Here is a 72,089-nt window from a genome sequence, read left to right on the forward strand (position 1 = left end):
GTCCGCTGGGGCAGTTCCCCAGTAGGCAGGGCTCCTGGGTAGACTGAGAAGCCAGAGGCAGTGCAAGCCTCCAGGGGAGAATGTTGGAGTCAGGAAGCAGGCTGTTCCAGAAGAAAGGAAAGAGGAGGGATGGCAGGAAAAGTCCTGGGGTCACTGAACAGCCTCTCGGCTGATTCTCTCAACAAAGCTGGGGGCCCTTGGGTTTCCCAGTCTGTGGGACAGGAACGCTGATGTTATGGGATGGTTACTGTTCAGAGTGGGTGAGGAGACTGGCAGGCAGGAAATAGGACCATCATTCCAGACAGCTGCTGGGAAGGGGGGGAGGGTGCCGCTGTGGGTGACTAGGCTGCAGCCTCTCCACTCCAGCCCTGCTGCTCCTAGCATGAGCCAGGTTCATCCCTGCCACAGGATCTTTGCACTGGCTCTTTCTGCCCCCTGGAGATCTGTGTATTTTCTCAGCTCCTTGGGTCTTTGCTCAGATGTCATCCTCTCAGTGAGTGCTTCCCTGGGCACACTAACATTGTGTGTGCATATACATGCTTGTACACATTCCTCAACCCCCTGATTGTCCTAGGTAGCATTTACCACCCCCACCCCCAGACAGGCTTATTACGTGTTTGAGTGTCAGGCGCGCATCTTCCCCCGTTATACTATTCTGTTATCTGCAGCCGTATGACACACTTCTTAGAAACTCCATAGCTTAAACAACAACAACAACAACAACAAAAAACTATGTTTTATATTTCAGTTTTGTGAGTGAGGCATCCAGGAGGAGCTCAGCGGGTGACTTCTGTCTCACATGCTCTGGGGTCCTCAGTTGGTGGCTGGGACAGGACACCAGAGCTGGACACCCATCTGCCCACTGCCCTGTTGAGGAGCGTGAGGAGGCAGCTCTGAGACTGACTACATTGCCTGCACACAGCCTCGCCAACACTCCCTAGTCAGACTTTGCCTCTGGAGGCCCAGGGCTCCTGGAGTGAGATTTCTAAGAGGAACAGGCGCAGGCTACGAGACTTCTCTTGATCTCTCCTCAGAACAGCACTTCTGCCTCATTCTATTGGTCAAACAAGTTTGAGTCCAGCCTGGACTCGAGGGAGGGGAATAGAGCCCACCTGTCCCTGGGAGAAGGGCCATCTTCTATCCACCAGCACCTGCTTCCCAAGGGTACGGTCTTTAGGCAGTTTTGTTCATAGCTATACTCCAAGTGCCTAACACATAGTAGGTGCTCAGTAAGTATACATTCAGTGAAAGAATAAATGTAATCTGTAGGTCCATGCCAAGTCCGCCTCTGCCAGGAAGCCCTCCACACCTCCCCGAGGCCATGGACCCCCGTCCTTTCACAGCCTCCACCTCCTGTTTGCCCTGCCCTCCCCTCTGGGCCCTAGGTGCCTTCCCCCTCAGCAGATGTCCCTGGAAACCAGGCCCTGAGCTCCCCAAGGGCAAGTTTGGGCTCCGTCATGCAGAGACGATTCATTTAGGTGCTCTGAACTGCGCTTATGGTATAGGCACTTTTTTGTTTGTTTTTTGTTTGGTTTTCTTGTTATGGCTGTACCTACAGCACATAGACATTTCCAGGTTAGGGGTCAAATTAGCCCTTCAGGAGCAGGCCTACACCACATCTATGCAACACTGGATCCAAGCCAGATCCTTAACCCACCGAGTAAGGTGAGGTATTGAAGCTGCATCTTCAGACACTGCATTTGGTTTTAATCCACTGAGCCACAACTGGAATGCCCAGGTACATTGTATGCAATCAGCTCATGAATCACAACCACTGATGAGGTACATGTTGCTTCTCCATTTTACAGGAGAGGATGCTGAGGCCCAGAGATGTAGAATCATTGCGGCACCAGCCAGTCTAGCCTGAGCCTAGTCTGGTGTCTCCATAGAAGCAGACAGTATGTCTCTGTGGACTGATTGTGCCAATCCTGTGTTAGGGATGTGGAAATGAGGCACCCGTCTTCCTCTCAGGTTCCAGGGCCTTCTTCTTTCCTTTGGAGGCCAGTTTCCCACCACTGAACTGCTCGGGCAGGAGAGCTGGGCTTAATAGTCACAAGCCAGAGTGATAAGCAGGGAGGAGGAGGAATCATTGAATTAGGATTTACATCACAAGTTAATGCTGTTGCCTGGGGGGGCTCCCTAGCAGATCCCTCCCACCCCCAACTCTGCTCTCCTACCCTGTATTTGCCTCACTTCAGCAGGGGGAGGGGGGAGGTGGCTCCCCACCTAGCCCACAGTGCTGAGGCTCTGTACCTCTCAGCAACTAGGCCTACATCGAAATTATAAATATTAGAGGAAGAGAAGTCAAGTGTCTGGAAAGGGCGGGTAATAGGCTGGCTGGTGGCCTGTGCAGAGGGCTGGTCTCCCAAACACACACCCCTCCCCCCATGCGCCGATCCTGAGAGCTGATAAAGCTGAGAGGCCCACACATATGGCGAGGCTTTCCGCCTGGCCTGCCCACCACAGACCCTCCAGAGGGCTTGGCACACCCCATCCCATTTTAGGGCTCATCTCCCTGCCTGCAGTAGGCAGAGCCCCAGGGTGACCGCCTGCAGGCTAGGACTGCTTTCCAGCCGCCTGGTGACCACAGCAGGCCAAGAGAGTCATCAGGGCACCCCGCCATTCCCAAGAATTCTTCTTTGGTGGCTGCAAAGGCCAGGCGGGGCCCCGCTCCCATGCCTCCCTGGGAGCTGCCTTAGGGGTGACTCCTGGTCAGCGCTCACTTGGGGTTCTGGATCCAAATGTTATTAGCTCATAATCACCTTGTTCGCGGTTGGCTGGGAGGTGTGCGGCGCGTCTGACCCCAGGCAAGGGGAACACAGCCAAGTGCTCTGGCTGCAGTTAAAAGGGTTCACCAGCCTCTCCCTGCAGGTGAAGTGCAGACAGGCTGGGGATTTCAGAGGCGAAGAGGCGGCATCAATCACTGGGAGCCCAGCACCAACTGCTCCCCCATGCAACAAGCCGGCATCACCCAAGCCACTGGAGTGGAGGATGGTGCCCTGTGAGGGCCAGAATAGTGGGGTTCTTCTCACCCTGGGTCAGAGGGGCACAGTTGGGCAGACCAACATCCTCTCAGTCATGGAATGTGGGCAATGCTGGCTACAGAGGCTCAGGCCCCCACCTGTGGAGTGGGGAGTGCCCTCCTCACAGAGCCTGGAGGAGATGCTGTGGGGTTTCTTCTAGAGAGATGTGGGGTATAAAAGAAAGGCTTGCGTTCTGGTCTCTCTTTGGTGACTAAATTATGAGAAATCTCAGAGGCCTTTCAAGGCTCTTACCTTTAGCTTTCTCAACTGTAAGACAGGGATACTGAGCCCCAACTGGGAGCATTAAGCAGTAGACACAGGCAGAAGATGCCTGGACACCATGCATGGCACATGCACAGTACGTGCTCAGTAAGCATCCACGGATGCAATCCACAGTCTTGCCAGGACCTGTCTGGAGGCTGGGGACATGGGTCCTAGAGGAAGACCCAGGACAGCTGGCTTCAAGTGGCTGAAGGGCCAACTTCCCAGAGGGAGAGAGCCTGGACTTCTGTGCCATCTTGGGAGGGAGGACTGAGTCCCGTGACTAGATGCTGCTTTGGGTTCGACTACGTCTGGTTGCAGTGAGGAGCCCAAACTGCTTAATGGTCAGGCAGCATCAATGGGCATCCAAGTTGAGGCCAGTTACAGTGTCTGAGAGCGGCTCTTGTCCTAGGAGGAAGGAGGCTTGCTCATTGATTTTTAAGGTTCCTTCTGTGATGTGTGATCATGAGTTGGGAGGGTGTGCCATGGAGGCGTGGCTCCTCATGCCTGGGGGAGTCCCAACCTGGGATGCCGGGGGGCCCGGGGACACATTGCCTCTGGAGAGGCTTGGCCACAAGGTAGAAGCAGGGTAGACTCCCTCCCACCACAACCCCCACACTCAGTGGACAGGAAGTTGGGGTCCCGTCCTAGACTCTGCTGGGGGAAGGATGCGATCAGCCAGGATGCTCCCTGAGTGGGGCTCTGGGAAGCTAAGCAGGATGTTCAGGGCCCCTCACTCTCCATCCCACCTCGGCTCCACTCCCTGCTGACGTGGCATTGAGGGCTCCAGACAGGGCAGCGGGGCTGGGGATGCAGGCAGGGCAGAAACCAGGAAGCAGCACCTCCCCTGAGCCCTCCCTGCTCCCAGCTCTGCCTGGCCGCACATAGCCTTCTGGTCCTCACTTGTGAGGAAGGGCCTAGCTGTCATCGTTCCCATTGCACAGATGAAGAAACTGAGGCTTGGAGAGAAGCAGATGCTCAGGCCACAGGGCACAGCTGGGACCCGAGCCCAGGCTCAGCCCTCTCCAGGCTGCCTTCTCTCCCAGCCCTCATGCTGCCTGGGAGTCCCCCGCCCCCCTTCCACCTGCCTGACCCCAAACTGTCACTTCCACCTTCTCCCTCCCCTCTTAACTTTCTTGACGTGAATCTTATTAATATTATTTGCCTAATTAACACTTTGGCTGAATGACAGAAAACATGCAAACAGGTTTTGCCAAGGAAACTGATTAAAACTGCAGCCTGTCTAATTAGATGGAGATTCCTTCATTACTTTCCCCATTTTAGACCAGCCTTCTTCCTTCACCATCCTGCTGTCTCTGCCCCGCACCAGCACCCACTTTCCCTCTGAGGCAGCTGATGGCAGAGTGGACCTGCTTTGGTCTGATGCCGGCCAGAGGTCACCACCCTGAGGGACAGGCCGTGCAGGCCTTGGGTCTGGAAGGGCCGAGTGCCCCCCTGGGCTGGATGGCCAGTTGTACCCGAGGTCTGCTTTGAGGCCTAGATGGTTCTTAAAAGTCTTCTCCCCAAAACGCCTGGTTAACAAAGACCCTAAGTACCTTCAATCAGATGCCATGAGCAACAAAACACATGTCTAATGATGACAGGAATAACACCAGATGGATTGGTTGACTAAGTGTTGGACACCTGTCAATGGCCTTCAGAGCGACCCTGCAAATGAAGGGTTTCATCACTTTCAGATGAGGAAACTGAGCTTCAGGAGGGAGCTGATGAACAGAGACTGGGCTTGAACCCCACACAGTCTGGGTCCTCTCTCGTTGAGGTTCCCCTATTTGGTGTCTGGAGAAGCCCCCCACCCCTTTCTTCATTTTCTCTCTTGCTCTATTCCCCAGCCCTCCAGGCAGCAGGAAGGGCTGGCGGGTATGGCCTGGGTGAGCCAGGGCATCCAGCGATATTCTGTGTTGGGGTCAGACTGAGCCTTGGGACTGGCCGGGTGGAAAAGAGCCAAGATGGGGAGGGGGCACTGAGCACTGTGACAAGTGAGGCCAGTCACAAGCTGGGGCTGGGTGTTTGACCTGGGAAAAGCCAGCAGGCATTGGATTCCTGAAGGTGTCCCATGTCAGGTGATTTGCTATAAAAACTAGACCCATGTACACACACAGTGTGATCTCTACACTTTATGGATGAGGAAACAGGCTCAGAGAGGCTTAGGAATGTGGGCAGAGTCACACAGCAAGGAAGTGGCTGTGCTATCTCTAAAGGATATGGGAGCAGACCAGTTCTGGTGACCCTGAGGGCACAGGGGCACAGAAGGAGATGGTGAGAGGGGTGGGATTCAGCTTAGGACAAAAAACAATTCTAAACACTTTGAATGGGAGGCCGAGGATGGCATGAGCTCTTTGTTGGAGTGGTTCAAGCATGGAGTGGATCTGAGCATTGCTGGGGGATGTGAAGGCTGCTCTCCTGACATACCACTCATCCCACTGGTGTTTACACACCCACTGGAGCCAGCTGTGGTGCCAGGCACTGGGGTCTCCAGGTGAACAGGACAGGTGTAATACCTCCCCGTGGAGCTGGCTGGCTAAGCCCATGAGGCTATGGTCTCATCTCCTTTGGCATAGTTTTTCCTTCCCTCTCCCAAGAGTGCCCAGCCCCTTGGGTGCCAGGCCTCCCGACACGGCATGGTGCAGTCTGCCCAACTCCATCTGAATTCCAGGATTCCTGCACTGGGGGCGGGGGGGGGGGAGAGAAGGTGTAGATCAACCTTTAAATGATCATCTGGAGCAATTAACCCCCTAGGAAACTCTGGAGAGAAGCCACCCTGGGCAAAGGCAGTAGGAGAGCAGGTGACCTGGTGTGGCCCTGGGGAGGAGCACATAGGCACAGTTGGTTGGTTCAGAAAGAAGCCCAACTTGGAAACACAGGTCCTAGAGAAGCTTCTCCAGGATTTTGAGATTGGAACCCAGTGTCTGGGAGGTGTGCAAGAAGGGAGCCTCTAAGTCTGGGGCAGTGGCAGGGGACAGCTCAATGCCCTGGAGCGCCTTTTCACCCGCTTCCACCTGCTGTGAAGCCCAGCTCTGCCCTCCATAGTTCCTGGATCTCGGATGCACCTCCCAACCTCTCTGAACCTCTCTTGCATTTGTCTGGGAGATGCAGAAACAATAATGCTTTCACGAGATGGTTGCAAAGATTAAATAACTTCAGGAGAACAAAGCACCTCTTATAATCCCTGGCACGGAGGACAACTCCATTCCAGTGCTGAGTCAAAGTTCAGACGCAGGGCAGCCATGTTTCAAGCCCAGGGCGATGTCTTTATCACCCAGGGTGGGAGGACACGGTCCTTGACCTGCAATGGCTGAAGGCCCTTCCCAGGATCCCTGCTTCCTTCCAGCACTAAGGCGTCCGTCTCCCCACTGCTGGGCCTTCGGGTACCCAGAGTCAGCCTCATCGACGGGCCCCATGACACACCCGCGCTTCCCAAAGCCTCTGCGCGCTTCTGACCAATGGGCACAGGCCCAGCACTTCTGAGGTGGTTCGAGGTCTGTCAGCCAATTTCGCCAGCGAGCCCCAGACTTGCAGGGAGCGGGGATCAGAGGCGGGGAAGACACACCTCATTAGCCAGCCCTAGTGCCGCTGGCTCCGTCACCATGGCAGCCAGCCCTCCCAAGACCAGGTGGTTTTTATTACCGAACTTGGAAAAGTTTACAGCGGCGCCAACAATGAATCTTTATTCTGTTGTTAATAGCGTGTCTCTTATTAGCATGTATCTTTTCCCCTCCTTAATAACCTTTCCATTTCCAAGCCGCATTTATAATTAAGTCATTAATCCCTTCCTGGAATTTGTTTTTCTGAAGCTGCCAACCAGAGGCCCCGTCTGGCGGGCGTGAATGGGGAGGGCAGACGCCCCACCTCGCTGCTCTGGGAATGTCGTTCTAATTATTGGATCCTGACCCAGCAGCGCGCTGATAAGCAGGGGGTTGGAGCCGCCCTATCGTGGAGGAGCTCAAAGCCTGCTTAAGGCCTTTCCTCTACCCCTTCAAGCCTCCCTGCCAAGCAATTAGCCTCACGGCTGCCTCAGACTTGGCAGCCCGGGAGGGGCCAGTCCCCACAGGACTGTGGTGGGGAGGGCCCAGGGGCCAGCAATGCCTTCTGGCTCTGTCCCCACCAGAGGCAGCCCTGGAGGGCCTGGACTCCCCCTTCTCTTTCCCTTCATGCAGGCCCTGGGTTCCAGTCTACATAACGGGGAGCATGGGATTCAGTGTGTTCATCTTGGGCTTCTGTGATGGGCAGACTTGTGTCCCCCCAAAATTCGCATGTCCTAACCCCCAGGATGACCTCAGGATGTGACCATATTGGAAGGTAGGGTCTATCCAAAAATTAAGTTACAACAGATTTGTGAGGACGGGTGCTGATCCACTGTGACTGATGTCCTTATAACAGGAGAGCACGTGATGACACAGGGGGAAGATGGCCATCTACAAGCGAGGAAAGAGACCTCAGAAGCAGCCAACCCTGTCGACACCTCGACCTCACCCTCCAAAGCTGTGGGAAAGCACAGCTCTTAAGTTGAGCCCCCAGCACAGGGCCCTTTGTTATTGGCAGCCGAGGCGGACCAAGATGGCGGCCCACCCCCTGGGACGTGCTCTGGTTCTCCTCCCACTGATGGGCCTTCAAATACTCCAAGGGTCAGGGGAGAGGCATCCAGGCCTCCTGGCTCCCGGTTCCAGGCTGTGCTCAAGAGACAGGGCTTGCCCAACAGTGAAGAGGGGCAGAGAGGTCCTCTCCCACAGCTTCCATGGGCTCCAGCCTCGGGGGTCGGGGGAGGTTGGCTTCTAGAGGCAGGGACTTGGCCATGGCATCCACCCAAGACCTTGAAAGTGAGTCCAGGCCAGGTCCCTGTGCCAGCCTCCTATGGCATGGGGGCCAACATGGAGTCAAGAGCTGGGCATCAGGGTGGGTACAGGTCAGAGTTGGGAAGGGCCTGCCAGCCTTGGAGGTCTGCTGTGCCCAGGCTGGCCTGACATGGGGCAACTAGGCCAGCTTGAGGGTCTAGAGGACAGACACCTGGAGAATTGTGGCCCACATCTTCTTGCTGCCCCTGGACTGTCACCACTCTCCCGCCAGCCCTAAATGACGAATGCCCTTAATCTTATCCCCAAGACCCCTCAGTGTATCTGCATTGCTCTCAGCATGGCTGACCAGCCACCAGTCTGGCCCCTACTTTATCCTCATGTACCCTTCCCCCATCACGCTACGCTTCTCACTCTTCCCATCATAACATGTTCTTTCACACCTCATTTATCTGTCCATCCACCCATCCATCCAAATATCTATTCAGTTTCTGCCATGTGAGTCCTGTTTGAGGCTCTGGTGATACAACACTGAGCCACCGTTCACAGCACCACCTCTCAAAACTCAGTCTTAACGGGGCTCGACACCAATCCCATCAACTGACTTACATCTAAGCTTATAGACCGAGAAGCACCATAAAGGGAAAACTCAAGAGTGGTAAGCCTGTAGAACCATGGGGCTGACCAGGTTGGGGCTGAGACCTGGACCTCAAGTAGGAGCCAACCAGGAGGAAGGAAAGGAAGAGTGTTTTCAAAGGGAACAGCACTGCAAAGTCCCAAGGGCAGGGAGCTGGATGAAGAAACCTCAAGTGACAGGAGCACAGAATGAGGGGGAGAGGGGCAGGGCTGAGGTTAGTTAGAGGCAGGGGTTTGGCGCTGGACCAGGAGCTCTTGAAAGGTCAAGGCTGCATGGATACATCTTGTCCCTAGGACCATACCTGGTTTGAGTGAGGAGCTAATATCTGAGACTGTCACTAGCCATCCTTTGTGTAGGGAGGGCAGCTAGTTCAAGGACTTCTGTTGCACATGACCAGACTCCTATACATTACCCTCCAAGGGGAACTGTCAAGGTCATCTCTCTCCTCTAGGCTTCTGAGTCCTTTTTTCTCCTCTTTCACTGTTAGTATTTGGACAGGTTCTTCTCCAGGAGTTTGGGGTATGGGTCACTCAGGTTTCTACAGCCCAGCCCAAGTCGTCACTTTCTCTGGCTCTGCTCAACTTGTCAGATCACACACAGTCACACAGGCAGGCATGCACACTGCATGCTTCTTGGGGTCCCATGGGGGCATCTGGCTTGTGCTCACAAACCAGAGTCTGCGGTGTTCCAGTGCTGCCCTGGGGTGACTGTGCTCACACCACCTCTGACACTTCCTGGTGCTGAACGAATGCTACAACCAGCCAGCAGTGAGCTGCCAGGCAGGTTCCCATCCAGAGGCGAAGACAAGCCCGTTCTACATTCTACATAATTGCACCTGGTGTCCAGTTACAGTCCTCTCTCCTTAGGGCTTAGTCTGCAGAAGGGTTTATGACGGAATGTGTATGATGCTAAGCCCCCCAGGTCCCGCCCCTCTGGGGCTCGTCTCACACACACACACACACACACAGGGGTGCCTCCCTCCAGCCTTCATATATGCCAGCACATGCTGGGGCACCCCTGGGCAAATTTCCTCACAAGATGACCAAGCAGGCTTAGAATTATCTGGATCCTCACACAGACATGACTCAGGCTCTGGCTTCCCTTTAGTGTACAGGGTCGTTATTTTTTATAGATTACCATAAATGTGCATTCCATTTTGAGTGCTTCCCCCCACTCTACATGGTAATAGGCATGCCTGGGTTCTCAAGGTCCTTGTAAGCATAGTTCCTAACAGCTCCCTGCCAGTCCCATAAATGGGCTTCCTACTTTACCCAAGCACTCCCCCATTGTTGGGTGCGCAGCTAGTTTCCAGGTTATTGCTGTTATAACTGATGTGCATGGAAAGCCACCCTATATTGGTTGCTTAGCATGTGTTTTCTGAAGGACCAGGTCAGGAAGTTTGAAAAGCTTTAGTCCCTGGAGTTCAACTGCCATCCACTGGAATTGCTATAGCGTCTGCCTGGCTGGATTACCTCTCGTTGAGAAGGCCAGGAATGACTCTTGAAGCTCAGGATTTTATAGAGAACTAAAGCTATGGGCCAAGGACTGATTACAGGCCATAGAACCACCCAAGTAGAGTGTTTAACTAAGCATTTAAGCATAAATATGGATCAAAATTAAACTATCGCTACCATGGCTCAAAACTATATTAAGCTATTGCTACCATGGGGATCTTGTATTAATAGCAATCTCTCCTCCTGGGTTGTGTGAGCAGGGAGTATACCCCTTAGCTGGGGCAGGTAAGGCTCAGGCACGGCCCTGGATTGCCCTTTATTGTCTGGAGACGGGGTCCATCCCCTACGTCTCCAAGTTCACCCTGGCCCCAGGTCAGACTGTCTGCACTGTACCAGGCATTGGATACCTGCGCCAGGGCTGGCCTGACAATGGCAGAGGCGTTCATATGCTAAAATGGTGCAAAGTCCCTATATCAAGGGCAGGGTCTTGAACCGCTGCATCTCTGAGGCTTTGCCTATTTTTGCTCCTATTGAAACCTGCTGCCAAAGCTGGAGGAGTGACTCTCCTCCAGTGAGACATTTGTTGCCTCTGGGTGCTGGTATAAAATGGGCCCTTCTCTGCATTCTGGTAGTCGGTGGGGCTCATGGACCTTCTCAGCTTTTCACAGGAAGAGAAAATCTACTCCGTATACTCGATTCCTTCATTCACGCGTAGGCCATTTCCTAGGCTGCCTAAGTAAGTCCACTGCGCTTGCCGCACCTCACACAGAGGCCGTGGTTGACATCTCTTCTTGTGTCCTTGTGTACATGTGAGGGGTGTTTAACTCTTTCACGTCACACCTTCACCATTTATTAAAACTAAGGTGATAACTTCCAGAGTTAACAAGAGCGTTCTTCCCAGGGGCCTACTTGCCTTTTTGAACGGGACAGTTCTTAGGATCATCTTTTAAGAATGAGAAGCAGAGCATCATGGGAAAATGACAGGCAGGGATAAGGGTTTATAGGGGCACATCTCTTCAGGGGCCATCCTTGAAGGCATTGGAAAAAGTAATTTCTTATTTGGTTGGTTATATCAGAGACCACAGCTACTTGTCAAAGACTCAGGGACAGGTGGGGATTTTGTTAGTGACCAAGTCAGACTGGGGTCAGCCTGCCCCTGAGCTCAAGTCCTGGCTCCCTCCGAGCACGGCTGTGTGACTTTGGTAGAAACACCTTCTGGGCTTCAACTTGTCTCATAAGCAGATCTGAGTCAATAGTATTAATACTGAAGAGATTAAATGAGATTCATGTCAAGTGCTTAAGGCAGTGCCTGGCACACAGTGGGGCCTAATCATTGCTGCTATTATAAGCTCATTTTCGAAATTGCCTCCCTCCTGGTGCTCCAGCAGTACTGCACACCATATACAGTCTCGCAACTAACAGATGACGTTCATTCCATTAACCCTTTGAATTCTAACAACAGAGGAAAATTAATTTCCTGCTCATATATCATCCTCATCGCTAAAACGTGAGCAATCCTAACGTCCCCTCCTTACAGGGCTGTGCGAGAATCCCACCAGAAGGCCTGTGTGTTAGAAAATCTTGTAACTGCCACAAGAGCACACAAAGGGAAGCTGTGTGACCATTTGTGCCTTACTTTTGCAAAGCTACATCTGTCCTCCAACTGCTAAGTTCCAGACACACGCTGTGGCCCTTTTGTCCGTAGCCCGGCATGTGAAGGCTACAGGGCAGACGAACACCAGGGTGCACTGTGGCCAAGATCTCAGTTTATTCCTCTGCAATTTTAGGCAAGTTACTAAGTCTGAGACTCAAGCTGCCTCTGCTTTGAAATCACATGGTTCGATCTCAGAGTTGTTAAATCCCAGTGGTATAATTTAGGTAAAATGACCATTTTTCAACTACTAACATCTGTCTCTGTGCTAGACAAGACTGTAGGGCAATAGGAATAGGTGCTGAGCAGAGATGAGCCCTGCCCTCTTGGACTGAAGGCAACAGATATGCACCATGTGTAACTGGGGTACCAGTAACACAAAATTTGACTCCAAACAGCTTTGACAAGCCAGGCAATTTAACATCTTACCATCTCCCAAGATAGGCCTATCCCAGCATTGGCTAATTCATAGCTCCTGTGTATTCAAGACATTCTTTCCACCTTTCAGTTCTACAATCCTTAGCATACTGATGTTTGGCTCCAGCCCCATGCCCTCATGGTTACAAAATGGCTGCTGAGGCTCTGGGTTTAGCATCCTCACATGGCATTGGAAGAGGCCAGGAAGGCAAAGTCCCCCTCCTTGGTGTCCATTTTTGTTTTCTGGACTGAAGAAACCATCTTCAGGCATGCCAGTCAGTACCATTTAGTACTTTCAATGTTGCCCAGTATCAAGTTCCAAAACATGTACACCCTAGAAGAGAACCCTTATGTCTTTTGAGGAAACCTTTCCTAGAATCTCAAAAGATGTGCCCCTCAAGTCTCATCAACCCAAATTGAGTTACATGATTGTTCTTAAAGCAGTCACTGGCAAGGAGAGTGGCATTACACTGGGCCAATCAGAAGTCCCTACAGTTCAGCAGCCCCGGCAGCACAGGACCGTGACCAGGACCATATGATTCCCTGAACAAATAAGTTCATCCGCACAGGGTGGAGAGTACACAGATGCCCAGGGGGGTGCAGCCTTTCCCTTATTAGTGACTGTTGGACGAGTGGGCAGAACACACCCCAACCTTTCCCATTTGCCAAAATGAAAAAACAGTAGGTGCAGCCCATATAGCCCCCCTCCAAGGGAATGCCCAATTAGTTCTCAGCGCCTGGAGTAGGCAACTTTGCAATCAGAACAGCAGTTTCAGAGACAGCAGAGGAACTGGCATCTGGAGCCTGGATGCCTTCCCAGCCTCTCACAAATTCTCCAATTACACCGCTTTTCGGATCTTTTTCACTACCCCAAACCGACTGCTCTCCTAGTCTTTGAAAATGCTACTCAGAAACAGACCATATTATGTGTTGGAGACACCTGTTTGCAATCACATGGCCTTTTATGGATCTATTTGGAAGCCTGTTTTCGGGAGCTACCTAGAAAGCCAGAATGGTACAGCTAACACCTGCATGAAATGTACTCCATGCTGGAGGGTCTGCTTCCCTTTCTTCCTGGTGTCAGAGACTTGTGAGGATGGCAGCACCCTTACCTGTCTGGGGGTGCCTCAGGCACAGGGAACACCCCACATCTTGCACACACCCCCGCTCCCCACCACAGGATGAAGGGCTAACTGGCACCTTCCCTCCTTCCTGGGGTGAGGGCTCAGGGGACAAGGTGGGCCAGAGGTTCCTGTCACAGGCAGGCAGAGGTGATGCCTTGGCAAGCGGGGGTGGTGGTGACTCATCTCCTGTCTCAGAGAGCCAGCCATTCATTCATGGCGCAAACAAGGATGGAGGTCAGAGGTGGCCCAACGCTGGGCTAGGTGCCAGACACTATGCTGCTGCGTGGACCCAGCCTCCTTGGAGCATAAAGTCTATAGAATCAAATAACCTTCCAAATACAATCGCACACCATGGAGATGCCTCATGTTTGCAACACCTGACTGGCCCATTTATGCGGGGGGTGGGGGGTGTGCAGGGAAAAAACCCACCAGCAATTGTAACAGTCTTACTGTTGGACAATGTCACACCAACAGAGCCCAGATGGGGGGGCAGTGGCCATTCACCTTAACTTTGGCCTTTTTACACCCCTTTGAGGCTGCCTCGAAGCAAGTCCAAATGCTCCTCCACTAATTTTGCACATTCATCTCTTGCTAGTCTCTGGCTTGCAGTTTTTTTCACAGCTGGATGGTTGTGTAATAACGTACTTATAATAAAAGGGAAATTGTAGATCTGAGTCAGAGGTCATACTTTCTTAAAGGGCCAGATAGTAACTTTTCCACGCTGCAGGCCCAGGCTGCAGGGTCTCTTTTGCAGCTACTCAGCTCCGCAGTTGTTATCAGGAAAGCAGCCCATCTGTGAATGAACAGGCCTGTTTCCAATAAAGTTTTATTTAGGGACTGAATTTCATGGTTTTCACATGTCACAAAATACCATTCTTTAGTTTTTCCAGCCATTTTAAAACCTAAAAATGCACTCTTAGCTTGAAGGCCACACAAAAACAGATTTTTTGGCCTGTGAGCTACAGCTTGCCCTTCCCCTAGGTAGGTGGTGGGATGTAGGTATTTTATCAACGTCGAGCAATATTAAGATTTCTACAGAAAATGATGAGACATCAGTGGCTTGTTTTTTTTGTTTTGTCTTGGTGTTTTTCTTAATCTGTTTGGCTAGCCACACTGAGGTACCCTCTTGGTTAACTACTCTGTCCACTTTCTCTTTTGCACCTCCTTAAGGAATCTCACCCTGCCCTGACATTACAGGTGTCCTGTATGACATATCACAGAAGTACAGGATACAGAGAGATCTAGGATTTCTGTAAACCAAAAGGATACACCTGTGTGATGAGAGCTTCGATGTGGCTAACTCACCAGGTGCCCGTGGTTACTGACTGTCCCTTCCCAGTGACTGGAGGTACTCTCAGCTTCCTGCCCAGCTCTCCTCATTTGAAGGTCTGTTTCTGGCCATTTCCAAGTCTTCCTGTTTCCCCTCCCCCACCTTTCTCAACATCCTCCCACGGGCCCCTGAGTGGTGACAACAGCCTTCCTGGCTCTAGACAGTGGTCCCACGTTCCACCGAGATTCATTTTAGGGAAGGCCCCGGCTACCCACACAGCTTCGCCACCCCATCGCGTGGATGCTTTATTTAGCTGATGAAGCGTCCGTCTTCACTTTATTCAGGGGCAAGGAAAGAGAAAGAAAAGGGACTTGAGGTGGGAAGAATCACTTCCCAGAAAGCAGCAGGGAGGCCCCCACACCTTCCGCTAGCCTCATGAAACCTTGGAGAAGGCTGGGTTTCCCCACCTGTGCCCACCCCTCCTCCAGGGCATTCTTCGTGCCCTGGACTCTGCTGCAACAGCTGACCCTATTTTTTAGTGCAGTCAGTGAATTTTAGCCTTTAATGCTCTTCTTTCTCAGAGGCAGGAGAGAAGTGGTGCAGCTGGATGGGACATGGGAAAGGAAATGGCTTTGGCAGGCCCGGTCCAAATCCTAGGAGGCAGCCCTGGCTGAAATCGGGGAAAGGGAACCCTGCTCCTGGGGGTTTGTTCTCAGTGTTAGACAATCTTTTTTAAAGGGTAGAACAGGAGGAATTGAGGCACGATTAAGGCAGACCTGGATTCAGCTCCCTGCTCTGCCCTGAAGCTGTGAGACTAACCATTTAAGACTTTAACAGGGGTAAGTCATTTGACAATTTTAAGCTTCAATTTCTTCATCTGTGGAAATGGAGACCAGAAGATTGAACTTAGAGGGGCTTCTGTGAGGGTTTGAGAAGGCATGGCTAAGGACACTGCATATTGTGATGTTAATTTGGGCCTGTCCTCACATGGTTTTTCCAGTCTGACCCAGGTACTCCTTTAGGGACAATAAAAAGGGGTTGCCTTTAGGGATTCTCAAAAGGATTGTCCCGCATAGGGATGGGGTTACAGTGGGTGGGCTGCCAGGTCCCAGAAGTTAGACCCAAAAGGTACAGCCCTGAGCAGCACAAGGAGGCTGGACCCTGGGCAAAGGGCCTCCTGCCCAGCAAAGACCCATGCCCTTCACATAGCTTAGATGCAGAAAGCGCGTGGGAGCCCGAGACTGTAGGTGCTCGCCCTACACAGAATGTGGGGGTGCTCACCATGGGACCTGCCTCAGGCCTGGGCAGAAAACTGAGGTTACCCCAGGGCAAGGGGAGGGCAGGTAAAAGAACTGCTGCAGAATTTCCCACCACCCTGGAATGGCAGACATAAGAGCCAGGTTGAAGGAGACAGAGAGGAGCTCAGTGCTTCTCGCTCATCTGCACAGTGGTCTCAGACTCTGCATTAGCCCAGGTGAGAAGTCGGTGCCAAGAGTGGCACAAAGTCAACTTTAAATGAGAGCTACCCTCAGTTTTCCCCTCTAGAAGTTGGGGAGCATCACAGGGTTGTGGAGAGGATTAGGGACACTATTCCAGCACTTAGAATAGCCTGACACAGAAATAAGTACCGCAGAAGCATTTGCCACCCTGTTTCACCCTAGTTAAACCTAACTTAGGTGGCTTCCTCCTGCACAGGGGAGCCCAAGGGCGTGGGGCTGCCTTGTGCCGAGGGACCTGAAGCACCCTTAAGGTCCACAGGCCTCTTTGGGTGGCTGCCCATGTGTTTGAGAAGCAGAAAGAATTAAGAGCAACTAAGGCTAACTTTAAACAGGCTGGATTTGTCTTCCAAGGTGACCTACAGTTGATTCTTTCGAGTAGAAGGGCAGAGAAAGTTCAGAGCATTTCTCTTTACTAAAGAAAGCTCGTTTTCCCTACAAGCAACTATCCCAGTGGCCGAGATTTAGGCAGGAAAAGGGGGTTTTTTGGAGGCAAAAAAGCCAGGAGACGAGAGGAAGGAGTTCAGAGTGTTACTTAAAGTTCATTTTCCCTACAAGCAGCCAGCCCAATAACCGAGATTTGAGAAGAAAGGGTTTTCTTTCCTTTTGAGGCAAAAAAAAAAAAAAAAAAAAGAGCCTGAAGAGTAAGTCCCAGCTCTGCCTTCCAGAGGGTGAGGGGTATTTATGGTCTTTGGTGTGGGAGGCGTGGAGAACGTGGGGAAAGGTGATTGAAAGTAAGAAAAAGATGAGGTGATTGTAGCTCCGTGCAGGTGTAACTAAGCCCCAAGCTTCTTCACAGAATGCGTATTCAAGAGAAGGTGGTGCGCATGCTTTAGGGGTGGAGTTTTGCGTCCTCTGACGTCAAAAGGTCACGGAGCGGACACTAGCGCATGCCCAGTTGGTGGGTCGGTGGTCCTAACCAATCTTAACAGGGTTGAGCTCCAATTGGACACAGCTGACTCCAAGTTCCTAAAAAACATCTCGGGTGAACATCTTGTTTCAGCTAGGTGTGGCTTGGAAGACACGCAGGGGTTTTGTAGCAACAATTAAAGCAAGCTTGATTAGCGAAGGCAAGTTACAAGTGTAATGGCTCTAATGATGACTCCCCAGGTGTCACAGGCTCCCCGGATGTGGCTTGCAGCTGCAGGGGGTTTTCATGCCTTTGCCACATGGTCCCACCTGTCAATAAACATAGGGAGCAAGTGGTCTGGTTCAGGTGGTGCCATGAGTCAGCATCAGCCAGGACGTGACCTGGGGTGACACGGAGATCTTGGGTGAGCGGGGGACCACCTTGAGTATGGGCAAAGATGCTGAGAAGCTGCAAAAGGCATTTGGGCAACAAGGAGATTCAACTTGAGCAACAAAAACCCTGGAGTGTTTGAACACAGCCAGCATGAAGCCTGGAGGGCAGCAGGTGTGAAAGTGGGGGTCAGGCCTGCTGGGAGGACCGCAAGCAGGGCCAGCCCTGGGGAAACAGTCTTTGCTCTGGGCCAGCTGTACGCTCTGGGCCTCTCCATGGCTCAACTGACCCAGCTGAGTCTGCGTCTCAGAGCCAGCTCTTTCCCAAGCCCCTCCTGGCCAAGGCACCTCTGCAGGGCTCATTGCTGGGCAGTCCTGCTCAGACACTGCATGACTCAGCTTCGATGTGAGATTTCACAGACCAGCAGCATCCCAGATGTAAAAGTAAGGGGAAGTCAGCATAAAGGGCAGGCTGTATCCTTTTCCAAGTAAAGGGCATTTGAAAACAGTTATTCCCATTATCCCATAAAGTAGGTTTTTTTTTAACTCTCTGAACATTTGGAAAGATACAAACCTGAAGTCAGTGTTGACCACCCTTCTCTTGGACCCACAACCAACCTGCCAGCAGGTCGCAACTGCTCTGTCCAGATTGGACCCAAGTTTGGCTGGGTGTTCATTCAGGAAAAAAAAAAAAAAAGCCAAATGCCAAACACAAAATTAGGTATGAGTATTATTTAGAATGAGAAATCACAACACATCACCAATCACATCTGAGAAAGCTGACCAATACCACCAACATGACAAAATTAGGGGAACCCCCCCCGACAACATTTAATAGTTAACTGCCTGACATGCTTTTACGATACTTTTTTTCCTACCTACTCTTCAACCCCCTCTCTACATGTCAACAGTTGTATTACCAGGTTCTGTAGGGAAAATAAAAGGATATTTTTGTCTTCTCTTTGATATTGTCAACTAGATTTTGTCTTTTTATTATTAATCACTTAGAGAAGTTTCTTCTAGCTTCCTAACTCATTGCTGTTAGATCATTTAAATTTTAAGACTGTGGCAAAACTTGGGAAAACCTCTATCCAATTTCCTGCACAGATGAACTGTCAATATATGGGGTGTTCGTAATTGTACACGCAGGATTATCAAGTATATCCCAGACAGGAGAGAACTTCCGTTTTGGCCAGACATGATGAGAAACAGATTCTCCACTTAGATGTGTACACAGCTGATGACAGGCAGTGTTTTCCTTAGACTAGCTGCTGGCTCTATACACGCAAACCTTCTTTTTCCTCCACGATCCAGATCCACAGACAGAATCTGGTTTTATCAAAAAACTGCCTATATTCTTATTTCGCTCTCTTGGCTGCAGGCTGCTGCTAAATCACCTTCATTGCCTAAGTGGGGAACCTGGGTGCCAGGCGGCCTCCTGGAGAGCCTTCTGGCTCATCGGGGCCTGGCAGACCACCTCTTTGAGATGATTACCTTTCAAGACGGGAGGAAAAAAAAAAATCTTCCCTGTGAAATTCTGAGCACAGGAAAGGCTGGGGGAGGGGAGAGTTCACGAAGAGACGATCTTGCCAGGGCCTGCCCGCCAGGATCCTGGCCTGCCTGTGCCCAGAGCAGCACAGCTGGCTCCAGCTGAAAGCAGTCATGATGTGCATCCCAAGACCAGAGACCCCTAACGAGGCAGCCTTGGATCCATAGCCTGATGCAACCCGTCCAAATTTTGGAGATTGATTTCTGAGCTTGCTCTTTTCTCTAAAAAAGGCAATAATAAGGCATTCCCACTTGGGGTGACACATGATTCCATTTCAAATAACTGTGCCTGCCAGATGAGACTGAAATCTCGGGATCCGGGCAGGCCGGAGACCCATTCTGCACACAGGAAATTCTCACGGCAGCTCCTCTACACGTTGCAGGGTGACCGAAATAGAGCAGTGTGTTTCAAATGACATTAAGGGCCGCAAACACGGTAATTAGGGCATTTGTTATACTGCAAGGAGCTTTCCAGAACATGGAAATTACGAACATGGCGATTATGGTTGTGAACTGGGCGAGGGAAATCAAATCCACCTGCCCCCCACCCCAGCCCCCTTCTGCTCACATGAAAAGGCAGAGGGAGGACGGAGGAGGGACGGTGGGGCCTTTCAGGGTCTTTGTGAGGGAGGAGCTGTGGAAAGTTATTAAACACTTTAATAATGCTGAGAGCTGTGGCTTCAGCTCTCGTTTGGGGAGGCTTTGATCAAATCCAGCTTCACGGCGGGGCCCGCTTCCCCGGGGAGGCCTGGGGAGGAAAACCGCAGGCGGGCAGGGTTGGGCCCAGCCTCAGATTTCAAAGCTGTGCTGAGGATGCCTGCTAACTGGCCGGCGGGTCTCCTTTTCTTCCGAATGCCTTGAAGGCAGGACCCGGCGTCTCTTTGCCATTCAGGCTTGTCACCACACTCAGACTGGAAGCAGGTGTGTGTGTGTGTGCGCGCGCGCGCGTGCACACACACATGGCCAAAATCTAATGATGGGTGTAAATTGTGAACTTTGTGTGAAGGCAGGATGGTGTGTGGCATCCTTTCACACTCAAACATGAAAACTAGGCCACAAAACGTGGCCCCAAGCCTCCTGAGGTCAGAGCTGGGAAAACTGGCATCTACTCATGACAGCCACTCTGAGTTCCATGTGCTTAGCCTCTCTGGGCCTTGGTTTACTCACCTGTAACCTTATCTCCTTCCCTTGGGGAAGCCTTCCCACTACTGGGTTGAGATGTCTGTTTAGAAGTTCCCGTTGTGGCTCAGCGGACACTAACTTGATGAGTATCTATGAGGATGTGGGTTTGATCCCTGGCTTCGCTCAGTGGGTTAAGGAGCCAGTGTTGCCATGAGCTGTGGTGTAGGTCGCAGATGCACTCGGATCCCAAGTTGCTATGGCTCTGGTGTAGGCTGGCAGCCATAGCTCTGGTTCAACCCCTAGCCTGGGAACTTCCATATGCCATGGGTGTGGCCCTAAAAAGCAAAAAAAAAAAAAAAAAGCAGCAGCAGCAGCCTGCACTTCCCTTTAATAGTGTCTCATCACTCATGGCCTTCCTTGCATACTGTCATCTCCCAGTCCAGGCAGCCAGCACCCACAGGATCAGCCTTTAGGAGGCTCTCAGTCCATATTGGAGGGAGCCCCTGATCTTTAAAACACATTTCTATTAAACATTCTACTTTAAGCTAGTGTATTTAGAAATTCTGGCTCAACGAATTGATAAAAATAGTAATAATCAAGACATTGATAATCAGCGCGGACACTAAGGCGTCTTCTGTCAGGCCCCGTCCTTGGTATCAGGACTGGAGATGTTTGCAGCGCCCAGAGCAAGAACATGAAGGATGTTCCCAGCCCACAGCCTCGCCCCTTGTCACCACACCCTGGTTGCACCCACATGTGGGAGGCCTCACCGTCACACCTGTGGGTGTTCTTCCTGCGTGGGCTCTCTTCTTCCCAACCAACCGCCCCCCAGGCCACCCCTTGGTCCAGGGTTGCACCCACTGGCAGGGTGGTCAGACCTCAAGGGAGACGGACTCTAGAAAAAAATGTCTCAGGCCCCAGAAACACAGGCAGGACCATTTGGGCAGGGAATATGGGGGTCTCAGCTTCCAAAACATGGTCTGGAAGGAGAGGGCCACCAGCCTGGAGGGGCACGGCCCTTTTGTCCTGTGGCCTCCTGGCCCTTGGGGTGGATCATGGCCAGAGGTGGCTATGGGCTGGCTTCCTGGGTCTAAGGACAGTGCAGACAGGGAAGGATGCCATCTCATGCCACCCCTTCATACAGAAATGGGCTGAGAGCCCAGCACCCTCTGATGGACGACTAACCTGTTGGTTCAGCACGGCCCCCACACAACTTCCCTTCTCCACTTCTCCTTCCCACCCATTCCTGCCTATGCTGCGAGGACAGAGTCCCCATTCCCAACAGCACTGTGGAGCAAGACCCAGGCCCACTTCTTGTCTGGGCACTGAAGATGGAGCTGGGCCAGACGGGAGGCAGGATAATGGACAAAATGCATTTTTTTCCCTTGATGCTGAGCTTAGCTCTGAGCAGTGTTTCGGGAGTGGTAAGGGGGTCAATGCGGGGAAGCACGCCTGATCAAAGGGGTCCTAGCATTTCCGAGCCAAAAGGGGGCAGAGCATCTTCCAGGCAAAGTAGAGCTTCAAGCCAGGCAGGAGAAGCTTCACTCAGACCTGTGTCCCAGCTGATTGCCTTGTCCTTGCCTTCCATGTGGGAGCCTACGATTGTGGAGGTTGTGATGGACCGTTTAAAGTGTCCAGCATTTAACCTGGCACATAGAAGGGGCTCAAAAATGCCAATTGAGTGGAGAAACACATAAATGTGAGTGTAAAGTCTGAGGCCAGCCCCTAGTGCTCTGGATCTTTGGTAAAAAGTGTGTGTCTCCTCCCAGACAGGGGCATATGTTCCAAGCCAGCCTGGCATCCGCACACGAGGGAACCTCGGTCACAACCTAGCTTCCTGTTGTAAAGATAAAAGGCTATTTAAAATATCCCGTAAACTGCCCTTAGGCTCTTGATCAAAGGGCCCTGCGGGGACTGCTGCTTTCAACCTTAGTCCCTTAGAGGGGAGCTCCCCAGGCCGGGCAGCTGATGGAAGGAAGCCGCAGAGCCTCCCTCTGCTGCCTGTGGCGGGCACTGCCCAGCAGGGCTGACATACCTGGCAGCCCTGCCCACCCCCCTTGAGGCTGGTACTGACCTTGGTACATAGTGTGAGTTGACGGACTGTGTAGCTGATTCCACGCCCTGTTTGGATTCCATGGACTCTCGCCTTGTGTCTCAAATGAGCTAGTTGAGGGCTCGTCTGCCCCATGGCCCATCCCAGTGGTGCAGGTCAGGAGGGGAGCACTTCTGAAGGCCAGCATGCTGATGGCACGGAGAGAAGGCATGGTGGGCAGCAAGCTAGGACATGGCACCATTTGGCACAGAAACATTAGCTGCAAACCATAGAACAGTTCTAGACCATTAGGAGAGGCAGGGCCCTTGCAGGCAGGGAAACAGGAAGCTCACAGAAGGGAAACCAGTCTCAGAAACAGAATGAAAGCCAAGACAGCATGTTCTGAGTTAAGAACTGTGGGCAGAGATGCTCCTGGACATACTCTTACCCAGGATGGCTGGTGGCCTGGCTTAGCTTGGGCTGGGGGTCTGCTCCTAGCTGGGTGACTACGCCTCTCTTGGGAGCCCCTCCAAGGCTGCCCCCAAAGGAAGAGCCTGGAGTACATCAGGCAGGAGGGGTGTTTGCTGGGAAGCTTGGAAAGCAACAGTGGCAGGACCCGGGAAGAACTCCCACTGGGGGCTGGGAGGTCTCTTGATGGACTGCAAACTGAATGAAAAGCATCAGCACCCCCCTCCCCACTGTTAGGTTTTATGGGCAAATGATGTGTGGTTTCACCAACCAGCATTTTGAGGACAGTGCGGAGGCTGCTTCCAGGTAGATCCAACACATCCAAGTTAGCCAGGGGTCTTCAAGATAGCTACAATTGTCAGTACTTTGCCTCTTCCAATTATTATTATTATTATTATTATTATTATTATTATTACTATTATTTTGCCTTCTTCTCAGGCAAGTGAGCCATGGATTTTACCCAAGCATACCAAGGCCAAAAAACTACAAAGGCCCTTATGCACCAAGTACCTCCTTTACTATGGACTAACACATCCGGGCCCCTAAGTGCCACTTCTTAGAGCAGGAAAGAAGGCTATTTTAGGAAGATTTCCATATGAAATGGTTAATACTTGTGCTTTTTTAAAAATGCAGTCCTTAAATCAAGACTCTTCAATCGCCTGGAAATAGACTTTTTGGTCAATTTCCTTGCTTTCCAGGCCAGTGGGCACTCACAGTGACTGACTGAGACTTAAAACTAAGGTCAGGTGAAGCAGCATGAATCTCCCCTTTGTTCTTTTCATATTCTTTTCATCAGGCCAAGAGTTACCAGCAAAAGATACCAGACAGGGAGCTGAGCAGATCTGGAAACCAGTGTCAGCCCTGCTACTAAGAGCTAGGGGACTTCACGGAAGTAACTTCAACAACCTAGCCTTTAGTTGCCACACCTGCAAACAGGGTTGAACAAACCCTGGGCAGCCTGAGAGTGGGATGGATGGAAATAACTTACAGTCAGCTCTGGGCCTGCTCAGGGAATTAAATGAGATACAGTGGGTGTGCAAAGCACCGGAAGGCCTGCTATAGGGGAGGTACCAGTGAGGTTGTGAATGGGAAGGTGGGGGAGGAAGAGGAAGGGCCGGCTGCATCCCTGTGGTAAGCCAGCATCCCAGCTCCGACTGGACTGCCAGCTGCTGCCTGGAAACCCACCACTAAAGCCTCCTCCTTTGAGCCTGAAGCATTGATCCCAATTGAGATGCTAAATATCTCCAAGGGTTCTCCTTTTGAATTTTCCTTTTTTTTTTTTTTTTTTTTTTTGCCATTTCTTGGGCCGCTCCTGCGGCATACGGAGGTTCCCAGGCTAGGGGTCGAATCGGAGCTGCAGCCACCAGCCTACGCCAGAGCCACAGCAATGCAAGATCCGAGCCACGTCTGCAACCTACACCACAGCTCACACGCAACGCCAGATTGTTAACCCACTGAGCAAGAGCAGGGATTGAACCCGCAACCTCATGGTTCCTAGTCGGATTCGTTAACCACTGCGCCACGACGGGAACTCCTGAATTTTTCTTTACTGGTCTGTCACTAACCCCATAGAGTGAATGAGGGATCTGACAGCTACGTTTCGTGGCCTGTGGACAGAGGAGATGGCTTATCACCTCAACACACCCATTTCTCTGACCCTTTCTGCATCACTCCCTGTGGGGTCTCTGCTTTAGTCAGATGCTCTTCTCACCCCCACCTGCATCCCCCCACACCCATCCCAGCTGCCACGCTCCTGGCTTTGTCCTTCTTCCTGCCTGGGATGCCTTCCTTGCTCCTCTCTGCCTCATCCTCCAAGGCCCAGCTCAAATCCCACCTCATCCAGCTCACACTGCTTTCTCTTTCCTCTCCTCCTCCAGGATAGCCTATGTGTGGCACACTTTAGCTGCTAACAAAGGATGGAAGTGTGTGCTGGGATGTTGATTCTGGGGAAGGCTTGCACGTGGATGGGACTCCCTGGTTTCACAGGCAGTACATGTGATGGAGAGAGTGTAGCGTGGACAGGAGAATGTGGTCCCTGGTGTGGAGTAGATGTGGGCTCACATCTCTATTCAACCACCATGGGACTGTGAGCATGTGTCCCCATCACGGAGCCTCAGTTTCCTTCTCTGTAGAATGAAGGAATCAGTGTGAAGAATAGTGCAATGATGTATGTAGAGGTCCTGGTAGGGACTAGGGTCCCAGAAATATTAGCTGCATCCTTTGTCTTGTTCTTCCCTTTTCCCATTCATTTTCTAGTAACTCTATGAGGTAGCCGAAGTGCTATCACCCCATTGGACAGGTGGGTGAACTGAGGCCCAGGTACGTAAGGAGGCTCGTTCAAGGTCACATGGCAGCAGGGGCCATGCTGGTCCCTGGATCGCCTGACTCCCAGGCTGATGCCTTAGGCGGCCCCTGCCCGGCTCTTGCTCTCACTTGGGAGGAGCTGCCTGGGGCAAATCAGCCAGCTCAGAGGGGCTGTGGTGACAAGAGAGGAGAAGCAGCTGGAAAGGTATATAAATCCATAGCCCAGAAGAGAAGGATTTTCTCTGGGAATTAATTAAACTATGACTGTCATTTCCAGCTGGCATTCTATTTAGCAGCATTTTCTAACAAGGTTCTCTGGCTCCCACGGTTTTTGTGGAGGGGAGTTTATCTTGGTTTCTTTCAGCAGTTCAGCTGAACTGATGGTGAAGTGGGCAGCTGGCACCTCAGAGGGGTGGGAGCTCCGGTCAGAATAGGGTCCGCAATGGAAGGGCCTGTGCTCCTTCTATTACAGGAGAGGAACCTGAGGCTGGAAGGGAACTCCTGGAGGCTGCTTGGCAAGAGTCACACAGCCCTGCTGAGATGCACCCTGAGCTCTGTATGGTCAGCTCAGGCCTCTGAAAATTGTTCTGGAAGTTACTATCCTGCTCATCTGAGCCCTTCCACTGGCAGCAGGTTTCTTACCTAATCCACCTGTGCTGAGGCCACAGCAAATACCCTCAGGTAGAGCTTTTGCAGCCTCCCCCCCACCCCGCTGCAGTGTCTCTGGGGGCTGCAGGGGTGAAGGGCTGCACATACATTGTCAGCAGGCTCATCTTCCCCTTGAGAGCAGCACAGAGTGTCCCAAATCACACGGCACCCCTTTCCCGACTCAGTGTGAACTAAAAGCTGATTTATTCCAGAGATGGAGCAAGATGGAGCATGGGCCAGAAGTGGGGAAGGGAGCACGGGCATCTCACAGCCATCCTGGCATGAGGAATCGAACCAACTCCTGTTCACCGTGTACCGCAGATTCCCTCTTCAACCAGAGCATCCATTCAAAAGTCACCTGGACCAAATGGATGAAGGAGACAGATGTTTTCGAACCTCAACAAAAGATTAGCCAATGGAGTTCTTTAAAGGATGCCTGCCTGAGTGCATGTATGAAATAATGCTCACTTTACAAGAGACCAGTCTGCCCACAGTGTTTCCAGGCAAAGTCACTGCATAAAGCAAGTTACCTCATGTTTATCTGCACCTAATTCCCAGCCCAAACACACTTGACTATTTTGGTCTAGACCACATTTGATCATTGCAAACAGCCACCAAATCCCTCTCCTCTCCTATTTACGGATCGAGGCAGCTGCTCTATTTGCATGCCCTGCTCCTTAGTATAAACAGGACTCTGATTTCCTAACTTTCTTTGGGGAATTCCTCCTAGGCGCCCATGTTTATTTATGAAGCCAGTTTGGAAGCACAGCAGACATGACTAAGTTCTGGGCTTTAGCTGTGGTTAGCTGCGGGGAGCTGGCATTACCTGGATGAAAAAGGAGGTAAAGGTGAGGTGGCGGGGGCCCCACCCACAGGAAGGGATCAGGTTTTCCTTGACAATCATCCTGGGATTACCCATCACCTTTCTTTGGTTACTTCATTTTGCTTTGGCCACCAGGAGGTTCAGAGGTAAATCAGATCTTATTCCGGGCTCCTGAAGAGTTCTTCCTTCCAATTCTCTAACTGGCCCGGGAAACCTCCTTTTGGTTTTACTTTTGGCTATCTTAAAACCATAAACTGCCTCAGATACTTTCAGGAAGTAGGTGTGGTGTAAGTCTCAAGCAAACACACCCCAAGTACACCAAAGGCTTCCTCCTGCCTCCATTAAAATGGCACTCTCTGTGTATCTTTTGCTGGAGGATTTTCTCTGTATTAGCTGATAAAATAACCCGTAGCAATGTTGAGACTGAGAGGGCTGGAGCTGAACTGGACCACACAGGTCTCAGCAAAAGGAAGGCATTATCATTACTAACTACCCCACGTCCTTTCCTGATACTTACAAACCAGGAACACCAACACCCAGGAGAATAGGAAAAGGCTTTTTCAGAACCCGCATCTCCCAGCCCTCCCAGCCTGCTGCTCCTTGCAACCTGCCTGCTGTGTCTTTGAGGCCATGCCAGCCAGCTAACAGAGGCCTTCCCAAGACACCATCCCACACCATAGAGGAGGTTCTACTGGTGGGAATGGCAACAGGAAATCTGAGATTTTAGTGGCCCTGTCTACTGTCAGATTCCAAACTCAGAGGAAAGCCTCCACAGTGGTACCTGGACATCTCACACTAGTTCTGGGTTGTGATGGGCAGGGCAGGCTGAGAGAGAAGAGGCCCAGGCATTTAACCCAGCAGGAAAAGTCAGCAGCATCTAAAGGTCAGGTAAGGTCAAGGGTCAAGCCCAAAGAGGACAATCATGTCTTCCAAGGTTGAGACATCTGGACTTACCTTCTACATGAGGCTCAGCTTTAACCCGGCCCCATCTTGGCCACATGTCTGTCCAGCCCCACCTTGAACATCTCCATGGATGAAGATTCATTACAACCAAAGGGTCCTGAGTTAGTAAGATAGGGAGGAACGGACAGGTGCTGAATGACCTGGGCTTCAGGGTCCCAGAGGTCAAAGAGATGTGATGAGGTAGCACATGGCTGATGTATAATTCTAGGATGGAGGCAGCTCCTTGGCTGATCTTATGGAACTTGTAGATCCCATAGGAACTGGCAGGAGCTGGAAGGACACCCAGAAGCAGGTGAACGGTCCCTCCGACATGGGTAGCCATGGCTACTTGGTCACCTCCCTGGGAGTGAGTCCACTGTGCGATGTCTGGCCTCCCTCAAGAGATGAGAGTGTCATGCTGATGGCTGTAGCCACGAAGAGCCAAGAAAGGCTGGAAAAGAAGGCTGCGCTCTCTCCAGGACATCTTCTCTGGGAGCGATGAATCTGGAGTGAGGTTGAGGCGATGCCTTGATTTGTACTGTTTGCTGATTCCCATGGTGTAAAGACACCCACCGTGGTCCATCTACATGGCCAGTCTGCCTGTGTGAGGTCACTGACTCAGGGTTGGGAGAGGTACTAACAACCATCTTATAAGCTGGCCTCGCATCACGGGGGGAGCGTGACCTGGTCTTCGCTGCTGCTCTGATTCTAACCTGCCCTACAACTCCAAGCCTTCGTTTCCTCATCTGTGCAACAGAGCGATGAACCCCTGTCTTCAGGTGCCCCACAGGGGTCATCAGGAAGAGAGTGAGTGAAAGGGCTTTGCTATTTTTTAGCAAGCTCTCTGGGGAAAAAAAAATAATAAAAGAGCTTTAAAGTGTTATCGTGTTTGATCTTGTGAGGTAAAAAAAGAGAAAATGCGCCATGCGCAGGACTAATGTGACAGGACACAGAGGCCTGAGTTTTGAATCCAAAACCTGAGGCTTGAGTCCCAGTTTGCAGGCTGTCTAACCTCAAGTCTTGGTTTCCCCACCTGTGAAGTGTGGGTGCCGGGGGGTGTGGTGAAACCCAGGGGGATAGAAAAAAATATATACTTTCAGGAGTCCCACACAGGGGAAGGAGATGGTGTATTACGATGACAGAAGCGACAAAAAGGAGGGGCAGCCCAACCATCAAAGGGACAACTTACGCTCTGGAAAACTAATCCCTAATTATTCCTTCCAGTTCTAAGGAGACAGGGGCTCAGAAGAGAAGCCAGCAGCTCATCCTTCATGTGACTGTTTAAGTCCAAACCAGGAAGAGGAACAACGGCACACACATACAGGCTAGAATTTGAATCCCTAATTTGATGAGGTATATAAATTGGCAGTTATTCAAATGAGTCCATTTGCATATATAGGGTTTAAGGCTACATAATTCCTTATTATTTCTTCCATAGTGCAGAGTAAGGACTTTAAATCTTTCTCCCTCTTTTCAAGGGTTTTAGGAAAGGCTTGCAAAGGCAGCTGAATGGAGCCCAGGCTCCAGATGTTCCAGGATGTTGGTGCAGGGCGAGCACCCGGGGGGGGGGGGCTAGGTGGCATCACTTTGCTGGGCATCTGACCACAGCCATCCAGCTTGGCAGCACCAGCCAGGGGTACCTCCTCTGCCTCTGACAGGTGGTGGAGGCTCCAGGTTGGCTGCTCCAGGTCCCAGGAGGGCAGCACTTCCAAAGTGTGAGTCCCTGACCAGCAGCATCAGCATCACCTGCGAGCTTGTGGGAAATGCAGATTCCCAGGTCCACCCCAAATGGACCTCCCAATCGGAAACTCCCGGGGTGGAGCCAGCAGTCTGTTTCCACAAGCCCTCCAGGGGATCCTGACGCCCGCTCAAGTTGGAGAGCCGTTACCCTGCGACATCCCCACCTGGGGAATCTGTTTCACATCATACGCGGGTTTAAGGTTGCAGGATCCTTTGGATTTAACCTCCCAAGGCCACGCCCAGTTCTCCTCTGGTGCCCTTCAGGGATGGCTCTAACTTCTCATGAAGGAGGAGGGAGGGTCCTGGGTTTCCTTCAAGAAGAGGAAACACCATTCCTCCAATGTGTGGTAGCCTGGCCAGCAGCAGGCGGCAGGGGGGGACCTCCCAGCCACACACGATGCCCATGCAGCTTTTCTCTCCAGCAGCTCGCTTGAGCCACCAATAGCTACAAGACAACTTGGGATATGCAGTGTTTTCTTTGGGCATATTGCTGCCTCCAAAATATAGGGATTCTTTAATAAAAAAAAAAAGGTGAATGGGTATTAGGTAGGTAACTTGAAATCTCTGTGGCAGAAGGAATAAATAGGAGAAATTAGCATCTTTTTTCCTTAGATCTTCCTTTTAAAAATTAAAAAAAAATGATTACATCAGTAAATGAGGTCAAGTTATTAGAAAATCATGAGTGTTTTAGGCAGGAGTCATTTAGTTGAAAGGAACAGAAATCTACATGACTGCCTTAAGTAAAATCGGGAGGATATTATAAGATTTGTGGGACCATCCGAGGGGCCAAGGGCAGGAAGCTGGTGGGCCAGTGAGGCAAGCTGGCCCAGGGATGTCTCTTTCTTTTCCCCATCTCGGGTTCCTAATGATCTCCTGTCTCCAGTACCCTCTGACCTTCTCATCTGTTTCAATTCTCACTCTTTCCTCCCTCCCTCTCCCGCTGATATTTGCCTTTCTCTTCCCTACATTAGTAGCAGAAAATTATCACCTTGACCTACCAGTTCAAGTACAAACAGGAACCTACCCAAAGGTTCCAAGATCCAATTCCAAAATCCCTGGGATGTCATGAGCTAGCCCAAACTTGGGTCAGATGCTCACCCACCCTGATGGGCAGGTGCAGCCAGGGCAGACCACTTGGGGCAGATCATCTGGGGAGCTCGGGTGGGCAGGCAGGCATTTAGGTCCCACGTCCCCACAAATACCTGAGGACAGCATTGCTCTGTTCTCACCTTCATGCAACCCTAGCTTTCCTTCCAGGCATGTGGGGAAAGCTTCCTTTTAACTCCCTCCAGTCTCTGCATGAGCTGGCCTCTTTCCGGAAAGGCTCTGAGGCTCTCGGTCAGGCAGCTAGATCCCTCCTTGACACTTGTTGCCACATTTATTTTCCTCTCTCAAAGGCCGCGAAGCCAAAGGTGAGTGGACCTGTCCTTGCCCCCAGTGAGTCACAATCTGGGGGAAGAGGACAGATGTGTAAACCCATGAACTCTCAGGTACATCAGCGTGTGGCGGGCCTGCTGCACCATTTGCCCAGGTGGAGTTTGGGCATGTTGAGCCCCTGCAGAGTTGAGAGGAATCCCTTTGGCAGCTTCTGGATGCACAAGATAGGAACAGGAGCATGAGAGGTGCTGATTCTAGCCAAGGAGAACAGACCAGAGCTGATAAAATTAAGAAAACAGGCTGAGACATGGGGGATCCTAGAAAATGACGTGATGGAATTAGTGTAAAAAAGAGCACTTGGACTTCAATTTCCCAGCATCTGGGAGTAAATAAGATATGATGGCACCAAAGCCAAGAAGAGGCCTCAGGCATCTACAGACAAACCGGATAAACCAAGCCAAGCTTAGAAAGGAAATTTCATCTCATGGAAGTGCCATTATATGCTCTTTGCATGTATCCTTCTTAGCACTTCTTAAAATTGAATTTGCATGATAGGTCATATATACAAGTTATTTGACATTATTTAGAAATATAAATAATTCCTGGCTTATTTTTCCAAATAATGCAAATTGTTTACAAGAATTTTTTTTTTCTTTTTAGGGCCACACCTATGGCATATGTAAGTTCCCAGGCTAGGGGTCCAATTGGAGCTACAGCTTCCAGCCTACGCCACAGCCACAGCCACATCAGATCTGAGCTGCATCTGTGACCTACACCACAGATCATGGCAACGCCAGATCCTCAACCCACTGAGCGAGGCCAGGGATCGAACCCGCAACCTCATGGTTCCTAGTCAGATTTGTTTCTGCTGTGCCATGAGGGGAACTCCTACAAGAAATTTTGATGCATGTGTATCCCTGTTCATGTTTTTAAAAGTATTCTTCTGTATAGAAGGAAATTGTTCATCTGCCTCTTAGTCCTACTGAAGCACTGCTAACAACTTCAAGACCAACACTAGCAGAAATTGGGAGGTGAAAGTAAACTCCCAGCCTCCCAACTTCCCCACCAATGATGGAAACCTTGCAAAAGGAATGGCATCCCCTGCAACACACATCAAAATAGTAATACATAATGCTGGTGAAGTTGTGGGAAAATGCACATCCTTATCTAATTGGGTAGCCCCAGCATAAACTCCTCCAAAGAGAAATTTAATAATGTACTCTGAGAACCATCAGAATGCTTTTTCTTTTCAACCCTAGGAATTTATCTTAAGGATATGATACCCAACCACCACCAAAAGAAAAAAAAATGAAAAGGTATCTATTATCAGTAACTACATTTATTAGAGTGGAAAATTAGAAGTGTGTGTTTTCTTATTTTCAATTTTGGCTAAGCAGGAAGCATTATTTTTCCTTCACATTTGGGATCTGAGGTATAAAAGATCACAGAACCGGTATGAACTGAATGCCAGCTGTGTTCCCAGTGCCTCACTTTCCTGAGCTCAGTGACACCCCTCTCCCCACCTGTTAGGTCCCCTTACAGATGAAGGCTCACTATGCAAGTTACTGGGAGTGGCAGGATTGATTTCAGTCCAGTGTTTTTCAAAGACCTGCAACATACTCTATTATTCTTAGAAACTCTTCCCTTGGCATTGAGGCATCCCATTTGGGTTCCACTGAAAGGAGAGAATATAATCTCATTTGATACTTTACCAAAGCGTAGTTTACAAAGGGAGAAAAATCCCAAGTTCAAACACATGGAGTTTTTTTCTCTTGCTTAGCCCCTTCCTTTTATTATCCACTTTATATTCTCTAAGAAGTTGGGACTCATTAATTACAGCAGTGGTAATTATAACCCACTTGTACTTCTGCAGAGCCCTTCTGAGGAGCTGAGAGTCCTTTATAAACACAAGCTCATTAATTGTCCCAGCAGCCCTGCAGGTAGAAAGTAGCTACTGTCCTTAGAGGATGGGGCTCTGAAGCTACCTCCCCTGGGGCTGCAGGTGCTCTGGGGCCAGGGGCCTGGGCTGCTTGGAGCCCTTTGCAGGGACAGCCATTTGCCTGAGACACTGAAGGCTGAAAGCCACCTGGTCATTGGCTATAAGGGCATCTAATTATCTTGGAGTTCCATAACAAAAGCCCTTGGCTTAGCAGTCCTCCAGGCCACACTCACAGGACAGGGTTGAACACCTGAATCTGTACACCACAGTCTGGCCCCAGTGCCATCTGCTGTGTTCGGACCTCAGCACCTTTGCTCATGCTCTGGGCCTAAACAAGGCATAGCAAACAACTCTGCTCTCCCTCCTCTTTTCTAAATAGCCCACCCTTCAGCTGAGGTTCCACCGGTTCTGCAGCATCTCTTTCTTCCTGACCTCAACCAAGGTGTATAGTCTGGCCCATTCATTTTGCCACTAACTCTGAGCAGTATGGCATCTCTTAGGTTGCTGTCTTGCATTGCTAGTGATTTTCTAAATCATTATTTGGTGTTCCTTTGAAGCACAGTCTGGTCTTCCCGCTGTCTGAGAGCCTTTTGGGGGAGGAATGCAGCTTCTCTGTGTTTCTGGGCCCTTTACTGCCTAGCACAGGGTTTGGTAAACAGTACGGGGTCAAGAAATGTTGTCTGATGGGCAGATGGAGATCTGAGTGGCTGTTCTCCAGGGAGCACTGACAGAGCAGATAGACGCCACTGCTACTTCCCCTGCCTCCATCCCACCCATCAGGCCAGAACCCTAAGCCAGAGAACACTTGCTGCCTCCCAGGTACCTGTTTGCACAGCTTCACATCTTACTCAGGCTGCTCCTTACCTCTCCTGCCAGACCCGCCTATAACATCACAGTGTGCTCATCTTTCTAACCTCCGCTCAAATGTCACATCTTAATGAAATCTTCCTGAACCCATCTTTTCTCCATGAAAAATCATCACCCTCTTCTTTGAGCTCCCACAACATACTGCATAAGAAACGATCCAAATTGTGACTTGGTCACTTCCTAGCCTCCTGGCTTTGGACAGGTCCCCACCTCCCCAAGCCTCTGTGACCTTGTCCTTTGGTGGTAACCATATGCCAGGTAGATAAGTGTTATGAGCATGAAAAGGGAGGGCGCAGTGCCTGGTGCTTAGTATGCCATGACTGCTCAAATGTCTGTCTTTGCTGCTGCAGAGAGGGCAGTGGTGCTGCCTAATCCATTGTTGAGATGGGGTGACCCCTGAGTCTCTTGTTTTTAAAAAGCTTATCAACTGACTCTGATGTATAGCTACATTTGGGGACCATGAGCCTAAACTAGACTCTCTTATGAGAGGGGAACCAGATTCCAGAAAGTGGAGGCAGAGCAGGGGCAGGGATGTGTCCAAGGTCAGCACCATGAATAAGGGTTGGAGCCAAGGTGAGATGTACAGAGCCAAGTGTTGGAAGGGACCTTCCATGTCACCACACCAACAACATACCTGGTGTTCAAATCCCACCAAATATTTGATAAGCCTGACTTCTCTTTTTATTCTTCTTTCTTCTAGTTCTATTCATACAAATAAGGTCTGATTACATTCTCATTATAAAATAATCACCCAAAGAAAGAATCCCCCTTGATGTCTGTCCAGCCTCCCCCCAACTGGTATTGGGTTTTCCTGTGTATCCTTTCAGAACTTTTTATGGGTGTTCAATTATTTTTTATTTTATTTTGAGGGTACATGAAGGACTTTACAAAGATTATGCTATTAGGATTATTCTCAAGTTAATATTAACTTTGTCTACATTAGCTGATGGGGGAAGTCACTAACTGGGGTAGGATCCTATTCAGTCACAGCCACAGCAGTAGCCACACTGACACTCCATTTGGGAAACATTCCATGTGTCTCTTAAGACCAGGCACTGAGCATTAATCAAAGTTCTCTGAGTTATGCTAAACTCAGTCTCCTAAGGTTCTTGCCTGCATTTCTCCATCTCATTCATCAGGATGTCCTAAGAGTCCATGTCAATTTCTTTATGGAAATTTAGATCTATTATATTTGTTGTGTTTCTTGGATCACGTTTTCAGTAAACTTGTCAAAGAGTGCTGATTTGACACTAAGCTTGTTATGACTTACTATGGCTTATTAGGACTCAGCTATTCCTTGTAAAGCTATCTTGAGGCCTGATGATCACCATGCCATTTTCCAATTGCTAATAAATCATGACTTTAATTGCTCATGCTGCAATCCCTCCCTGGATCAATATCAGGATCATGAATATATAACATTTCTATTATCATTCAAGTTTTCTCATCTCCACAATCCTCCCAAGATCACCACTAGCTGTTTGGTGATTTTCTTTGCCAGGAGCTCTCAGGACCCAGGGTATAGATCATTGGCCTTAGGAAACTGAACTCAGGTCAGGGTTCTGACTTCCCCACTCCACCACAGCTGTGCCACCAGCTCATAGCACTTTTTTTCCTTCTAGTCTGAAGTCACTTTCCTGGCCTGAGAAGAAATCAATAGTAGACAACATTCATTTCCTCTTCATTCCCTGACATCAATGAGAGGTGTACTGGGAATGTCATGGGCCTTGGGAATCAGACAGAGGTTTTGTTCAAATCCCAGCTCTACCACTGTTCAGCTCTGTGACCTGGGGCAAGTTGTTGAACCTTGCTAATCCTTGCTCTCCAGTTCTGTAAAATGGGCAGAACTGGTTTAAGACTAGGAATAATGTACTTACTCAATGAATGATAGTTATAATTATCATTATCATCCCATCTGGCTTGAGCAACCATCTCTTGGGGCTAAGAAGGCACACTTTTCTCACAAGTTAAGCCACTCACCAAAGCAATCAGCCATCACCTGCCTAGGTTTTCCTCAGCCTGGATTCTCTGCTGTTGTGACTGATGGAGAACAGAGATGAAGTTCTGAGCTTCTATAACAAACACCAAGAGGAAAACAAACTCTGAGCTCTCTGGGATAGAGGGCCATTCTCCTCCTGAGTCCTTTTGTGGCAGCTGCTCCCCTAGTGCCTGGATGGGGGATGCTATGATTGGCCCAGTGTTTCTTACTTAACCCCCTTCACTTTCTGTTCACCATGGAGAAGACTCTGGCCCCAGCTCACCTAAAATACTGTTCTCTTTCATGGACTTGATGAGGTCTTTGCCACTGTGTAGTCCAACTCCTTTACAAATGCAGAAACTGAGGCTCAGAGGGGGTGATCTAATCAAGGTTCTTCAAAAATTTAGTTGTGGATCTGATGCTAGCACCCAGGAATTCTGGGGCACCATCTCTTCCTCTGAGCTCACTCCCCTTTGATCTGGCTCCTCATAGCTGACAGGGAGCTCTTCTTAAGCCTAAAGGCTTTAAGCAAACCAATCTCCATCACTTGCCCCTGCTCCTCCTTCTTCATGCTCCCAAGGGTGTGCTGGGAGATTAGCCTCTGCATCAAGAAACCTGTCTCTGCTGTGTGACCTTGGGCAAGTCACTGTCTCTCTTTGGGCCTCTGTCTAATGAGGATGTTGGAACACCTGATCTCCAAAGGTATTTCCACTCTGATAGTCACAAACTCTGTGCAGGTGAGCTCCAACCCTCAGGTCTCAATGATACCCAGATTCACTTGAGCCCATACTGACAGGTGAGCTTTCCCATCCAGTCTTGAATGCAGGCTTCACATCCCGATCACTGAGCTTAAGGGATTCGAGGCAGGCATGAGGACCCTTTAATGCAATGATGGGTGTACCACGAGGCTGTACTGCAATCAACAAACCAAACCCTCTCCAATACAGAGTTTAGTTGGAAAGACTCCATCCTTGCTGGAGACCCATGAATCCACCACTCAGTTCCCTTTAAACAACCTGGGCTCTTTTGGGGAACTCTCAGGAATGCCATTCTAGAACTGGGGCTCCCTAGGCATGGCCAGCATCAGGTCTTTAGCCGTTCAGAGCCAATTCTGGAAGATGGCCCCAGCCCACGTGCTCACACAAATCTCTTTGGGCATCATCCAACACTGCCCCCCTCCCAGCCCCCTACTCCCACCCCGCCTGATCAGCGTTTGGAAAGGAACAGGGGCAGCTCCTCCCTGGGCCCAAGAGACTCCCTGCCCAGGAAGCCATATCCCGCCAGCACCTCCCGTGCTCCCCCAGGGCCACACCTGCAGAGGGATGATAAGGGAATTGGATTCTCCAGCAACACCAGAGGCACAGTCCAAAGATCCAGAATATTTAGCTGTGTTTACCCGCAATAATCAGCTTCTCAAAGACGTGTCACTGGGCAGCTCTTGCTACATTGATTATGCTGCCTCATATTTTTGGCCCCCGGGGGCAAACAGCTCTGATTAATATTTCACAACACAGGTTTTTTTTTTTTTTTAATATTCCTTTCTTCATGTTGTTGCCTTTCTCTCTCTCTCTCTCTTTTTTTTTTTTTTTTTTTCTTCCTCCCGAGCCCCTGAGAGCCTGATAGAGAGACACGGAATATTTTACCGTCTCTTGTGTCTGCCTGCTCCAGTAATCAGCGGACTCAATCACGCTTGCAGTGTTTTTATGAATTAATAACAGGCACTTTGGAGGGCTAGCGGGGGAGGCAGGAAATGCAATCTATGGAAGCTTAATGAGCGCCGTGGGGAACAGCTACCTCGCTGCCTCCAACCCTGCCATGCCACGCTCTAAATCATCCTTTCTGAGATTACCCACTTCCAGAACAGCCTCGACAGCTTGTGTGGGGCTCCTGCATGGCCCTCTGTCCCTGCTAGGCCCTCCCAAAAACAGGGATCTGGGAGAGGCAGCCGAAGCACATCTCCATTTTAATTTGAAAAAAGAAAAGGAGCAAAGGGATCTGGCTTTGGCCAGAGAAACCGCCCCGCCCTGCAGGCTCTCGGCATCTGTTGCTTTTCAACCTGGGTGAGAAGGGGTGAGGGCAGGGCAGGGAAGATGGGCAGGTGGCCCGGGCAGGGCCCTAGGGAGACACAATCCAGAGCATAGGGAGGCCTTACTCCCTATGGGTCTAGAAATCTGTTCTTGTTGGGGTTCTCCAGGACTAGATTCTAAAGGGCTAGGTGATGCCACTGAAAGTCCCAAGGACTTGAGCTGTATGTCGTGATTAAAAAATATCTAGTCCATTGGAGAAGAGACTTGTGGCTGCCTGATGGGAGGGGGAGGGAGTGGGAGGGATCGGGAGCTTGGGCTTATCAGACACAACTTAGAATAGATTTACAAGGAGATCCTGCTGAATAGCATTGAGAACTATGTCTAGATACTCATGTTGCAACAGAACAAAGGGTGGGGGAAAAAATGTAATTGTAATGTATACATGTAAGGATAACCTGACCCCCTTGCTGTACAGTGGGGAAAAAAAAAAAAAATCTAGTCCATCACAGTCTGATGTATAGTCCCACTGAGCATGATCAAGCCACAGTTCACACCACATAACCGTCATCACCCTAGTTTGACTACCCTCAATCCCTGTTCATGAGACCCATCCACTGACCATGAACTTGGATGGTAGGGAAAAGTCAATGGCTACAGAAGTTTCTAAGTATTTACTCTCAACTCTCTTGTATTCTGGTAACAGTTCAGTTCACACATAAACTTTGATCCTTATACCACACTGTGAGCAGTGCCAATCCAAACTTGAATGCCACATTCTTAATGCCACCACATTTGCAAAGGGAAACATAATCACCAAGTAATCCAAGACCATGTGGCCAGGGTCAGAGTCATCTTTACCAACAGAACGATGGGTAGTCAGAACTTTTTTTTTTTTTTTTTTTGCTTTTTAGGGCAAAACTCATGGCATATGAAAGTTCTCAGGCTAGGGGTCGAATTGGAGCTACAGCTGCCAGCCTACACCACAGCCATGGCAACGCCAGATCTGAGCCACGTCTGCAACCTATACCACAGCTCTCGGCAATGATGGGTCTTTAGCCCACTGAGCGAGGCCAGGGATCAAACCCACATCCTTGTGGATTGGAGTCAGGTTCGTTAACCACTGAGCCATGAAGGGAACTCCTGGGTAGTCAGATTGGAATTGGAAAGCTGTATGGGAAGCAAGATATGTTTATTTTTCTTCTCTTTCTCTCTTTCACTTTTTATTTTGGCAAATGTCATCTATACAAAAATAGAATAGCATAATGAGCCACCACATGCCCAGCACTGCGCGTCAGTTATTAAGATAAATGTTTGTAACCTTACCTTCTCCATAAGGACAGGTCTCCCCCCACCAGGTGCCATGTATCCAGGATGCTGGGAAACCAACGCGTTCCCCCCACGAGCTGCCCTCTTTAGAGGTACCATGCAGCCCATTCTCTTCTGGTGGCCCAGGCTTCCCCCTGGCATCACCCCTCCCCCATCATTCTCCCTGAAGGACGCCCTGGGCATGCAGGTGGGAGAGACCCTTCAATCACGTGTTCTCAGATACTCAGCTGTGCCTCCACCGTGGGAGATGACTGGTCTCTTTCACTACATTTTGCATCTTCCTTATTCATTCCCATGTGGTAACTTCTAGGACCTGGAAAACCAGAAAGCAAGAGCTTAGGAGCATTGTACATTACACCTGGGGCTCAGAGGCACCTGCTTGAGACCTGCAAGTCCATCTCTATATGCAGCTGTTATAAGTAACAGGAGAACTGGCCAATCTCTTGGTCCCTGCCTGGTCTGCACCATGGAGCTCCAAACACAGCAAGACCTGCGTCTGCACTCAGGGGCTCACCGTCCAGTGTTAAGAGTGCCTGGGGCTGTGGGAGAGCAAACACCAATCACCTGGGGAGATGGTGTGTCACCCCTTCATGAACCAGCTACTGGGGAGGAAACACAGAGACGATGCTTGGACGATGATGCAGGAGGAGAATAGAGGGAGAGACTGGGAGAGAGGAAGAGGGGGAGATAGGTGAAGGGTAAGACAGAAATACATGAACACATACACACACCACTCGATGTGCAGAGGCATGTTAGAGAGCCAGAGCTAGGGGTAGGTGACAAAGCAAGAGGGGCAAGTCGGGTGGGAGTGAACACGGAGACTTAGGTCCCACTGGACTCTGTCGCGTGGAAGGGTGGGGCTCAGCAAGGTCCCAAGGCCCCACCTTGCACACATGTCATAACAGTTCTTAAGATCACAGCTCACTAACCATGTTCACACAAAACTGAAGATCCCGATGAGCAAACAGCACCCCTGTGTCAGCCACTCTCCTCTCACAAGGGAGCACTGCTTTTTGTCAAAACTCCTCCCCAAAACGCCTTCGACCAAAGCCAGGTGTTCTTGGGAGACTTGGGCTCACTGTTAGTTATTTTCAGTATTATTATACTTGTACCCCCAAAAGGGGACTGCAGACTAGCAGTATCGGCATCACTGGGACACCTGTGAGAAATTCGGGTTCTCAGGCCCCTGTCCTGTCCCCTGAATCAGAATCTGCATTTTAACTCCATCCCCAGGTCATTCGTGGGCGGCATCAAGGGTAAGAAGCGCCTCTCTACTGCACTCTTGGGGACCCCTTCCCGGAACACCAACTTCTCTTTATCGCTTCCCCACCCCCTCCGCTGGTTTGCTGCCAGCCTGGAGAAGTCCATCTCTTCAGCCACGCTCTCAGGGACCAGGAGATAATGGCTTCATATTGATGTCTCCCAAATGCATTTTAGTGAAAATGTCTTAAAGATCTAAAAGCCTTTAACATCCCAGGGAATGTATTTCTAATGATACAATTTCAGGCCCCTTGACAAGCCTTGACAAAAGATATTTCTAGGTAGGAAAGAGGCCTTCCTGACATCGCTTAAATTCTGTCATGTAATAAAAACTGGTATTTGTATGGCATCTTAATTTTACAAACTGTGTTTATTCCATCTCTCCTTTAATGCTTCTACCACCTGAAAGACAAGCAAGGCAGCTTTTAGGATCCCTATGTTATGGGGCGGAAACTTGAGCTCAGAGAGGTTAAGAGACTGTGGTGCCTGTGGCCACCCAGCTTCAGAGAAGCTGAGGCAGGCATGGACCCCCAGGTCACCTCCCCCAACCTTGGGCTCTGTCTGGACAGGGCCACACGAATGAGACAATCCTGCAAGAAAGAACTGTGTGCAAACTGAGGTTCGCTTATTTTTTATTTTTTATTTTTTTACACTTAGAATCCCATCTCAAAAGCACAGGAGTCAAATGTCCAGTTCAGCGGTACTATTTCCCCTAGGCTCTCAGCCCTAAACTAGGAGGTAGGCAACGGGGGTGCCCAAGATCCAGCCCCTGCCCTTGGGAGCTAGAATGTTAGGGCTTCATTTTTTAAAAAATCCTTCCAAGGAGCAGAAATGTGTTCTCACATTACAGCACCACCAAAAAACAAAAACGAACACAAAAGAATTTTATTTTTCCCGAAGAAAGTAGAAATCTCTCTTCTCTTAAAAATGATCAACTCAGCTCCCAGTTCCCCCTCCCCCACTTGCAGCTAACAGGTGTTTCCCAGGATGCCTCTTGCCTACTGCTTGCACAGAGGACATGGGTTCCTAGAGCGATGGATCAGCACCTTTCACAACTCAGCCTAAGTGTTCCTGGTGCCAAATCTAACCTCTACAAAACACGAAACCTCTTTTGTTTTTTTTCAGCAACACATTTGAATAAGCTTTTCTCAAATTGGATTTAAGGTGGTTTCACTTCCCTCTGCTCTTCTTCTAATCAAAAATTACCTTTTCTGTGTCCCATTTCCTCTGAGCCCTCTAGATAATTTAAGCTAGTTTTTACGAACCACTTTGCAGGTAAAAGGATTTAACTAATATTAGTATTTTACTTTTCCCCAAGAAAATATACCTTTCTAAACTCATCACTGGCCCAATCCAGCATTTTTCACCAAATGTATGTCTACAGAGGTCTAGTGAGGGCTTGATGAAAATGCCTTCCTGGTCAGTAGGGTTGGGAACTCCTGGAGGCTAGAAGCCCTGTCCCATCCCACCTTGGATCATTAGCACTTTAAAGGCTCTGAGAAGTCCTGCAAGGTAGAAATTTCTACATTTATTTAAAATTTTATTTTTTTATTTTTTCTTCATTTTTATGGTTTTTTCTATTAGAGCTGGTTTACAGTGTTCTTTCAATTTGTGCTGTACAGCAAAGTGACCCAGTCATACATATACATACATTCTTTTTCTCACATTATCCTCCATCATGTTCCATCACAAGTGACTAGATATAGTTCCCTGTGCTATACAGCAGAATCTCATTGCTTATCTACGTCAAAGGTAATAGTTTGCATCTATTAAACCCAGACTCCCAGTCCATCCCACTCCCACCGCTTCCCCCTTGGCAACCACAAGCCTGTTCTCCAAATCCATGAACTTCTTTTCTGTGGAAAGGTTCATTTGTGCTCCATTTTATATTCCAGATGTTGGTGATATCATATGGTATTTGTCTTTCTCTTTCTGACTTACTTCACTTAGTATGAGAGTGTCTAGTCCTATCCATGTTGCTGCAAATGGCATTATTTTGTTCTTTTTTATAGCTGAGTAGTATTCCATTGTGTATATATCACATCTTCTGAATCCATTCATCTGTGGATGGACATTTAGGTTGTTTCCATGTCATGGCTATTGTGAATAGTGCTGCAATGAACATATGGGTGCATGTATATTTTTCAAGGAAAGTTTTGTCCAGATACATGCCCAAGAGTGGGATTGCTAGGTCATATGGTAGCTCTATATTTAGTTTTCTGAGGTACCTCCATACTGTTTCCCATAGTGGTTGTACCAATTTACATTCCCACCAAGGGTACCCTTTCTCCACACCCTCTCCAGCATTCGTTATTTGTAGACTTACTAATCATTCCCAATCTGACAGGAGTGAGGTGATACCTCATTGTAGTTTTGATTTGCATTTCTCTGATAATTAGTGATGTTGAGCATTATTTCATGTGCTTGTCAGCCATCTGCATGTCTTCTTCGGAGAAATGTCTATTCAGGTCTTCTGCCCATTTTTTAATTGGGTTGTTGGTTTTTTGGCTGTTGAGTTGTATAAGTTGTTTGTATATTTTATAGATTAAGCCCTTGTCAGTTGCATCTTTTGCACCTATTTTGTCCCATTCTGTAGGTTGTCTTTTTGGTTTTTTTTTTGTTTTTGTTTTTTTATGGTTTCCTTTGCTGTGCAAAAGCTTGTCAGTTTGATTAGGTCCCCTTGGGGTTTTTTTGTTTTTTTGTTTTTTTTTTGCTTTTATTTCTGTTGCCTTGGGAGACTGACCTAAAAAAACATTAATATGGTTGACGTCATAAAATGTTTTGCCTATGTTCTCTTCTAGGAGTTCGATGGTGTCTTATGTTTCAGTCTTTAAGCCATTTTGAGTTTATTTTTGTGCATGGTGTGAGGATGTGTTCCAATTTCACTGATTTACATGCAGCTGTTCAGTTTTCCCAGCACCACTTGCTTTCACCTCCTTAGTAAGGTTTATTCCTAGGTATTTAATTTTGGGGGGTGCTATTTTAAAAGGTATTCTCTTTTTGTATTTCTTTTCAAGACTGTCTTTTTCCCATTTAACATTCTTGCCTCCTTTGTCGAAGATTAATTGACCGTAGGTATGTGGGTTTATTTCTGAGTTCTCTATTCTGTTCCATTGGTCTGTATGTCTGTTTTGGTAACAGTACCACACTGTCTTGATGATTGTGGCTTTGTAATAGTGCCTGAAGTCTGGGAGAGTTATGCTTCCTGCTTGGTTTTTCTTCCTCAGGATTGCTTTGGCAATTCTAGGTCTTTTACAGTTCCATATAAATTTTGAGGTTGTTTGTTGTAGTTCTGTGAAAACTGTCGTGGGTAATTTGATAGGGATTGCACTGGCTCTGTAGACTGCTTTGGGTAGTATGGCTGTTTTAATGATACTAATTCTCCCAACCCAGGAGCATAGGGTATCTTCCCATTTCTTTGAATCCTGTTTAATTTCCTTGATTAATGTTCTATAGTTCTAAGTATATGTCTTTCACCTCCTTAGTAAGGTTTATTCCAAGGTATTTAATTTTGGGGGGTGTGATTTTAAAAGTTATTCTCTTTTTGTATTCCTTTGCTAATATTTCATTGTTAGTATACAGAAATGCAACCCATTTCTGAATGTTAATCTTGTATCCTGCTACTTTGCTAAATTTGTTGATCAGTTTGAATAGTTTTTGCATGGAGTCCTTAGGGTTTTCTATATATAGTATCATGTAATTGCACAAAGTAACAATTTTACCTCTTCTCTTCCAATTTGGATTTCTTTTGTTTGTTTGATTTCTGTGGCTAGAACTATGCTGAATAAAAGTGGTAAGAATGGGGCATCCTTGTCTTGTTCCAGATTTCAGCAGGAAGGCTTTCAGCTTTCCTCCATTAAGCATTATATTTTTTGTGGGTCTGTCATGAATAGGGATTTAAAGGCAGCAAGAGAAACACAAAGCATGAATTATAAGGGAACCTCCATAAGACTATCAGCTGATTTCTCTACATAAACACTACAGGCCAGGAGAGAGTGGCGAGATATATTCAGAGTTATAAAAGGGAAAAATTTGCAGCCTAGAATACTCTACCCAGCAAGAATATCATTTAAAATAGAAGGAGAAATAAAGAATTTCTCCAACAAACAAAAACTAAGAGTAGAGCAATACTAAAACCCACTCTAAAAGAAATCCTGAAAGGGCTTCTCTAAATAAAAAACAAGTATGAAGGAATAGGATGGAGGAAATCACAATTTGAAAGCAATCACTTAAATAAGCCAGTATACAGATCTAAAAGGAAAAAAAAAACTATTGTAAATGTGACAATAAACAAAAGGAATAGCAAAAGGACAAACATGAAGATATTAAAAAAGGACCTCAAAATCGCAGAATGTGGGGAAGGAAAGTAAGAAAATCTAGACTCTTTTTAGAATGTGTTTGAGCCTATATGACTAATAGGCTAAAGCAAGCAGATATAGGAAGAGGTTAACATACTTAAAAAACAGGGCAACCACAAATCAAAACCAAGCATTATATCTGCAAAAACTAAAAAGAGGACACAAGCATAAAATAAAAGGAAATCATCTAACCAAAAAAAAAAAAAAAAAGAAGAAGAAGAAAGAAACAAAGGAGAAACGTAGAATCACTGGAAAACAATGTTTAAAATGGCAATAAATACATATTTATCAATAATTACCTTAAATGCTAATAGACCGAATGCTCCAATCAAAAGACATAGAGCAGCAGATTGGATAAAAAAGCAAGAGCCTACAACATGCTGTCTGCAAGAGACTCACCTTAGGGCAAAGGACACATATAAATTGAAAGTGAGGGGATGGGAAAAGATATTTCATGCCATGGAAAAGACAGGAAAGCAGGAGTTGCAATACTCATATCAGACAAAATAGACTTTAAAATGAAGGCCATAAAGAAAGTCAAAGAAGGACACTATTTAATGATAAAAGGACCCATTCAAGAAGAGGATATTACAATTGTCAATATATATGCCCCTAGTATAGGAGCACCCAGATATCTACAACAAATACTATCAGACGTAAAAGGAGAAATTGATGGGAATACAATAATAGCAGGAGACTTTAACACCCCACTCACATCAATGGACAGATCCTCTAGACAGAAAATCTATAAGGCAATGGAGATGCTAATGACACAATAGAAAAGACTTAATTGACATTTTCAGAACATTACATCCAAAAAAAAATCAGACTATACATTCTTTTCAAGTGCACATGGAACATTCTCAAGGATTGACCACATACTGGGGCACAAAACTAACCTCAACAAATTTAAGAGTATGGAAATTATTTCAAGTATCTTCTCTGACCACAATGGCGTGAAACTACACATCAACCACAGGAAAAGAAATGAGGAAAAACTGACTATTCGGAGACTAAACAACATGCTACTGGACTTCCCATAGTGGCTCAGAGGAAACGAATCTGACTAGTAACTGTGAGGACTCGGGTTTGATCTCTGGCCTTGCTCAGTGGGTTAAGGATCTGGCATTGCCACGAGCTGTGGTGTAGGTTGCAGATTCAGGTAGGATCTGGCAGTGCTGCGGCTGCGGCAGCAGCTACAGCTCCGATTAGACCCCTAGCCTGGAACACCTCATATGCCAAAGGTGCAAAGCCCTAAAAAAAAAAAAAAAGACAACAACATGCTACTAAAAAACCAATGGGTCAATGAGGAAATCAAAAAAGAAATTTAAAAATACCTCAAAACAAATGATAATGAAGGCACAATTCAAAATCTATGAGATGCCACAAAAGCAGTGCTTAGAGGGAAATCCATAGTGATACAGGCCTTCCTCAAAAAAGAAGAAAAATTTGAAGTTTCCATCATGGCTCAGTGGAAACGAATCTGACTAGGAACCATGAGGCTGTGGTTTCAATCCCTGGTCTTGCTCAGTGGGTTAAGGGTCTGGTGTTGCCATGAGCTGTGGTGTAGGTCATGCAGCTTGGATCTGGCACTGCCATGGCTATAGCTCCAATTAGATAGACCCCTAGCCTGGGAACTTCCAGATGCCACAGGTACAGCCCTAAAAAGCCAAAAAAAAAAAAAAAAAAAAAGAAGAAGACGAAAAATCTCAAATTGATGATTTAACCACTATCGAAAAGAATTAGAAAAGGAACAAACAAAACATAAAGTCAGCAGAAGAAAGGAAATCATAAATATCAGAGAGGAAATCAATAAAATAGAAATTTGAAAACCAATAGAAAAAAAACCAATAAAACAAAGAGCTGGTCCTTGAAAGGGTAAACAAAATTGACAAACCCTCTGTCCAGATTGACCAAGAAGAGGAGAGAAAAAAACAAAATAAACAAAATAAGAAATGAAAAAGGAGAAATCTCAATGGATACTGCAGAAATTAAAAAAAAAATTAAGAGAATACTATGATCAATTATATGCCAACAAATTTGACAACTTAGAAAAAATGGACAACTTTCTAGAGACATACAGCCTGCCAAAATTGAATCAAGAAGAAACAGATCAACTGAACAGACCAATCACTAGATATAAAATTGAATATGTAATAAAAACATTCCCTACAAACAAAAGTCCAGGACCAGATGGCTTCACAGGCGAATTCTACCAAATATACAAAGAAGAATTTATACTCATACTTCTTAAACTTTTCTAAAAGACTGAAGAAGAATGAACACTCCAAGAGACATTCTATGAAGCCACCATCATCCTAATACCAAAACGAGACAAAGATACACCAAAAAAGAAAATTATAGGCCAGTATCTTTGATGAATATAGATGAAAAATTCTCAACGAAATTTAAGCCAACCGAATCCAACAATATATAAAAAAGATCATACACCACGACCAAGTGGGATTCATCCCAGGTTCACAAGGATGGTTCAACATATGCAAATCAATCAATGTCATACATCACATCAACAAAAGAAAATTCAAAAACCACATGATCATCTCAATAGATGCAGAAAAAGCATCTGACAAAATGCAACATGCATTCATGATGAAAACTCTTACCAAAGTGGGTATAGAGGGTAAATCAGCATTTCTCAAACTTCTCTGGACACACTTTATGTATCCTAGGAATCTACCACTTTTGGGAAATTTTATCAAAACCCAATGGTTGACTCTGCCCCGAAGAATTTCATGCCTGCAAATGGGTGAGGCAAGACTTGCTCAGTCCCTCAAGTCGTCCTGCACCATGCCACTCCCCTCAAATTTTCCTCAGCATCTGTTGCCTTTGCTCCAGAGAGTTTCAGAGCTCTTTTCTACCTCTGGCTGCTGTGTGACCATGGCCCAGTGACTCAGCCTCTCTGGTACTCACCTGTGAAACGGGAAGACATTGCCTTTCTGTTGTACCTCATGGGGTTCAGAAACACACCAGACTTCTCAAACACCCCAATACACATCACCCTGGCTTCCACAGGGTCCCCAAACAGCTGGTTTCTTAACCACTGGACAGTGAGGGGTACATCAGGCCTTTCCCCAGAGTGGCTATCCCAGCTTCCCAAACTCGGAAGGACATGTATGTCTCCTTTTCTCTCCTACAGAGGCCACTCTTAGAGCTGTAGCACTGCCCAGAAGCCCACATTTTGGCCACACGCCGGCGACCATGCCTCTCACACTTGGTCCAGGAGGGAGACGGGGCCAAGTTGTGGGAGAGGAAGGTGGTGTATGCGCCCCCTCTGCCATCTTTCCACCACCTTCTGTGCAGTCCTCCCACCTGTCCCTCGCTGTGTCCTCCCCCTGAGCCACACCTGTTGGCAATCTGCACTGGCATGTGTCGTGCCTGTGTGCATGAAGCCTGGCTGAAGAAATCCCGGGGGATTTATTTTTGTCACATACATACATACCTTGTGTGCAGTCAGACGGGGGTGGTGTTTATGTCTCAGTTCTCCTTTGCAAAGGGGAAAAAAATACAGTGGAGCTATAAATGTGTACATTTTGAACAGCCGCCCTCATGTACTGTGTATATAACTCTGCTGTAAGAAATTTAAACATAAACTTGAGTTTTCTGAGACGGAATGGAGGAAAATTTGGCCATTGGCATCTCAATTATTTTTCTGCACCAAGTGCCAAAATCCGGCATTAAAATGCAACACTTCCACCCCCGGAAAAAAAAAAAAAAAGAAAGAAAGAAAGAAAAAAACACATACACATATATACAACCTAATTTTCTCTGGGGAAAAAGGTTGCTGTTGTTGATATGACATGTTTTTGTAGCACAAATGTTGGCTCTTGAGCCCATTTTGCTCTTTTATATACTCTCAAAATGGGAAACATCTGAGCAAACAGGCACCAGAAGTTCAGAGCACTTTCCCCCAGCCTTCACCATGTGCTTGCCTTGCAGGGGAACCTGCTCCAGACTCCAAGGCAAGCTCCCCAGGAGTGGAGACTGCACAGTAGGGTTTAGTAGTTGGCCCAGGAGAAGGATCTCATGTTCACATCAGGGTCTGACTACAGGCGGGCGGTCAGGAATAACTGTAAAAGGCAGAGGTATGCATGCGGCAGACATGGGGGAGGTGACAGAGACAGCAGAGGCGAAGAATCGTGACTGCTACACAGCCAGTGGAGAAATCAACAAAGCCAAGGCCACTTGCCCGGGGACTGGAACTATCCCATGAGTGCTGGAAAGGGAGATGGGATGGATTAAGCAAGCAGGCTTTGGACCCAGATTGAACCTGCATTTGAATCCTGACCTAGGAAAGGTCCTCCCTGGGGGGCTGCCTCCTTCTCCTGGGAGCCTTTGAAGACTCTGCGGCAGAAGCCCAGCCTTGAGTCTGGTGGTCCCCCACTGGTGGCCCCCAGCTGCCATTCGGGATTCTTCCCTCCTTCATAAATGGCTCAAAGACCTGTACTCTTCACCCCAGTGCTCCATTCACATTTGCTCTTTGGAAAGGCTCTGTCTCCTGCACCTTTCTGGCTACAGGACACAAGCAAGGGACAGTGGGACATGGGACAGGGTAAGCCATGGTCCTCAACCCCAAAGAGCTACACCAGGGGAGGAGGCGGGTGGGGAAACAACCCTTGAGACGCACCCTGCTGGCCTATATACCCTTCTTCGGAGAGTTAAAATGGGCTTGCATGTCTATAATCACAGATGGTGCTGGTTCCTATGCCCTTGTCCGCAAAACAGCACGGCCAGTCTCTGGGAAGTCTGTGCTGCCAAGTATTTCCAAGGAGGCCCAGGGCTTTTCTGTGTGCACCTCCAAACAAGCACGGTGAGTCCCCTGTGTGGTAAAGAGGGTCACTCCTCCTGGCTTCCACCACATCCGCAAAGTAACTGCCTTTGTCTTCAGTCCTTGCCAATCCCCACCGAGGCTGGCAGTCAGTGCCCCTGGGGTGCCCTGCTGTTCCTCCGTCTAGCATGGCTGATACCCGGGAAGCTGAGAAGGCCAGGCTGCTCCATGGTGTGGAGGAGAGGACGCTTTTCCATAGTCTGGTGGAAAAGCCCCACGCAGGGCTGCCCGTACTCGAGTCTCACAGCTCAGCCAAACCACTTCTCTTGCAGCCTCTGTACCTCAGGTGTGAGTTCCTGAGGGGCTGGGCAGAGTGACCAGTCCTGGCATGGTCCCAGTTAGCAATCGGAGAGTTTTCTTTTAACAGGGGCATCTTCCAGAAGCCTCTGAATGCACCAACTGACAGCAACACTTGCCAGTCATAAGGCTGGTCTTCCGTGTGGTCCTCTTGGGTCCCAGTGCTCAGTAGGTTCTCCACAATTGTGCGTCAAGTGGGCCACAGAGCATCACTTTCAGATCTGAAGTGGGATAGTAAACATGCTGGGAATGGTGCTTCTCTTAAATTGTCTACTTTGAGAAGAGGCTTTTTTTTTTTTTTTTTTTTTTTTTTGGCTTTTTTGGCTTTTTGGCTTTTTGGGGCCGCACTGGCAGCACATGGAGGTTCCCAGGCTGGGGGTCAAATCAGAGCTGTAGCCACTGGCCTACACCACAACCACAGCAATGCCAGATCCAAGCCGCATCTGCCACCTGCACCACAGTTCACGGCAACACCGGATCCTTAACCTACTGAGCAAGGCCAGGGATCGAACCTGCGTCCTCAACGGGTTCGTTAGCCACTAAGCCAGGACAAGACTCTGGCATTTTTAAAGTTTGGAAACTACCAAAAAAAGTAGGGGGAAAAACATAACACTCAAAACAACCCACTTATAATCCCATTGCCCAAAGGTAACAATTGAGAGTGTTTTTCTATATTTCCTTTTGGCCCTTGGGGAAACGTTTTTTCAGGAAGATCCTTCTGCAGGGGCAAGGGCTGTGCTCTGAGCCTGTCAAAAACCCTGGAGGGAGATGGGGAGGAGATGTGGACAGGAATCCAGCAGGGCTTGGAATGGAGAGGAAGGGCTGGGTCCAGGCTGCCTCCCTCCAGTTCCCAAAGACAAACTGAGGGGGGAGCTTGTTAGAGGCTTAGAGGTCAAAAACGACATGGGGTGTGCTCTCAGCACCAAAACAAAGGTTCCAGGTCCAGGCTGTGGAAGACCCAGGGTGGCAGCCTCCTGGGTGGGGCCGACCAGCAGGTAGGGAGGCAGATGTGGGACAGGGCCGCACATCCCTGCCCTGTGAGAGCCAGGCCAGCTGGCCAGGAGTGTGGGAAGCTGCTGACAGTCTGAAAACTGATGGCAGATAAATCCCAAGTTCTCACTCTCCCACCTTTCTCTCTCTCACCCGCACCACGCCTCCCTCTTGGGCTCCAACGTGCTCTCTGCCACCTGTGTGACCACCCAAGGTGGCCATCTCCTACTGAGGAACCTGTCAGAACCTTAGGACCTGCTCCCTGACCATCTCTGTGACCCAAGAGAAGATCCTCACTGAAGAACCTCTCTTTCAGGGAGATCCAGGGTCCCCACCCTTGCCTGAGGCCGCCATCCAAGCCCTTTAAGGGGCAATGAGATGATTCAGCAACCAGAGGGGAGTCAGGACAAGGGGTCCTTATCAGGATCTGCTTCTGGCCATCTGAGTCATGGCCTGGAAGAGTCCTTGCACACCCTGGGTTTGCTTTCCACATTTGGTTAAAACAGAAAGAAGACTGGTATGAGGCAAACCAGAAGAGCAGAATCGAAGACGTGGTCCCACAGGCAAAGGCGAGTGGGCTGCAGGAGCCCAGTGGGCCAAGGCCGATTGCAGAGCGAGCACCGACCTCTCCCACTATGGGTCTGTTGAGCCACTGGGAGAGGCTGTTCTCAGACCTGAGATGGATGAGTGTATGGAATCTTCTTTAGCACCAAGGAGTCTGGGGAAGGGAGATGAGTGCTCAGGGGCAGCTGAACTCAGGAACAGAAACAGGAGATGAGAAAGTGGCAGAGCATCGGGGATGGCACACCTCAGCCCCAGGAGGGGAACCACCTCAGGCCTGGGGCTTCACACAGGACAGATTGCTTCAACGTTCTATTTGATTGTCAGAACAACCCTGCAAAGTACCACTATCCCCATTTTCCCCATGAGGCCCTCCCAAGGCTTGGAGAGAGGCAGTGACTTACCCAAGGTCACACAGCTGGGGGAGTCAAGTCTCAAAGTCAGTTGCACCTGACTCCAAACTCCAGGCTCCTTCTAGATCCCCACACTGCGGGAAAACAGGGCTTGGGGGAAGCTCTGCACGTGGCCCCCACCCTCTACATCCTCCCTCACATCAGCACCACGGTGACCCCACAGCTCCCACCAGGAGCCAAAATGGATGTGGAAGGGCTTTGGGGAAATCTCTGGGCATAGGAGACACTTTCCCCTTAGGCAGGGATGAGAGAAGGAATTAGGGCCTTCAGTGGGGCAAAAATCAGACTGCTGACTGATGACAGCCAGATGCAGGAGCCCTGGGGGCTAGATGGGGTGGTCCGGTCCCCCTGTCCACAGGGAAAAGCTGAGGCTCGGGACCTCTCACCCACATTCGGCCTAAGGAACCACAGCCTACCTCTTACCACCCAACCCCTCCCACCTCCCCCTCTGGCTTCTTCAACACCCCCTTAAAAATTAAGGGTGCAGCGGAGGTGGGGGCAGCTCCTGAAACAGATAAGAGGTAATTGCCTGCCTTTGACTCCTCTTGATGTGAAAATGGGATTGGAATGACTCACTCTGGTTGAAAGGTTAGTTGAAGGTTATTACAGGAAAATTGTTATTCATACATTTTTTCTGTGCGGCCGGATAGCCTAAAAGATTAAATTCACAGAGTGCATAATGACCCATCAGGGCGGACAATGGTAGGGGCGTCCCCGGGGAGGGGAGATAACGGAACAGAGACTTCTCTGAATAATTCATGCTCCAGCAGACGGGGCACTAACAGATTACATGAGGGTTTTCATTAGAAAGGAGAGGAGAGAAAGGAACTCTGAAAGCTGCTGGGTGTGTTTCTCTGCATCACGGGCAGGGCCAGCCCAGTTGGCTGTGGCTTCAATCAATGCCCATACTCTGGGGTCCTGGGGTGGGGGCAGCGGGATAAGGAGCATCGTTGTTGTCACAAGGTGGGCAGGTGACAGGCACCCTTTCCTGAGTGGATGTGGGTTACCTGGCCTCATCCCGAGCCTAAGAGGCCAAGGCCAGGCTCATCTTGTGGGGCTCTGGGTGTATTTTAAGTGCAGAGATGGGTACGGAAATTAGTTTATTGAGATGTCCCCTTCCTGTCCCATCTCTACCTCTAAGCATAACCTCATCTGGAGACAGAGCCAAAAGTCAGAACTAGAGGCTCTGGGAAAATGAGAGGGCAGGGCCAGAATGCCATCCCTTGGGGAAGGTCCCAAGTTCTGTCTGTGACCCTAACTGCCCATGTAGCCTGGGTTGAATCGAGATCTTTCCTCAGACCAATCAGAAGATAAAGTGCCGTGTCAGGAGCAGAGCTGTGCAGCTTGGTGCAGTTGCTATCCCTGCAAAAGACAAGGGCTGCAGTCCCCCTGTGCGGCCCAGGGGACCCTGGGACAGTGCACTTGGCTTCCCCAGCCCCCATGTGTCCCAAGCGAAGTCACGCGGGTAAACTGGGATTTTTTTTTTTTTTTTTTTTTTTGGTCTTTTTAGGGCCGCACCCACGGCATATGGAGGTTCCCAGCCTAGGGGTCAAATTGGAGCTACAGCTGCCAGCCACAGCCACAGCCACGCCAGATATGAGCCGCATCTGAGACCTACGCTAAAGCTCACAGCAATGCCAGATCCTTAACCCGCTGAGTGAGGCCAGGGATCGAACCTGCGTCTTCATGGATGCTAGTCAGATTTATTTCTGCTGAGCCACGATGGGAACTCCTAAACTGTGAGGTTTTAAAAGCAGATGAATCCCATTCTCTCTCCCACATGAAGGCTTGTGTGGAAGGAGCACCCTTTGGCACAAGTCAGTGGGAGGCATGTGCCATGGGAGAAGCAGGGCTGGTTCAGGAGCCCTAGCCCCACTCTGCAGAGCCCACTTGGCACAACCCACAGCTCTCCCAGGCTCTCCACCCCACTGGCCTCCCAGGGCCCAGGCACTCCAGTGCCCCCTTGGAGGAGGTCAGGATTCCTGCCTGGGGCATAGCACTGTGAGGCTTTTCTCACCCAGGCCTCCCCTCTCCTGGCCCCCAGATGCAAGGCCAAAAGAATCAGGCCACTGTGCCCTAGGGATCCCACCAGACTTGTGTCCCCTACTGTTCACCCCACATCACACATGGCTTTGTTTCTGGTGGTCAGTGTCCTCACTGTCGCCACCCAAGTGGGATCAGAAGTCACACCGACTTCAGCAAATGTCCTACGACCTTGCTTCCCCATGTCAGGCCCCAGGATGGTGCCTCTGCCTGAGGAGGCGATACGCATGGCACGGGGCCTCCAGGCCAGTTTACTCATCTCTCAGCCAAGACGACAAGAAAAGAGATCCTCTCACTAGCCTCTGCAGGGACATCAGAACGCCAAGACTAAGGGAAACCCTCATGCAAGGCGGCCTCGACTCAGCTCTACCCCTGATAAACTATGTTACCCTAGGCTTGTCATTTCACTTCTGCAGGCCTGTTTCCCTGTATGTAAAAAGGGGTCAAATGCCAACACCATGCTTACCTTACTGAGGTGCATGTAAAAACAAACTGTTCTCAACTAGGCAGTTGCTGCTGTTACTGATTTATTTATTGGCAGCTGTGTGCCAAGCCCCGTCTTAAACCCTTTCCATGGCTGGTCTCTAATCATCACAGCAGCCCCAAGAGGTGGAAAGCCTTAGCCCCACTGTACACAAGAGGAAAGAGACTTGGAGAGGTTAAGGGACTGGGCCAAGATCACTCAGCTGAGAAGGGTGCTGGGCAGCTCCCAGTCACTTCCACCCACTGCCGCTGTCCACACGGGAAGTGGCTCTCAGCGCCACCTGAGCAGAAAGGATGCTGTTGAGGCAAATACGGGCTTCAGAGGCAGTGAAGGCACAGCCCCATCTCCCTGGGTGGCACAATCAAGATGCTGGCTTGGGCAGATCAAGATTTGACCCTGGCTGTGTGGCCCTGGGCACTAAGAGTCTGGGCCCTCTCCTCTGTGGAGTGGGATGAAATTACAGCACCTACTGCAGAGAGCTGTCAGCAGGATCATGGTGGGGAGGATGGCTGAGCGCAGAGTTGGCTCCAGGCAAACAAGAGCTCATGAACGTGGGCACCTGCTCTCAGGAAAAGGCACACCTTCTGGCCTGTGTTTTGGCTTCTTTTCCTGAGAGTTACGATCACTCATCTGTTGCTTGGCTTCTTTGTTCAGCCACCCGCTCTTTCACCCACCCTTTCCTGAGAGGCCCACTCCCTGCGTGGTCATGGAGGACTCCGTGCCACGCTGGACTGTCCTCACAGAGCTGTGAGCACGAGGCAGACACAGACGCGAGCCAGCATGGGCCTCTCCCTCCTCGATCCATAAAATCCAGAGTGGAGGGAGAGACCAAAAGGGCAAGAGACCAGGGCAGAGGCTGCTGTGAGGCGCTCACATGGCTTTGAACAAAAGGATTTCAGACAGTATTTCTTCTTTCTGCCTCTTACGCAAAACACTGAGAGCTCAGTGTGACGGTGTGTCGGCACCATTTTTAGCTGTTAGAGACCTTGATCATCATTTCTCAGACGAGGCCGCTGGAGACCATGGAAGGGGAACCTCCTCGAGCTCACACAGTTCATAAACCACCAAGACCCAATCCCCGGTCTCCTGACTCCCAGTCTTAGCAATTTTTTTGGCTTCTGTCCTATTATCCATCTCTAGCCGCGTCCCAGGGTGTGAGATATTAGCAACCTCTTATTTAAGGGTTTGGATTGATTGCTCCTGCCATTTAAATATAGTTCTTTGTCCGCCTTCAGTTTACAGAGGCTTATCTGAAGTGGGTGCAGCCTGTCAGAAAGGTAAGGGTGGATCGGGTGCTGTCATCTGCAGTTGGCACTCCAGATAACACAGCTGTTGTTTAAAGCCCTAATTAAATCCTAACTCAAGCAATTAATTTAGCCCCCTAATGCTTCTGATTTGAGTACATGGATGCAGACTATCTCTTTTTCCTCCTTCCCTCCCTCCCTTCCACAACGGTATAAGGAGCAGCTTCATTAAATCAGCTGCTGGGCAGGCATATCTAGGGATCCAAAGACAATCACAGTTCTTATCCCAAACAACCACATTTCTGTGGTTGGGCAGATGAGCAGGGCAGGAGCATGTCCCCCCATCCCCACCCCCACCCTCATGATGGAAACAGATGCTGGAGACCTGCAGGCCTAGGCAGGGTCCCACTGCCAGCCCTCAGCAGTCATATGTCCCCAGCCATAGTGCAGCTCTCTGAGCCTCTGCCCATGCTGAACCTGAGCAGGTTGGAAAGGGACTTGAGGAATCACGTGATGCACTACCTGCTTTCACACAGGAGCCCCTGAAAATCTCCCCAGAGAGATGAAGAGAGGTACTTTCTAGAACAACTTGTGAAACAAAAATGAAAACCTCGGTGGGTTGATTCTCTCCAACCCATCCCTCCCTTCTGCCAAATTTAGCCAAGCCCAGTGACAAGATCACCTGTGCTCTGCAGAGACTATGCCGCTCGGTCCATCAGGTCCTCCAAGTGAAGGACGCAACAATTAAGCTCATCTACGTGCCATGCAGGGTCCTGGAGCAGATAAAGGCCAGTAATGGATATGAACACACACACTCAACCAAGTGCAAAGGCCTGCCCTTTCTCCTACTCTTCTGCATAGCCCCGGTGTGTCTCCTTCTCTCGATTGCCACAGCTTGGCCTCAGTCCCAGGCGGCATCTCATCTCAAGTGGTGTTTTAGCTTGCTAGGTGTCTCCCTTCCTCCAGTGTCCCTCCCTTCCAAGCCACCCTACACTCTGCTGTGAAGTGCAAAATACTGCCCTGTGTCTCCAGTGTCTTCTGGGTACACCCGGATCAGTGCCAGATGGAAATTCCAAGCTTTTTGTAATTTATAGAAATGAACACCAGCCTATTTATACTTAGATCATCTCTACTCTCCTTCAAGGTGTGATCTTATCAGATCCCAGAGGATTATGGGAAGGCATCTGGCTGCAGAAACTTAGGAAATGTTATTGCTGCCATGAGTACCAGCAGCAAGAAGTTAACTATTGAGAAAAATGTATACAGATTATAATCTGGTCTTCAAATAAGCGCATTTAAAAACTGGTGAGATCTAAATAAAACCCATGAGTTGTGTCAATGACAGTATACTGCAATTATGTAGGATGCTACCCTTGGGGAAACTGAGTGAAGGGTATAAAGATCTCTCCATATTATTTCTTACAGTGGCCTATGAATCCACAATTATCTTAAAGAATTTTTTTAAAACCAAGGAAACAAAACATCTTTCCTACTGAAACATTTCCCCCCACAGCTCCCTATTAGTCCCCTCCTTTCCATATTCACATCATCATAGGAAACCAGATCCCATGACAAAAACTGAGGATAGTTTCAGGAGAGATCAGAGGAAAGAGCCTATAAAGGCAATATTAACTTTAACCTTGGAGATTTATTATCAGAGACCCACTTAGGAACCCCACATGTTTCTGAGCTTGATCTCTTAGCATCTTGTGGCAGGATGCCAAGAGCCTGTGAGCACCAGCAGCATTGCCAGATGGATCCTTGGAGCCCCAGCAGCTTGGTACCAAAGCTATTTATTGGCCCTATATGTACCTCTTCAGGGCCCAACAATAACAGACAAGATGAAGACCCATGGACGTCAGATATTGTTTGTGCACACACAGCCCTTTCTTTGGGGCAACCATCCCCTTCACACACCGTGTGATCCAGGACGTGCAGCAATGTGGTACCCTGGACCTTCCCACTCCACAGAGGGCAGACACTGACCCACGGTAGCCCTGGTTGGTTCAGGGACATGCACATGACCTACGCTCAGCCAATCAGAGTCTTGCAAGGACTCGTCTGCCTCTATAGAGGCTGCTTTTTGCCTAAGTCTTGGTGCCAGGGAGGTATGAGGCTGAGGCTGCCAGGAGTCATCTTCCTGGACCACAGGGAAAAAAAGCTCAGTCTCAGTAGGAGTGAATGGAGCCAACACACAGAGGGAATCGGCTGAGACAAGGAGAAGGATAAGCGAGCCCTTATTAAGGCTCTTGATTTCCTCTAGATGTGCCATGCCTGCCTTGACCCCCCCCAAAGCATTTCCCAGTTATGATGTACCCTGACATGGCCCCCGCTTTATAAAAGATAATCTGAGGTGGTTTCCATCACCTGTAAGTCAGCGAGTTATTACTTCTACAATACCCTAGTTAGATAATTCCTTCATGGCAATAAAAGAGAGGCAAAAGAATCCAGTTCTCCTAGACCTTTTATGCCAAAGGGTTGTGTAGATTGTCCAGAAAAGGAAATGCAGGATATTAAAGAACCATAAAGTGTCTCTCTTGGAGAATGAGGGGAAGGGTGAGACGGTCTAGGACAGGATGCAGACAACCACTGAATTCTGACTTCTGCTCTTTAAGCTTCCTCTAAATAACTCAACACAGTGAGCAATCTCTCTGAATATTTTCTTTAATTAAAAAATAAGTTATTCTCTTTATAATACAACTTTTTTGGCTACACCCCCCCGTCAATGAACTCCTAACTGCCCCAACCTATACACAATCATTTTGTTCACAGTGACTTACCCTCTAGAGGAAGCCACAACCTTCTATTCTATTTTATTCTTATTTTTACCATTCAAATACCTTCTCTGCACCAAATCTCGTGATGTCGTATCATCTCCCCCATGGATCATCAGACCCTTCAGCTTCCAATAGAATTTTGGAGATGAGGCTGCTTAGACAAGGGGTAGGTACATAACTTCAGACAGACCAATCAAAACCCTTGTCCAGGGCTTGGGGTTTTTACCCACAAGACAGTATGACTGAGACACTTTTCGTGTGGCTGTACCTTCAACATGTGTCCTGGTTCCTGGGACTTGGGGTTGTCCACCACCGTGTGGGCCAGAGAGAAAGAGGGCCCAGCTTGAACAGCAAGAGGAAAGAAAATAAAGCCTTTATTAGGGACAAGAGATGGTGAGAGCAAATGGCTTCTTGTTCTGACCTATTTCCGAGGTCAGGAAGCCTGCTTTCCCTCGGATTCTGTTCAACATCCTGTGGCCTAAAAATAAATCTCCCCTTTCCCCTTTTAAGTTAAATCCAGATGGTTTCTGCCCCCTTGCACCTGAAGAATCCTCTATAACACATTCAGGTTCTTGCTAAACTGTAAAAGGCTTCCTCCGACCTTCTCTTCCTTCCTTGCCCCCTTCCCCCCTCCATCAAATGTGTGATGGCTGACACATGTACATTATGCAGAATATCAAATATAGGTCAATGGATGTCACCATGGTAAAACAAGCAAAAGAAAAGCTCACACTTCTCCATGCTTGTTAGTCAAAGGATCCAACAATGCGGTCTTCCCCCCTGCTGCTAGGGGGGTCGTGAAGGTCAGTCCATGCTTTGGCGTGTGAACTTCTTGTTCCCACCAAATCAGCTCAAGGGGGAATGTTTTATTTAAGCAGACATGTGTTAGCCTCCGTTTGAAACAAAGACACTCTGCCAGCACGGACCATCACAAAAGCAGGGCTGTGTGAGACATCTTTGCTAAGGCAGTGATTTTTCTCTATTGCCAGGCACCATTTTCGAAAGTTGCTATGGGAGGTTGGTCTGCACTTTAATGACGTCTGAGATACATTCAAGGCTAATGCTTTTGAAAAACAAAGCGCTGGGAAGGTTTCAGGACGGGGGGAGGTGGTGAAATCAAATGACCCATTGAGGCTAAATTACCAGCCTCACAGAGCGTTTTTAGAAATACCATTCTGCCTCGGCCTGGGGCCACCACTCTTTCGCTTGCTCTTCCAATTAATTATTGTGTTTTAACACTATCTCCAAAGATAATTGCCTGTCAGTGTATCAGTATGTAACACCTCGGGGTGAACGACGCTCTTGCACTCCGTCTGTCAGCACTAATAAACACGGGGTGGGGGAGGGCCCACCTGCCTTCCTGCCATCAGCCAAGATCTGGAGCATCTCATCCTTCTCTTCGGCAAAGATGCTGCCTCCCAAGCCTGCGCTCAGCACAGCCTGATAGGGCAGGGCGCAGAAACATGCATGCGCCATGGCAGCAGAAGCCTACATGACCTCCACCCCAATTCTGAGGGTGGCTTCTTTCCAGTAGATCCATACTTGTTAATATAACTTTGAGGACTACTGAACAGATAGCAAAGGAGGATTTTCTTCTTTGCCACCTAGCCCACTGCCCTATCCAAAGAAAAAGTATAGATCAATAGGCTTTGTAATTCTAGAGTCAGTAAAAAAAAAAATTTTTTTTCAAAATAAATTGTGGTTGGAGGGGTTTTTTGTATTCTTTAAAGCAAAACAGAAGACTAATGAAATGCTAGGGCTGAAGCTCTTCAGCTTTAAAGCCTGCTGCATTAAATATTTCAATAGGAGAAGGAAAAAATTCCCTATTTCAAATTAAATTGAACCCATTCGGTGAATGTATGAGCATCATATGGAGTAAGTGTCAATTAAAGTGATAAGCAGTGGGTCTGGCACTGAGTTCTGGATTGTTCTGAGGTCTGCTTCCCTGGTGTGGCCATTCGGTGCTTTGGGGGAAATTGAAACTGATCCACCAAGTGTGGCTGGGATTCTTCTGAGAAACAGATTCTTGTCCAATACCTCTGAGTTAATTGGCATTTTATTCTCATTTAAATCTCTGTCACAACCTTTTATTTTATGGTATTTTTGTCTTTCAGAGGAAGCTACCATTGCAAATGTCTTCCCTGCAGCTCTCAGGGAGCTCAGAACAAATTAGGCGGTATCATATAATCTCACCCACGGGCTGCAGAGCCCTCCAGCTTCTGTCAGGACTGGGGGGAGGATGAGGTTGCCTGCCAACTGGGCTCTCAGTTGCAGAATGGAGAGGAATGGAATGGAATCACTACGGGCACTGAAATTGTTCTCCTAAGCCCAGCTTACTTCCTGTCTCCTGGTGAGTGGCTACATTGGCATATATGACCCGCCCTGCCAGGATGGGGAGGACTCACCTGAGATGGGAGAGTCTGGAATAAAGGATAAGGTTATGCAGGATTATAGGTCTGAGGTGGGTGCAGATTTGATGGATGAGCGCACAGAATGCCTGTTGGCAAAAGAAGGTCAGTGGGCTGTTGGTTCCATGTTTTCAGGGAGCCCTCCTCAGGGAAGTCTCTGAGTTCTTGTGCTAATTTCCCTGGCTTCATCTCCAGATGGCATCAGTGGCCTTCCCAGGAGGGTTCAGTCTCTCCCAGTGCCTTGGACAAGCATTAGGATCAGGCCCAGTGGTTTCCACATAGGTCCTCCCAACTATGGTCTTTACCAAATACCTGCTACTTCCATATGGACTTTCACACTCTCAATTAACCAAAGCTTCTTGCTCCAGGAACCACTGGGTTAAGACTGCTCTTTCTGCTGTCGTTGACAACTCACCTTTCCCCAAACACAAGCCCACACAGACATCGTCACTCACTTTTAACCCCACCACTCACCCCCTAAATTGCTCTGGTCTTTCAGTGATGCACAGTTTTCCCAGCTTCATCAGTTTGTTGGTACCCAAAAGGCCTCAGTACTTGACAGCCTTAATTCAAGTTGTTCTGGCTCATTGCATTCACTGGCTGATACAGGACTCTTCCCCCCCCCACTCCCAAGGCCTCCCCTCCCTGTAGGTACACCTAAGGAAGGTCTGGTGTGAATTCCCCAGAGGTCCATCCTATTCCTAGTTGAAAAGACTGTTCGCGACATCCAGGCATCAGCTCTCACACCAAGTGTGAGTTACACCCACAGCCTAATATCCAGTTTCCATGCTCCCACCCACCACTCATGAACAGCCATCACGATGAGGCCGGGAGTCCTCTCAGGACCCCTGCTGGGGAGAAATGCATACTTCCTCCATTCTGCAGATCTCTTTGTCACCCGGGCTCCCAAATGACATTGCCCGAGCCCTATGCAAACAGCTGCATCAGCCCCCTCCCAGCCCTCGCTTCACGGCATTCAGACACGGCCCAGGGAGAGGGGTCACGCTGTATTCCTCCATGGCCCCAGATCTGCTCTCATTGTCTATGTACAGACCTCCAGCCGACGCCCTCTCGCCCTCTTCTCCCTGAAGCCCACCAGTTCAGCAGACACAGTGAGACACTGACTCCCTTTAGGCCCAGCTGGAATCCTCGCTCAAGGTCTGAGTCACATTTTCAGTCCATGACAAAGGCTGGCACAAGCCATCCTGGGACCTCATAGCCCTTCCAGTGTGTAGCCTGCACAGGGTTCTCAGCAACATATGGCCTGTGAGAACTACCATTTCATTGTCTGGAATAGACTCATGAAGTTATAAATTGTCTTCTTGTCTTCAAGCTATTTGAGGGCAGAACCCATGTCTTAAATGGTCGTGCTCTCCCACCGCATTGGCCTGTTCCCTGGTACAGAAAAGATATTCGGTGGTTATCAAGACCTGAACCAGGGTAAACATGGGTCACCTGGAATGAGATGGGACAAAGGCCCTTTTTTCTGGGGGGGGGGGATTCTGATTCAGGGGGTCTAGAAGAGGTGCCTGAAGATGAGTATATTTAATAAATATCAAAATTCTGATCAGCGCCACCCTTTGGAACCACTGGCCTAGAACTCAGCTCCTGCTTCTAGCTCACCTGACTGCTGACTATGTGTGGGTCCCTTGGCTGGAGTGGGGCAAGCGTGGACTCTCTTCCTGGCTGTGTTCCCTGGAAATCCCTGAATGTCTCCTCCCTGCACCATTCCTGTTTCAACATCCCCCATATAGCACTCATCACGTACCTCATCTGACAGACAGTTTCATCGTGTTCCAGTGTGAGGTCTCCTTGGCTAGCTCAGGGCCTCCCCTGCCTTCAGACCGTGAGGGATGCCAGCTTCGCCATCTCAGGAACATCCTGGAGCCTCGAACTATCTGTGCTCGAGCCTGGCTTTGGTTTCAAGTCTGTGTGAGTCCAGAAACCTGGCTACAGAGATGGAGAGAAAAGACAAGAGGTTGCCATCCTGCCTCACCAAATCATGGTTTTCTCTGCAAAATGTAATTCATAACCCCACCTTGCCATCTTGCCTCTGGGTACTTGGGTTCTAGAAGGGGCCTGGCTAATTTAACTCAGTTCAAGCAAAGGACCTAAAAGTTGCAAAACCTTTAAGCTTATTTCTCCCATTTCCCTTTGACCACCTAACCTGACAGTGTCCCAGGACTTTTAAAAAATTTTTAATTAAGCATCCACTGAAAGATGATGGGAGGCTGCCATGGAGATCTGTGACACAGTCACAAATGAAAACTACTATGGATGTATATCGGGTTTGACTTCAAATCATATACTAGTTTTATACTCTTCCATATTCTTTTACTATTGAAAAAAAAATTCTGAGTTCCCAACGTGGCTCAGTGGAAATTAATCTGACTAGCATCCATGAGGACGCAGGTTCGATCCCTGGCCTTGCTCAGTGGGTTAAGGATCCAGTGTTGCCGTGAGCTGTGGTATAGGTCGCAGATGCGGCTGGGATCTGGCGTGGCTGTGGCTGTGGCTGCAGTGTAGGCCGGCGGCTACAGCTCCGATTTGATCCCTAGCCTGGGAACTTTCATATGTCTCAGATGCAGCCCTAAAAAAACCAAAAAGTATATATTTTCAATTAGATACTAGTGAGGAAGACCTATGCTCCAATAAGATGCATCATGTTTATTCTGCAGTGTTGTATACTCCTGACATGTCACCAGGGAAGCCCTGTCCCAGTGTGAGAAGCCTGGCATGAAACTAATAGTACGGCAAGTTCTCCAGGGGACAGAGCTCAGCACAAAGGGGAAGATGTGCATCCCCAGTCCCACATGGGCTCTGTTCCCTGAGGGCAGTGGTACAAGGATGGTGACACCCCATGGAGCAGAGGAGCACCAGTGGGGACTGTAATACCTGGGCTGCTGGGTCTATGGGTGAGAGAGCAATGGTACCCATGACCTGCACAAGGCACCCTGGCTGATGCATTTGGACATGGCTGGGAGGGCTGGACTTATTTGTGAGCACATATGAGGCATCACCTGAGAACTCCCAGAAATATCAGATGGGAGTGGAACAATTTTCAGAAGCTGGGGGTCCTGCATTGTCAGCTCTGGATAAAGAAGAAGAAAGGTCTGAGGTAGTACTATCAATGTGATCTTATCTGTCTCCTGGTAAAGTTTGGTTTACAGACTGAACAGAAGCTTTATAGGAGAAAAGCAGCGGGCAATCTAGTCTCATGGTTTTAAATGCCAACTGTACACTTTTTTTTTTTTTCTTTTTAGGGCCACACTTGTGGGATGGTTCCCAGACTAGCGGTCTAGTCAGAGCTGCAGCTGCCGGCCTACATCACAGCCACAGCCACATCAAGGCAGAATCTGAGCCCCATCTGTGACCTACACCACAGCTCATGGCAATGCCAGATCCTTAACCCACTGAGCGAGGCCAGGGACCAAATCCACAACCTCATGGTTCCTTGTCAGAGTCCTTTCCACTGCACCACAATGGGAACTCCAAAGCCAACTGTGCACTGATGACTCCCACATTTATGTTTCCAGCTCAAGTCTGTTTTCCCTGGACCTCAGTCTTACACAGTCAAACCCACTCAACATCTTGACTTAGATGTCTAACAGGCATCTCAAACTCAGCATACCTACAATTCCTGACCTCCCCTACTCAAAACTCTCTCTACCTACAGCTTTCCCCCACTGAGCTGCCCTACCTCCGTTCTTCCCCTCGCTTAGCCCAAAGCCTGGGAAGGGCCTTCCACTTCTTTCTCTCACACCCCACATCCAACACAGCAGCAAACCTAGAGGTTCTCTACCTTCAACTAGACCCAGAGTCTGACCATTTCTCCTCACTTCCCTTGATCCCAGGCTGCTCAAAGCCCCCACCCTCTCTCCTCTCCATCAAAGCAAAGCTTTCCTAAAGGGTCTCCCTGCTTCCATCCTTCCCTCCCTACCATCCATCTCTTTGTAACACAGAACCAGAGGATTCCTTTAAAAAGTCAGTGAGAACGAATCCTACTGGGAACCATGAGGTTGCAGGTTCGATCCCTGACCTTGCTCAGTGGGTTAAAGATCTGGCATTGCCGTGAGTTGTGGTGTGAGTCGCAGACGTGGCTCAGATCCCACATTGCTGTGGCTCTAGTGTAGGCCAGTGGCTACGGCTCTGACTAGACCCCTAGCCTGGGAACCTCCATATGCTGCGGGAGCGGCCCTAGAGGAGGCAAAAAGGCAAAAAGACAAAAAAAAAAAAGAAAAAAAAAAGTCAGTGAGGAGTTCCCATCATGGCTCAGCGGAAATGAATCTGACTAGGATCCATGAGGACATGGGTTCCATCCCTGGCCTCACTCAGTGGGTTAAGAATCTGGCATCGCCATGAGCTGTGGTGTAGGTCACAGACACAGCTCGGATCTGGCGTTGCTGTGGCTGTGGTGTGGGCTGGCAGCTGCAGCTCCGATTGGACCCCTTGTCTGGAAACCTCCATATGCTGCAGATGTGGGCCTAAAAATACAGAAAAAAAAAAAAAAAAAAGTAAGGGAGATTTTGTCAAAACCCTGCACTGTCCCTCCATGTCTTTCAAGAGTCAAACCCCAAACCCTAACAGTGGCCAAAAGCCCTGTGTGATCTGTTCTTCCCCAATCCCATCCTTGTGACTTTTTCATCTACCTCTGCCCCAATATCCTGGCCCAGCCACACTAGCCTCCTTCCTGTCCTTGAACTTTCCAACACAGCTTTGGAAGCTTTTCAACTGCTCCTTCTGTCGAGAAATCTCCTCTCCCATCTCTGCTTGGCCAAGTTCCTCCTCTTCATCAGGTCTTTGCTAAAATTTCACCTTGTCCACGAGGCCGCCCTCTGCAGCCTACACCTCCCCTGTATTCCCAGCCCCCCTTTCCCAGCTCTACACCTCATTTTTCTCTTAGCACTTGCTGCTTTCTAACAATTGTATCATTTACGTACATACTCTAGTTACTCTCTCTCTCCCTCCATTAGAATGTAAGTTCCGCCAGGGAAATAAATCTTCCTTTTGTTCACGGACGTGCCTGCCATACAGATAATGTAGGAGTAGGCGCTCGGGAAGTGTTGAATGCTAAATGCTGAATGGAGAGTTTGGGAGCACGTATCAGAGAGCAAAAGAAGGTGCACCGCCAAGGATGAATGCAGAAACAATGACTTAAAACCAGTAGTTCTTGGAGTGAAACACACCAGTTGTTTGAAGGTCCAATTTTGGGGTGAAAGAAGGTTCTTTGAAAAAACCAAAATGGGTATAATCCACTCACATCTCAATGTCTTCATGCTGACCTAAGAGAAAAAATAATGATAATGAAAATGGCCCTTTTTTTTTTTTTTTTTTTAGTTAGTGCCGCATCCATGGCATATGGATGTTCCCAGGTTAGGGGTCAAATTGGAGCTGTTGCCACCAGCCTACACTACAGCCACAGCCACACCAGATCCAGGCCACATCTGCCACCTACACCAGAGCTCACAGCAACATCGGATCCTTAACCCACCGAGCGAGGCCAGGGATCGAACCCGTAACCTCATGGTTCCTAGTAGGATTCGTTTTCCATGGCGCCATGACAGGAACTCCAAAACTGCCCTTTTCTTAATCAAACTTCTTTCCTAGAGTTGTTTCATCCACCAATCACTCTACAGGATAGATGTAGTAACCCCATGTTATAGTTAAGGAAAGCAAGGCTCAGCCAGATAAACTTTCCCAATGTCCCCTAACCAGGAAGTGGCTGAGCCAGCCAGGGTGGGCCGACTCCCAGTCTCCAGTTCTCCACCTTCCTTCTCGCTGCACCAGCCAGAGGAGAGACTGAGGAATACCTCCCTCATCACTGGCCGAGTAGACGGGTCTGGGCCCATCATTTTCAGAAATGTCCAGCTTGGAAGGATGCCTTCTGAGACTGAGGTCATTCCAAGAGATGCCAACGCACATTCATTCCTCTGCACAGCTAAGCTCCCCCCTTATGCATGAAGACCTTATTCCCTGGAAACACACAGACAGAGTCTTCTGACAGTCCCCTCTGGACCACCTTCTCCTCCACCCTCCCGCCCAGAAGCACTGCCCGTTCCTCACACCTGGGCTAGCTGACCTGCTCACCTTCCATTTCCCTCCTCTTCTAAGAGGATATATTACAGCATCAATGGCGATCTGGAGACCCATTCTGGCATTTTGATCAGAACAGTAGAACTGGAGGTCAAAGGGCCCTGTGTTGACAAGACAAAGGCCACATTGAGGGCTGCCAGCAGCCAGCAGAAAGGAATTATAACTGTGTCTGGCTCAATGGCAGCCAGATACAAAAGAGGTTATTCACCCAAACTAAGTTTTAAAGATTCTGCAGTGTGCAATTAGGACCTTGTTGGGTTGTTTTGTCTTTTTCTGTGGGCGCTGGCCCACCCCCTTCCTTGGCAGAGCCAAGAGTGCCACCATAACTCACTTGCAGATGTCCTCCAGTGCCATCCCACTTCTGGACTTTATGCTCACTAGCATGCACAATGGGAAATTCTTGAGCTGTTGCAAAATGGGTCACTTGGACCCAAATCCCAGTCTCTGAGTATGTTCATTTGGTGGACTGTTGGAGCTCCCTTGACTGGAGGAACCAGGGATGTTATCATTAAGCCTTCAGGGTTGAAAAGCCCCCTCTAGAGAACGGTGGCAAGTTCTTAGATCACTGCAGCTGTCTAGTCCACTTTCACTTGAGAAACCATGGCCTAAGATGGGGGTCCCAGCGCCAAGACGTCAAGGCTTCATGGGTTCCTTGACAAAGCCCATCACTGAAGCCTTCCTTTGTTGTCTCTGCAGAGACTGTGATGGCTTTGGCCATGGCAATGGGCCATTTTGTAAGCAGCAAAGGCTGTTGTAGCCCTTGACACTCAGCTTTTGTCTGGTTCTGCTCGATTCTTTTTAAATCTGTGTACTCGGTCTTGGAAACCTCTGTCATTTATTCCACAGACAGGTATTGAGCACTGACCCCTCCTACATTTACTGGGCATCTCAGCAGTAATAATAACTGACATTTCCAGAGCAGTCACTGTGCAACTGGCACTGCTCTAAGAGCTTTATCCACAAGAGCTAATTAATCCTCACCGCAATCCCGGGAATAGATGAGCTAGCGATAACATGTAAGAGAAGAAGTCTGAAAATCAATGAAAGCCAGATGCTAAGTTCCCTGGTTTCCCAAAGGTTGCCTCATTGACAGCCATAGAAAGTTAACGATGAAATTTCCATTTACAAACTCAACCTGATCACCCAGGAGACATCCCCAGTCTCTTCCATTTTGCAACCGCACACCCCCCACCTCTCCTTCCCCAGCTCCTGGGACCAAATAGCCTTCTAAGGGGAAGAAACATTCTCTTGCTCACAAGATGGCCAAGTGTCATGAGGACCAGACTATGGGATAGGGTGGTGCTCCTCTTAAATATGAGCTGACCCCAAAGAGACCCACCTGAACATTCTGGGCAGACCTGATTCCAAGTGACCCGGAAGTACCTCTCTTAGTCACCACATGCTCTCTTCCCTTGGTGCAGCATGAATGATGGCTGTTCAGCAGATGTTAGTGCTAAATCATGTATGTATGCATGCAAGAGGGGCTGGCTGGCTGGCTGGATGGATGGGAGAGTTGAGTTTTTCAGATTTTAGAAACTTTGAGAAATCCCCACCTGTAAGATGCCACCTTTCCAATATATGCTGAATTTTTATCATCTTAGGCTGCATGGACCAGTACGGTAGCTACCAGCCAGCCACATGTGGCTATATAAAGTGAAATCTAAATTAAACAATATCAATAAAATTAAAAATTTGGTTATGCAAACTATTGCCTTTGGAATGGATAAGCAATGGAGCATGATCATGTGAGAAAAAAGAATGTATACATGTATGTGTGACTGGGTCACCTCACTGTGCAGCAGAAAATTGACAGAGAGAGAGCAATGTAAATCAGCCATCATGGAAAAAATAAAAACCATATTAAACATGAAAAAAAAAATTGGTTCCTCACTGGCTCTCTTACACCTCAAGGACTCAACAGCCACAAGTGGTTAGTGACTCCTGAGTGGACAGCAAACTCAGAACATTTCCTTCATCACAGAAAGTTCTACTGGACAGCATGGCTCAAGGCAACTACTTTTGACATCTTTTTTGGTTCGCAGATCAATGGCAAATCTGATAAAAGATAGGGATTTTCTACCCAGAAGAAAGAGTGTGAGTACATGAGTTACACCCATACGCAGACCTTCAGTGAACCCAGATTGAGAACATCTGCTCTAAGTTTCAATATTTCTTAGAACTGAAATAATCCCTTACAGGAACAACACATCAAGTGGTTATCAGTTATCTATACTCAAGTGTGTGCAAATTCATCTGATGTTCTCTGGAGCACTGTCCATCTGGTTTAGACCAAGAGGAGGAGGTGAGAACCCTTAGGATCTTAGAGGCCAGGAAGGCAGGGAGAGAAGAGGCCAGAGGGGAGAGAGTGGACACGTTGGCTGTGAGGACACCTGTGAACTGGGCAGTGATGCAGGCCGCCAGTTTTCCCTGCACCTCACAGCTCATCACATCACATGATGACAGTCTAGTATGAGATAAGTGCATAGTAGGTGCTTAATGTACAAAAATGTTGAATTACAGGTATTGTATAATATGAAGAGGAATTAAATATGGTTCCTGCCCTCAAAGACGTCTCTGGAGGAGATAATTATATTCACAATAACAACAAATAATGATGGCTGGTATCAACAGAGCATATGCAAGGTAACTTGTTATGTATTACTTGCATGTTATATGGTATATATTATATATTTTTCATATTTAATCATCCAATAATCCAATGGGGTAGGTGCTATTATTATTCTCATTTTGTTGGCAGTGAAACTGAGCTTCAGGAGGGGAGTCACTTGCCCAGCCAGGGAGCTGAATTCAGATCTGCTGCCCCTGACTCCAGGGCCAGCCGTTGCTTCACGGAATAAGGTTTCTATAGGTCTGGGCGCACACAGGCCAGGTCGAGCAACCCGTATCCCAGAACAGCTGGGCAGCACTAGGTGGGGATGATTAAAGGGTTCCAAGTAGGGGTTGGCCAGTGGGGAGGGGTTCATCGTGGCCTCCGCAAGACCTGGCTATCTGCCTGAGCCCTCTGCCCGAGGAGGGAGGCCTCGTGCAGCCTTCTGCCAGGTGACTGAGCCCTGGCAGGGCCCACCTGGATGCCAGCACTGCCTGCACGGTCCGTGGCCATCAGCTCTGCTGAGGGAGAAGAGGGCCAGGACTTCCCAGCCAGCTGCCCAGCTTCTCTTCCCTCCAAGGTCCCATTTCCTGGCAGGCCGCTGGACACACGGGTCCGAATGGAAATAATGATCAGCGTGGAGAGCACAGCTCAGCCCTCCCGTAATCCCCCAGTCCTCCTGGAGGGCCAGGCCCCTGCATGACTATTGGCAGTTTGGCTGCACACACCATCTCTTTAAGCTGCATAGCCTTGCATTGAGCAGGGCTCTCACCCCGTGTTCCACATGAGGACACCCAGGCCCACAGGCTCACTTCACCTGCTGTGCTCAGAAGGAGGCCTGCTGGCCTGAGTTCCATGGTCCACCTTCCAGGGCACCGTGGGGAACGTGGAGGCAGGGGCGTGGAAACAGAGGAAGACAGAGCACAAGGCAGACATCCTGGAAATGCCCGATCCAGGGAGGAGCCTCTGCTGCACATCCCTGTGATGACGCCAACTCTCCTAGGGCCCATCAGTCCCTCCCTCTCTCTCTCTTTTGCTCTCTCTCATACACACACACACCACCACCACCACCACACTGTGTCACTCCAGGCCCTCCTGCCCCTTCCCTGGGGCCACCCTGGCAAAGAGGAGAACCCCAAAGTGCAGCTCTGGGCAGCGTGTATCCCCCCTCACCACACACACGCCCTCGCACCGTCCTCTCACCTCAGAGCCATTATACATCCAGGTGGGGGCCTCCTCCCAGCCTGCCCGAAGCCTGCCTTGTATCCTGGTCTGCCCCGTGGCAAAGGGGCCCTCTGGAGTCTGTCCACCTCATGAGGTGGGAGGTTGGGTGACAGGATGCAGAAGAGGGGCCAATGACGCAGCCATCACTTTGCACCTGGCAGCCCCTCGGGCTTCTGTGCAGAGGGTGAGGAAGGGGATCCTTGTAATGCCCACCTTCTGTGGGAAAGGGAGCCCTTGGCACCACGTAGCTGGGCCTGTTCTCTCATGTGGGTGGATCAGTGAGAAGGAGCTGGTCTGGAATGACAGTCTGTGACTTCTGACAAGTCGCTTAAGCCCTCTGAGCCTGTCCCTTACCTGCCGAGTGCGGGTAATATCTCTGCACTGGCTCACCTTGCGGGGGACACATGAGGGTCACAGGAGGTAAGCCACTGGGAGGTACTGAGGAGAGCACGTTGCTGTAAACAGAACGCTTGCTCTGTCTCAAAGAAAAATAAGGAAAGACACCCACGCTCGTACGCATGTATACACGCACATGTGGTTCTGCTTTAAGATCTAACAGGGATTCTTTCAACACTCAATCGTGTTCCCAGGATAGCGCCGGGGACACACAGAAATCTCAGGCTTGGCTTCCCCTCTGGGGAAGAATCCAGTCTTGGTGGAAGAGCAGAAGAACATTCTCCCGGGGGGTGAAGACAGTTCCAGAGCCAGCCATCACCCGGGTTGGGAGGAGATGGCCACGGCCTCAGAGAGATGGTCTGAGAGCAGGTGAGAACCTGGCAGCTGCCCTCCGGCCCATTTCAAAACCAGGGAAAGGGAGGCCCTGAAGAATTCAGTGATTTGCCTGAGGATTGACAGAATGTTAGTGGCAAGATCAGCCGGAAGAATGCATGTGCCCAGCCCACCTTCAAAGGCCCACCCAGCACCTCATCCCTTACTCTTGATGTGGAAAGAGTACACACACACTTGTGCACGTGCACTCACATGCACACACACACGCACATCCCTCCGGGTCCATACAGAATGGGCTCTAGAGAGACAGCGCAAACCCCAGGTGACACTGGGCCACGCTCAATGACATCTCATGGAGTGTGAAGCGCTGTCATTCTGAATGCCACTCCCGATTCAGATATGCCCCAGCTGGAATCCCTACTGTCAGGTACGAGCTGGGTGACCTGAAGCAAGTCACAGGCTAGGCTCCTTCGCTGTAAGATGACCCTAGTGAGTGACAGGGGCCACTTGTCATGGGAACCTTGTGAGGTAATGCCAAGAGCTCAGACCTCGCCTAGGTTGTAGCTTTGGTCATTGTCACTGTGCCCCTAGAAAGGAGAGAGTGAAGAACATAGCCTGCATAGTCATCTCCTATACTAGATGCGAACATGAAACAGGGCCTTGGCCTCAAGGACAGCACTAGGCTAAGTGCTTTCAATACTTATATGATTTCATTTAACAATAATCTCATGAAGCTGGCATAGTTATCTTCGTGATAGGGGCAACTGGAGGCCCAGAGAGGTTAAGTAACTTGCCCCAGGTCACACAGCCAGTAAAGGGTAGCACAGAGATTTGAACACAGATCTGTCTGCCTCTAAAAAGAAAAGATGGGAGTTCCGGTTGTGGTTCAGCAGTAACGAATCCAACTAGTGTCCATGAGGATGCAAGTTTGATCCCTGGCCTTGCTCAGTGCATCCAGGATCTGGTGTTGCCATGAATCGTGGTGCAGGTTGCAGGTGCAGCTCCGATCCTGCATTGCTGTAGCTGTGGCGTAGGCTGGCAGCTACAGCTCTGGTTTGACTCCTAGCCTGGGAATTTCCATATGTCTTGGATATGGCCCTAAAAAGAAAAAGATAAAAAGCAAAGACCCCCTTCCTCTCTATACTGTATCTCCAAGAAATTTCACCTTGACTCCTACAGGGAAATGGATCACAGTACAGGTTCTGGCTCACATACCTCCTTCTCCGACCAGGT

The 72,089-nt window shown here is 49.1% G+C and overlaps 1 long non-coding RNA gene across 1 annotated transcript; it reads left to right on the plus strand.

The window, feature by feature from the left end:
• LOC110261987 lies at positions 6,002-28,148 on the plus strand. Its single transcript, XR_002346464.1, has 2 exons — positions 6,002-15,484; positions 25,715-28,148. It is a non-coding gene; the product is annotated as an uncharacterized LOC110261987 (long non-coding RNA).

The sequence above is a fragment of the Sus scrofa genome, chromosome 1 (genome assembly GCF_000003025.6).
Source record: "Sus scrofa isolate TJ Tabasco breed Duroc chromosome 1, Sscrofa11.1, whole genome shotgun sequence".
NCBI lineage: Eukaryota > Metazoa > Chordata > Mammalia > Artiodactyla > Suidae > Sus > Sus scrofa.